Below are 72,089 nucleotides of genomic sequence, written 5' to 3'. Positions count from 1 at the left end.
AGGGGTAAAGAGGCATTCCTGTGGTTTGCTTAGGTCGGGGGCCAGGACAAGGACAATTATGGGGTACATTTTCAAAACCTTATGCGTGTAAATCCCAGGGATTTATGCGCGTGGCCGGGCTTATGCGCACCGGGCCAATTTTCAAAGGCCTGGCCATGCGGGTAAATCCCCGGGACGTGTGTAAATCCCGGGGCCTCAGGAAAGGGGCATGGAGGGGTGGGGCGGGGAGGTCCAGGGAAAGGGTGGGGCGTGGCTAGAGGCGCCCGGCACAGCGGCCTTTGCCACTGTGCTGGGGGATCACGTGTCGACAGGGTGCTGGCGCGCGCAACTTGCTCCTGTCCTGAGACAGGAGCAAATGTTAAGACAAGGATTTGGGGGGGGGGGGGCTTAGGATAGGGCTAGGGGGTGAGAAGGTTAGGGGAAGGGGTAAGAAGGTTAGTATAGGGGGTAGGGAACTGCGGAAGGCCACGGGCGTCAGCGTGCGCAGGTTGCACAAATGTGCATCCCCTTGCACGCGCCGACCCCCGATTTTATGAAATGCACGCATCGGTGCGTGCATATTATAAAATTGCATGTCCATGTCTGCGCGCCAGGTAGTGAGCATGCAAGTTTTTAAAAGCTACCCCTATGTGCGTACCTTTCATCTTTAAAGGAGCACAGGTCACTTTCCAACCACCACCACAACAGGGGCTACCGGTGCCATTGGTCGGCCCCTGTCACATGGTAGGAGCACAAGATAGAACCGGCCGTCCATTGCTCCTACCATGTGACAGGGGCCGACCAATGGCACCGGTAGCCCCTGTGACATAGTAAGGTCAAAGGCTATTGGCGCCATTTTGAATACCGTCAGCCGGCGCGCGTGCAGGAGATTGATCCTGGACCCCTTATGGACCACCAGGGACTTTAGGCAAGTCTTTGGGGGGTTCAGGAGGGTGGGAGGTTTATTCATTCAGGATTCATTGCATTCGTGGGGGTTCGCCATATATTTTGCGAACCCACAAATGCAACAAATAGGGACCTATACGTTGTGGATTGTGCATTCGTTCACAACAAATGCACATCCCTAACAGAAATAGCATGGGCAGTTTTGCTTTGAATACTTGCTTAAAGTGTGTGGGTTGAAAGTGTCCACAGGGAACCCAGCTTTTAAACCTATCTGCAGTACAGCATTTGCACGAGTAAGTGACTACGCAGAGATTCATGCTAGTGTTTTATAAACTTTGCGGCACAAGCTGCACAGTTTATAAAATGTCACATATCTCTGCTGTGAAAGTATGCATGCACAGAGTAATTTTCAAAGGCACGTGTAAATGAAAAATACTAAAATAACTATTTTCAAAAGCCCATTTACCTGTGTTAAGTGCACTAAACATGGGTAAAATCTATTGACATTTCAATAGCATATATTGTAGCGATGTCCCAAGGCTTTAGCAAATAATACCAACATTTTATACTTATCCACCCTCCTCACTATACTGCTCATACAGGGCCTGTTCTTTTAAAGCATTTGCACGCTTAAAACTGGATTTTAAATGTGTACATGTAAGGTACCCACGTTAACTGGCTTTTTAAAATTGCTACAGTGCATGCCAGTGCTTACTTACGCCCTTCACCATTTTTGCTCTGAATTTAGAGAAACAAGGCTCGAGTAGATGAAATTGGCTCCACTAGTAGACCATGTGCAATTTAAAAAAAAAAGAGCTTCTTGTCATGCATGGGCTTTTTTCTTTTCCCACGTTTTCTATGCAACCCACATTTTTTATGAATATTTTTGTGGCATCAGTTCATCCATTCAGGGACCAAAGAGAAGCTGTGGTGAACAACTACTTGAAAAACTCAGGCAACAGTTAAAAAAAATGTCAGTTATTATTTTTCTTAGAAACAGAATACATTCCAATGTGACCATTGTTAACATTTAGCCTGTAGGGATAACGAGTTAGTTATTAGGGGCTGGAAATGCAATGTGCTAGGATTCTGCATTGATTTGGATTTATTTTGCTTTTCCTGACTCAGCTCCTAATTCCATTGTTAGATCTCCCTTCGCTTTGTTTTGTGCTCATATGAAACTATGTTTTAGACTTATTTTTCACAAAGAAGCAATATTTTGCCTGTCTCTTCATTTTTTTCCATGTATCTATTTTTTATTGAAGTATATGCACATATCTTCTCACAAAATAGTAACTTGTGCATGTACTTGTTAACTTCTCCCTGGAACACACCTAGACTTCCCCTTTATTTCCCCGTTAAAGTATACATATGATACTTCAAATATATGTGCCCTCGCAAGGCCTACAAATTACTTACACACGTATTATCTATTTTTATGTGCACAACCGCCGTGTAAGTCTTTGAAAATTCACTTGACAGAGTTCTTCTGTTGAACAGTGCTGTGTATATTGAGTAGTACTACAGAAGTGATAAGTGGTAGTATTAGAACTCAGACCCCTAGAGAAAATGTCAGAGAAATCACAATGAGCATGGCACAGACTGTGATGCCAGCATAAAGACAAGAAATCTAAAATACTTACCAATACTCTTAGATCACAAGTGTCTTTTCTGATGTTATTGAAGTGACCTGTTATTATTATTATTACTATGCTGTACTGGGTCTGGGTGTTGGAGAGGGTCAGCCCACTTCCTGTTTATCAGAAAGCTGAACTGGAGAAAGCAATTGTGCCTCAGTGCTGGATAGAGGTCCATCAGGATTATGAGGGCCTGGAAGACTAGCTGTGGCAGGTGGACGAGATCCACTTCATGAATATTCCCCTATAACAATAGCATATATGTGTGTAAGTAATTTGTAGGCTTGTTACTATGGCCACATGGGGCCTGGTTTATATGTCCTTCATGTGATATCCATCAAGCTCAGGTATACTGTGCTTTCCGATGTTCTTTGTATACATCATTTGGCCCAACCTTTTCACAGCACATGCTCCCTCCTCCTCTCCGTTTCTGGTGCTGTGGCACTTTCCTTTGGTGCTCTGTACATAGTCATCGGTTGCAAGCAATGGAAAGGCACATATGTTTTTATTCCTCCTGGGAAGTGTCTGTCGAGTTGCTAATCATTGTCTTTCTTGGTTACGTTGCTTGTCTCCTCTCTCTTTTGTTTGCACTTACTTATAAATTTGGCTGTTATCCATTTTATATTCTATTTTCTTTCCGTGTCTTTCCCTTTTACCTTCTTGTAATCGTTTTACTGCCAGTGGATGAATGTGTATTCAATCTATTGAGTTTTTCCATGGAAGAGGAGAGAGGCCCCCGATTAATGGTGAAGTTGTATGCGTTTCATTCTTTCCAGTTTTGTTGTTTTCTATGTTGTATATGCAGACTGTTGATTGAAAGTAGTTTATTTTCTCTTCTAGCATATCCATGACAGGCTGATGCCCTGCTTCAGGGAGGAAGGAAGAAAGAATCTCCCTGGAGGTGAGAGCAGGACCCTCAACCCTACACTCCTCCCTATGAGGCACTGGAACCCTGCAACCATCCTCCCTTTACATATATACAAATACATAATCTATAGGTTTACGTGGTGTGTGCATGAATAAATGAGTCTAAAGGCAAGAATGTAGTGCATATGACCAGTATAGGTCCTGGTAGTATATGCTTGAGAGAATGATTGCGAGCATAGATCTTGAATAGGTGAGAAGGGACTATGTGTGGTCCTATGAGGACTCAGGATGTTTGACCTATAGGTGGTGATCATAGAAACCACTTTTTATACAGATGAGAGCTGCTCTGTACAGGACAGATGACAATGCTGTCTCTTCTAAAAGCAGTGAGAAAAGATTTGAAAACAGAACTGTTAAAACCTCTTTTTTTTGACACTTCTTTCATATTGTATTCCAAATGTGCATGACAGATAAAAGAAAACATAGTATCATGGCCTGGCTCCCCTGATTTCCCATGGGTGGTATACCAAATAAAAATGACTTCTTTCTGTCTATAGGTAATGGATGCTACACAGGAAAAAGAGAGGCTCAAGAAATTAGCCCTGCCCTGAGCAGCAGTAGATACATTTGGGATGGAGGCCTCTGGGGGATGATTAAATGCTAGGGATACAGATGAGTGGATAAACCCTGGTGGATCTGCTTATGGGCAGAGTGGAGGGCATCAGTGCATCACCCGTGGGCGTTCCACCCACTAAGAGGTCCCAGTTGCTGTTTGCTGCCGGTGCCGAATACAATTCAGTCAGCTCCAAGCCCTAAATTTCTCACAAAATGAACGCCTTTATGATTCTTGAAAACTCAAGAAAACCTAAATAGATGCTGCCGTTTGCCACGTCAAGGCCCAAACCCCTCCAGCAGCGAATCAGCCCAAGTAATGGTGCAATGTCCTATTTCTGCCTCTCTCTTTCTTGTACTCAACCAGAACTGATCCAGTGAGAAACTGGCTGCAATCCCAACAGTAAAGAAGAGAGAAGGGATTTTAAAGCACTGGACTTCATTATAGTTTAGTTGCTTTCTTTTATTTCTTTTTACAGCTGAAAGGATTTTGAAAAAAGCAAATGGAAGGTAGCTGGCTAGCATGTGAGTGATGGCACATTTGTAGTTTCTAGAATGGTTATACACCAATGTTCTCTCATCTCAACTAATCTGCAAAATGTTGAGACCTCAAAGCAAATCATTTGACTGCGCAAAGTGGTAGCTTAACTTTCACTTTGAAACAGCTTTGACTACATATAACAAGACCACGTCTTCTTTCTTCCTTCCCTTTTTTTTTTTTTTTTTCACAGATGCCATTTCTTTCAAACAAAGTTAAGTGCTAAGTATTAGGGATAGGGATGCACCTACAGCAATTTAAAAATAACCTTAAAGCATTTGCTTTCCTCTGCTGACATTTTTCTACAAAGTAATCAAACTTGCTGGATGACCCATTTCGTGTGCGTTCCGCACAATAAGGATGCATTTTACGTTTGAGCAGCCTGTTATTTTGTAATGGGGTCTCGGGATATTGCTTTCAGTGATGAACACTTATAGATCTCTTCGTGCATAAGTACAAATCAGTGCTGGAGAAGGACATTTCATTGCCAGCTATTTTCCAGTCTGCAGTTGTTTGGCAGATACTCACTGCCTATGCATGCACTGTTAAAAAGAAAAAATAAATGTATATAGAATAGGGTGGACAGGAACAGAGCCTTGGTGGAAACAAACTCCTCTCTGAATTTAAAGTTTTATTTATTTAGATTTTTATATTCCTCTTTTCGGCACTTCATAGTGGATTACATTCAGGTGCTATAGGTATTTCCCTATCCCCATAGGGCTTACATTCTAATTTTGTACCTGAGGTAACGGAGGGTAAAGTGACTTGCTGGTTTCCCTGGGTTGCAGCCCACTGCTCTAACCACTAGGCTGCTCCTCCACTCTAGAAATGTTTGCTAGAACATTTGTTGAAGGCCTTCTGGCCCTTTAAGCAGGTCTCAGGTCTCCTTAACTAAGGTATAAAAGAGTGTATGTTAGACCCTCCTTAGAAGCCCAGGACCAGGCATTTAGCTTGGTTCACCTTAAGCCACAGACTACAAGGGAATCCTGGTTGCAGGGTGTTTCCCCTAGGAAGAGGGATAAGAAGGCAGGCCCCAGGGAGGATAGCAGACCCCCAGATGACAGGAGAAGAAAGCAAGAGCTAGGGTAAAACTACTTACCAGAAAACTGCTGCATTTCTCTTTCCAGCACTGCTGAGGTAAGCAGGCTTTTGTTTGTTCATTTGCTTGTAAATAATAAAACTCCGTAGAAGACAGCCAAAGTCCAGGCTGCAGCAGTTTTTATCCTTTACATCTGGGAATTAAGAAGTAAATAATAACAGTAAACTTTTTGGTAGAGCACCAGAGCTTTGATGTTCCTGAAGTCTTCCTGTTCAGTGGTCAGAAACTTTGGAGTCAAGTTGATTTACTTCTCTGGAACAGCCTTTATTTACCCTACTTCGAGTTCAGGAAGCAGTGATACAAAAATAGAGGGAACCTGTAATCTTGCCAGCCAGGTTGAGAAGCCAGTTAGATATAGAAATGTTGAAAAAGACCATTCAGTCTGCCCACTTACGCCAATACCTAATCTCTTATGTCACACTTGTGGAAGCAGACACACTTTCTATATCCTCCTCTCTCAAACTGTGAGAAACATCTCACAGCCTCTTAATTAAAGATCCCATGCACCTGAACAGAGATGCCAAGGAGTTATGGATATATCAGCTTCCCTGAACTCCTTTCCATAGGGAACCACTAGAGTCAATTTTCAAAGGAGCGACAAGCATAAAAGTAGCACTATCGTAAAAATTTAAAAAAACCCAAACATTTATGCCCACACAGGTGAATTTTCAAAGGAGTTATGCATGTAAATGTAAAATGCAATTGTAGAAATTTTCAAAAGCCATTTACCTGCATTAAGCGCATTTAACACAGGCAAAACCTATTGAAAATTCAATGACATATATTATAGCAATTTCCAAAAGCTCACTTATTGCAGGGGTAAAGTGTATTTTCACATGTAAAATCCACTTCTAAGCATGTGAATGCTTGTGAAAATCAGGTCCTCAAAGTCCATTTATATAGGTAGCACCTTTTTGAAAATTCAGTGAAATTTCAAAGGAGTTATGTGCATAAAAGTGGTAATGTACAGAAGTCCATTCACGCACGCAAAACCCAGCTTTAGACGTGTAAATCCTTTTGAATGGTTCCTCCGTTGAGTCTAAATAGTTGACCTCTAATCCAGAAACGTATGAAAGAGTGGTATGAATGAATGCGCATAAGGCTGCAGCAGTAGATCTTTCAGCGGTTTAATCCCTTTGGACTGCATGGAGGCCGTGTACAGTGCTCCTCTTGCCAGTGCTGGAGCTGAATTGCCCTTCACTATTCTGGAGCAGACATCTAAACCTGCAAAAGTATTTGCAGCCTATCGGTAAGAAAATGATGCACAGCCTAATTATGTTTAAAAAGAGCTGGGTCTGATGGCATTGCTACAAATAGCTCCAACACTGCCTTAACTCCGCTGGTTGGCAGGGCCGGTGCATTGGGTTCTAGGTGTCCTAGGTGTGTTGTGCCAAGGGAGAGCGATCGGAAGATATATGGATGTTTGTGCGGGAACAGTCCCACGTTAAGTGGAACACTGCCTCCAAGAGAAGCACGAGAGATTATTTTGCCTGAACAAGCAATAACATCCTAAAAGAAAGTGTCTGTGAGGAAATGCTATATAGCTTGATAGCTAAAAGTGAGAGACGTTTTAACTAGAGTACAAGAATAGTTTTTCCTAAGCTGCATAAGTAGCTGTTTCACTTAAGTGGCTCTGAAGAAAACATTATTGTTTAAGGATATGAAACTGCCTTGCCTGTAGAGACAGTGATGTGAATAATGTTTTATGACTCAGGCACGGTACCTTCTTGATGGGGTGGGGGATGGGAGGGGTATTTGAATTCTAAGGACAAAGAAACGTGATCCACACGTCTGTAGTGAAGGACTGCTTGAACAAAGAAATCCTTACTGCGTTTGCCTGGGTTCTGCACACTATAAAGCCTTGTTCCCAACCCCAAATTCCTCGGTACAGAGGGAAGCAAATGCTCAACAGCCTATCTGACGCTGACATCAAGCTCCCAAAAAGGAACAATTTGACTGCCATTGCTGGATACCCAGGGAGCATATTTAGGGATAGGATGCAAATGTGGAATTGAACAATAAACATCCCGCTGAATATACTTGCTTTAAAGTTATCCAGCTGCACATAGTCAGATAACTTTAAGCCTAACCGGCCATTGGTTGAATATAACTTTAGGTCTAACAAGCTATCTGGCCTTGATAATGCACTACTTACTCGGATATCTTCAGAGATATCCGAGTAAGTAGTGCACCCTCAAAAAAACAAACAAACAAACAAACACAATTCACCCACCTCGTGGGCCAATGCCTGCCCCCCACCACCATTTCTCTACCCCTCCATCCTCTGATAAAAAGGTGGGCAACCCCCCCCCCAAAAAAAAAAAAACAACAACACATTTTAAACTCCCACGACACTCATCGCGTTCCTGCTTGTTTCTGATCCAATATCTGCTCTTGCCTTGCTTTAGTTCTTTCGCCCTGCTCTTTGGACTGACTTTGGCCACCGACCCGAGCCTCCCCCCACCCTCCCCGCCATTGGTCGGCCCCTGTCACATGGTAGGAGCAATGGATGGCTGGCGCTATCTTGTGTTCCTACCATGTGACAGGGGCCAACCAATGGTACCGGTAGCCCCTGTGACATAGTAAGGGCAAAGGCTATCGGTGCCATTTTGAATACCAGCCGCTGACGGCGTGAGTGCAGTAGATGACTCCCGGCCCCCTCCCCTGGATGACACCCCAGCATGTAACCAAAACTGGAAGTGGCCAGGATCACTGAGCACAGAGATACCGGCAGGAAACTGGGGGTCCTGTTTAATGGATGGGTGGGTGGGTAGGTGCAGGAGGAAGCCGAGGAGACAAATTGTAACATTTTTAGCAAGGGAGGGTGGGGGAAGTCTTGGGTCGGTGGTGATCGGTGTCGCGGGAGTTAAATTGTTTTTTTGTATTGCCCACCTTTTTATCAGAGAGTGGAGGAAGGAGGGATAGACATAGTGGTGATGGAGTACAGGAATCGGGCCGTTGAGTTGTGTCTGTTTTTGTTTTAATTTTTTTAAGTTGTGCTACTTACCCAGATATCTCTGAAGATATCTGGATATTTGTTGAATTATCCGGCCTCACGAGGCCGGATAACTTTAGGCCTGTTTTGAAGCAGGCCTAAAGTTTCCCAATATTTGGCTAGGTTAGCCGGATATCTCAGACCCTCCCCGGAAAGCCCTCAAATGCCCCTTTTTAGCAGGCTAAATTCTAACCGAGTAACTAACTACCTGACTAGAATTTAGCCGGATAAGGGATCACTCCTACCCTCCCACCCATCCATTAAACAGTTTAGATGGATTTCTGTTAGATTTTGAATATGGATCTTTTGTCTATGCACCCTGTGGTTAGTAGCAATACATTCTGATTTACCTTTAATATGATCTTCTCTCTCTCTCTCTGCTGTTCTGTGCATAAGTGTAGTGCTAGCAATAGTTGTATTTCTTTATTATTTTCTTACACGGACAGATGCTACAATCTCTGAGATATTGCCTTTGTCACTTATTATATTTTTACCAGAACCCTTTTGTATTACACTACTGTTTTATAAACTAAACTTTTCTACTGATCTCCTGTGTCCATGTTATCTCCTTCCCCACATGACTGAACCCACCCTTAACTCTATGTGAACTATCAGTTTGGGCCCACCCATTAACTTTTAGGCCCACAGATCATCCTCTTCCATCCCTTCCCCCAAAGTGTTATGATTTCAGGCCGAGGAGGCCTTAGGCCAAGACCTCCTACCTTCCAACGCCAGGCCCCAAGCTCGGTCCCTCCTGCTCTCGCAGCGGTGGGCAGCCCTCTTTGAGGCCATGCCACTGCCTCACATCCTGGTTCTTTGGCGCAGGAAGGGATTCCTCTCTGCCGGGCTGCATTTCCTCTCCTCCACCAGTAGCTACTGCCACACGGCCCACACCATCTCCGCTACCTTCCTTGGTGTCCTGCTCCTAGGCGTGCGCACGCACCTCATGCCAAGATTTAAAGGGGCCATGGTGGGAAAAGCTCCTGCGGCCCCTACTGATGATGTCAGGGTATTTAAGGCAAGCTCTAAAAGTCAGAGCTTGCCTTGGCAACAGGTCACCTCACTTGTCCTTAGCATTGTTCCTGAGGTGCCGCGTTCCTGCTTGTTTCTGATCCTGAGTTCCAGTATCTGCTCCTGCCTTGCTTTAGTTATTTTGCCCTGCTCTTTGGACTGACTTTGACTTTGAACCCTGGACTGGATCCGAATAAGAGTTTACCGCCTGCCTCTGACCCTTGGACCGGACCTGACTTCTCTTGGTGCCTGCTGTCGTCCTTGGGCTAGATCCCCACTGTTCCTTGTCATACTCCACGCTTGGCCATCTTCAGGATCATCTACGCAGAGGCCCACCTAAGACCAGCTGGCCCCGGTACCCAAGGGCTCAACCTGCAAGGAATGAAAGCTGGTATTGGTGAAGATCCTGTTTGCCCCTGCTTCCTGTCCGGCCTTGCATTTTGGTGGTGGGGACCTGTGGGGGTCCTCCATAAAGGGTAGCGCTAACCCCATCTCAGGCCAAGAGTCCACCTCCACAATAGATTGCCAAGACCATAGACTGGCAGAGGCCTCTGCCCTGCAGGCCAACCTACGCCTGGCCTTTTTAGATCCAGCAACAGCAACAATACCTCAAGGCACTGGTGATCCTGGCTTGAGAGGGCACAGCATCTGTTTACCATCTTCACCGACCATAAGAATCTGGAGAGCCTCAAGCAAACCAGGCTGAATACCAGACAAGCTCGCTGGTCGCTGTTTTTCTCACGGTTTGACTTTGACTTCAGGTACCGCCCAGGGGAGCAGAATACACGAGTGGATGCACTCTCCCACTCCTTCAAACCCGAAGATGTTCCCGAAGAGTCGCAACATATCATCGACCCAGCTCGTATCCTGCTATCAGCATCCACGACCAGGCCCACTGGGAAAACTGTGGTTCCTCGTAGCCTCCGCGAGAAGGTGCTCAAATGGGCCCATGACGCCAAGATGGCCAGGCACCTCGGCCATTCTAGGTCCCTGAGTCTCCTCCAGCAGTATTATTGGTGGCCCAACATCTCCCAGGAAGTCTGAACCTACGGAGATTCATGCCCCATTTGCACTCAACAGAAGATACCAGTAGGCCGCCCCTGGGGACTTCTGCAGCCTCTACCGGTACCTCAAGAACCCATTTATCCCACTTAACCCATTTATCCCATGTATCCACGGACTTCGTGGATCTTCCTTGCTCTGATGGAAACACCATGATCTAGATGGTCATAGATTGGCTTTCCAAAATGGCTCATTTTGTTACTCCCCCCAAGTTGCCTTCTGCACCTGAGCTTCCTCCATGTCTTGTGAATACATGAACTAACCAAAGTTATCACATCTGATCGGGGACCTCAGTTTGTGGTCAGATCCTGGCAGGTGCTCTGCCGTAAGTTTGGTGTGACACTTTAACCATGGCATACCATCTTCAGGCCAATTGCCAAGTGGAACACACAAATCGTTCTCTCAAAACCTTCCTGCGAGCCTATTACAATGCCCAACATGATAACTGGTCCCAACTCCTACTATGGGTGGAATTTTCTCACAATTTCCACATCTGCGAGTCCACGGGGGTCTCCCTCTCCGTCATCTACGGTAGACAACCGCAGCCACATCTGCCAATGGCATTCTCGATCCCCTTACCCGCAGCTCAGGCCACCACAGAAGCCATTCATGCAGTTTGGTCCCACACCTCCAAAATGATCCAAGAAGCGGCTGCCCATTCCAAGAGAACCTCTGACACCCAGCGGAGACCCGTTCCAAAGTACCAACCTGATGACAAGGTGTGGCTCAGTATGCGAAACATCCGCTTAAGGCTCCCATCACAATGCCTGGATCCTAAGTTCATCGGTCCATTTCTAATAATCAGGTGCATTGGACCAGTGACCTATCAACTCCGCCTTCCTCCATCATTGGGCATACACAGTACTTTTCACTTCTCCCTCCTGAAACCTCTAATCCTCTCATGGCCATGACACCACCTACCAGGTGCGAGAAGTCCCTGATGTCCATAGGAGAAGCCATAGATTGGCAAAGACTTGCCAAAACTCCCTGGTGGTCCAGCGGGGGTCCGGGAGCCATCTACTGCACTTACGCCATTGGCTGCCGGTATTCAAAATGGCGCTGATAGCCTTTGCCCTTACTATGTCACAGGGGCTACCGGTGCCATTGGTCGGCCCTTGTCACATGGTAGGAGCAATGGATGGCAGGCGCTGGACCATCAGCGAGTTTTGGCAAGTCTTGGGGGGTCAGGAGGGTGGGGGGTTGTAGTTAATTACATTTTAGCCAGGAAACGAATAAGAATGGAACACATTTATTTATTTATTTATTTATTTATAGATTTTTCTATACCGGGGTACGTAAATAACATCACCTCGGTTTACATTCAAACAGTAATTCAGCATTGCGCTTTACAATATAACAAGGTAACTAAACAAAAAACAATACAGTATATAACTTTATATTAATAGAATATCAGCAATATATGAGAGATTGTGGCAGTTAGGAAGAGTAGTTGAGGATTCAGATCATTGATAGTAGGCTTTTTTAAATAGCCAGGTTTTAAGGTTTTGTTTAAATTTTTTGTGACAGAGTTCCTGGCGTAATTCAGAGGGCATGGTGTTCCATATTGTTGATCCAGCAATGATGAAAGATCGATCTTTTGTACTAGAGAGTTTAGTCAGATTGGGTGCTGGGATATTTAGTTTGGCTAAATTCTGGAATCTCGTTGGGCGGGAAGACGTTTTGAATTGTAGTTCATCTGTAAACCAGAGCATTTCTCTGTTTTGAATGGCTTTGTGTATCAGCGACATAGATTTATAAATTATCCTGTAAGCCACAGGTAGCCAGTGCAAAGACTGAAGAGCTGGAGTGATGTGATCATGGCGGCTTGTGTCAGTGATAATGCGGGCAGCTGCATTTTGCAGCATTTGCAAAGGTTGAATGGTGGCTTTGGGTAGACCCAGTAACAGAGCATTGCAGTAATCAATCTTTGATAAAATAGTTGCTTGTAAAACTGTGCGGAAATCATATTGGTATAATAGAGATTTAATCCGTTTAAGCGTAAATAGCTTAAAGAAACCATTTTTTACCGTATCCGCGATGAATTTTTTAAATGAGAGATTGCTGTCAATGATGATACCAAGGCTGCGTACTTGTTGTGAAATAGTGGAGTTGTTTTGAGCAATATCAGAGTTGATCAGTATTGTATTTTTTGGAGGTGAAATTATGATAAGTTCAGTTTTATTGGTATTTATAGCCAATTGGTTGTCTGTGAGGATTGTTTTAATTTCTAATAAAGCTACCTTCCAGGTATTCAGTGCATTTGTGATTGTGCTGGTTATAGGTATGAGTATTTGAACATCATCGCGTAGATGAAGTGTTGAAGACCCAATTTAGAGAGTAGCCGGCATAGCGGTGTAAGGTAAACATTGAACAATGTGGAGGAGAGAGAAGATCCTTGGGGGACTCCTTGAGAGAGATTTCTTGGCTTGGATTCACTTCGTCCACATCTAACGCTGTATGTTCTATTGCTCAGGAATGACTGAAACCATAGTAAAGCCGATCCCGAGATACCTATTTCAGAAAGACGGGTAATAAGAGTGTTGTGGTTTACCGTGTTGAAAGCAGCTGATATATCAAGAAGGGCGATGAGGTATGATTTGCCAGCATCTAAAGCTTTTAGTAGCACCTCAGAAAGTGATATCAAAAGTGTTTCCGTGCTGTGGTACTTTCTGAACCCATATTGAGATGGAAAGAGTATTTGATGATCATCTAAATAATCAGTTAGTTGTTTGTTGATGACTCTTTCCATAATCTTTGAGAGGAAGGGAAGGTTTGATACTGGACGAAAGTTTGCTGGATCAGATGAATCTAGGTTAGATTTTTTTATCATTGGAGTAATGATAGCATGTTTAAGTATAGAAGGAACTATGCCTGTGGTGATGGATTTGTTAAGAATCTTTGCAATAGGTTTTGCTATTGTAGAACGTATTGTAAGAAGAGTCTTAGTAGGTAATATGTCGGTGGGGTGGAAAGCTGGTTTCATTTTCTTTAGAATTGACTCAACTTCAATACCAGTAGTAATCTCAAGATTAGATAGCTTTGTTTCAAATTTATCTTGAGTGGCTGATGTAGCTTGGTTGGTGTGTAAAGGAGCAGGAAATGAATTAAATCGCGTTAAAATAGAATGTATTTTGTTATAAAAGAATGTAGCTAGTTCCTCACATTTTGAATCATCATTGTTGTTTAGATTGTTGTGAGTTGGAGCAGTAATAAGGCTTTTGACATATTAGAAAAGTGCTTGAGGGTTGAATTGATATTGATGAATTCTGGAAGCATAAAAATCACATGAGGGCCCCCTTGCCGAATGCAACGTATTTGCCCCCCGACGAATACGAATACAACATATGCAGTCCCTCTGCACATCCCTAGTAAAATCCCATAAGTAGGCATGTGGAGCACAATTTTCAAAAGCCATTCATATAAGTAAATACAGATTTACCTGGGTAAAATGGCTATTTGAACATTGACAGCTCTCCAAAAGTGCCTGAAACTATGCATGGCTCAAAGGGGATGTATACTTATGCTTTACTTTTGAGAATTTTTGAACAGTTTGAAGCAAAAAGTACCTGCAAACTTTGCATCATCATATATAGTTTTGAAAATTATCCCATACTTTCACACACTAAAAGGTGAATTTGAAAAACCCAGCATGCGCATCAATTAGGCGTTGTGCAAATATATTTGGCTTGCATGCCAGCAGATTTTAAAAGCCCTTGCAAGTATCTTCCAAGTGTGCACATCTCGGAAGTTTTGAATAAAGGGGCATGGCATGGGCGTGGTGTGGGTGGGGCATGGACATTTTGGGGTGTGTACCAGAGATGTGCATGTAAATACTCAGACGCTCCGGTGTGCCCCGAAGGTTCCCTGCCCCATAACATTACTTCTGCTATGGTTGATGTGTAAATGATAACGTAAAGAAAAATAGTCAGGTCAGCAGGGATGTAAGGGCTGGGACTATCCGGGGAGAAGGAAGGGTATTAAACGAGTGGGGTTGGAAGACCAATTTCTTAACTGGGTGAACTGGGAATGAACTGGTTTTAGTGGCAATGGCGACGGCATATGCCCCTCTTAAAATTCCCCCACTTATGAGGTAGAAGTGGCCTTTGCATGCATGGACGGGTGCCCACTTAAAATCAGATGGACATTGCCCGCAGCCAGCCTATTTTATAACATGCGTACACATGTGTGCATATGTTATAAAATGGCCAATTCTCTGGGCGTGGGCCTGCACATGTGTTCACATGTGTGCCCGCGCACCGGTTTTAAATTTCACCTTATACAGTGCATAATACAAATGTTTCAGATATCAAGTCTGATAAATGGTGTGGCATTTGTGATTTTTGGGGGTATACTGCAAAAGACTAATTAAATCTCTAAATTAAAAGAAATCCATACCGCGTTGACTGAAAGTGGTCTCTGAAATGATTGACTGGCCTGAATGAACTTATTGCCTTATTAGCCAATAGAGAAGAGAATGGCAAAAAAAAGTGCTGTGCATTAATATCACCAAAACTTTCGCTTCACCATTTTGTTTTGAATTTTAAATAACTCTACTTTTTATTTTAAAATACTCTTTTACAAGTAATGTTTCCATTGTATTCATAAAATCCTGGAGAAAGTCTCACAATTCTTACAAATAGTGCTATTTAAATGTAAATAGCTAGGGAGGATGTAATAATCACTCACTCATATAGATTTTACTCTTTTTGTATTTTTTTCTTCTATGTGATTTTAACCCCATGTCTTAAAATCAATGTCCAAATTCTCCTTTAAAGATCCCCTGTGGATTAGCAAATATGTCTCTTATTGAATTATATGCGCACCTCAAAGTGGCTTTTCAAAGCAGGTATATTTCAACTGCTCAGTTTTGATGTAGATTGTCTTTTGCCTTTTGGCAGCTTTAGGGAAAATCTTGCTTGATTTGCATGGGGTCCTCCATAAACACGACCATTGCAATGAATAATACACAAAAATGAATAATCTGTAAAGCCTCCTATCAATATAATATTTTATAATGTTCTTTTTTAGTAGACAGTGGATAATGCATTCCTCTTACAGTAATTCTTATATTAGTTTTACACTTTACCTCCTATTCTACTAGCACCACTCTTAATCATTTAGTTATGTATTGTGCATTAATTGCCCAACAATTCCGAGAAGTATCACAGTGGGTCACAATAAAACCTCTAAAATGCAATCATATTAGCAATTTAAAGCCACTAGTCTCTCCCCACTACAACCCACAGACTAAAAATAATCCAAAAAAACAAATTAATCTCAGAATACTCATAGCACAGTCATCGATTCTCAGAGTCATATCATCTCACTTAAATGTCAAGACAAATAACCAAGCTGAATTTCAGATAATTGTTTTTGTCACTAATCTCCCAAGGGAACTCCATTCCAGATATTTGAGACAGCACAGCTGAAAGTTGTTTTATGAGTCATTGTCTACCAGGGGACCTCCACCAAGGGGATGACTAAAAGCAGCTGGAAAGCAGACCTCAAAACACAGGTGGGTGGGTGGGTGCCAAGCTGAGGCCTCCACTTAATATTGAGACCCTACCTACTCCATGCAGACACTTACAGACCAACACCAAAATTTAAAGTTTCAATCTAAACTGAACTGGCAAACAATGCAATTCTGTAAGAACAAGACTAATAGGGTCCCATCTCTTCCCCCCATAAACTGCTCCATAGTATGTGTGCTAGTTGCAGTCATTTCAGATTGGCTACTGAAAAATAAACATAAAGGGACCAAGGTTGCTGATCCACGAATGGTAATAGTTGGCATATAGTCCTCAGATGACAGAAGAAAGACCTAACTAGTACTGCAGAGATCTGATCCTGAACTGATAGTTTATCATCCAAAGATTGTACGCTTCTCTTTGGACTTATTTGGATGCTTTCTAATTTGTGGTAACACACTGCACAATCGTTCTCCTCTTGAGATCCCAATCCTCCATGAGAGCTGGATTCATTTTAAGTGTGGAAAAAGATGTCAGTCAGTTACAGAATCTAAACAGGAATTCAGTCCTGTCATAGCCGAAGCTTTTGATCAGTGATTCCAAAGTAGCCATCCACATGCTAGAGAGCAAAAATATAATGCTGATGCTTGGGGAACTCTTCATGACAATGAGGGTGATGCCAAGCACGCTGAACCCCAAAAGACTTTATATGGGGCTGATGTAATGAAATCCATGCTAAATTAAGAGTTCAGTTTTAGGGCGACTTTTACTTAACACATATTAAAAACAGCAGAAATTTAATGGTATGCAAACCCAACAGAAGTAAAAAAAATAAATTGTGTGCTAAATGAAAGAATGCCCTAAAATGTGTGTTAACCTGAAAAATCTGCATTAATGCATAAAAAGTTCTTTAAAACAGCGATAAAAAGGTGTGTGCTCGAAGTTGGAGAGAATATGATCAAAATGAACTTGCATGCATTCCAACTTGGGCACAGTTTCACATGCAAGACCATTTGGGCAATGAATGCCAAATGAAATCTAAGGATAAGCTCTCTAGGGAGGTCACCTACAGACAAACAGTACAACCTATGGTGCTTTGCATCCCTAATGGTTGTGGGTACTTGCTATGTTTTGTTAACTCCTTGGCTTGAGGTGGAGTTAATGTTATCTCACTTTTCTGGTGGCTATAATATTCTATTGATGTTCCCATATGTTAGTGTCTAGCTGCTTCTACCACATTGGCACAGCAACAGAATGAGTTTGGTCATCAGAAATGTGAGTTTACTCCACTTCAGACGAAATAAAGAGTTACATTTTCAGTCTATGTTGCGCGTCCCAGCCGCGCTGGTGCCACGGCCGGCCCCGCTCACCTCGGGCTTTCCTCCGCAAAGCCTGGCCTGTTCTCCCTTGCAGCCGCCGCCAGTTCCCGGCATCCACGGCATCCAATGGCCACCTCTGGGCCTTCTACGCCCTCGACCTCTCACAGCTCCTCACGCCAGGGTTTGGCGTCCTCGCTGGCGCTGGATCCGCCCCTAAGCGTGCGTGTGCGGAACTCCCAGCCATTTAAAGTACCAAGTGCGGGAAGCTCCTCCATGGCACACAACAATGATGTCACCTGAGCCCTGTATAAAAGGCAGGCCTCAGGCTCCAGTTCCTTGCCTTGGCCCTTTGGGCTTTGCATTAGAACTAATATCTTTTACTTAATTCTACATCTTATAGGAAGCCAGTGAAGTACAGCAAGGACAAGGATGATATGGTCATACTTTTTTTTTTTTTACCAGAAAGTAGCCTGGCCGCAGAGTTTTGTAGCAACTGAAGGGAATATAAAGTAGATGTAGGAACACAAAGCAATAGAGAGTTACAGCAAAAATCAAATACTGTCCTGAAGTCTTCGGTACACAACAGAGGTTTCAGGTGTCTTAACATTCAGAGCTTCATGTATCCTGTTGAGTATCTGAAATAGTGCTTGTCATCAGGATCAGCGCCCTCCTGGTGCTGTACATTTGGAGCACACCTCCCTGCCACTTGACATCTGGAGCAGCATCTCTCTTCTGGTGCTTGGCACCTAAAAGAGTGCCTTCCTATGGGCACTGAGTGCCTGGAACTGTTTCCTTCATGGCACAGCGCTACCTTGAAGCTGGGTGGTGAAAACCATCACCCTCTGGCTCTGGCTGGCTGAAATAGGCTGCACCTTCTGGAGTGGAACAGCAGGAATGGAGTCCTCAGAGACTGAGGCAAGACTGGACTGCTGGGTAAAGCTCTTACTGAAGCAAAGGCATTACTAGTGTTTTCTCATGGCTTGATGTTTGAAGTGAAGCACATTTCCCAGGTGACTGGGCTGTCACTGTGGTGGAGACAGAAAGCAGGGACAGATTCTGCGCAGCAGGAGTGGATTTAATTACTGGGATATGTATACTAAGGATGCTGCTCTTCAGTGAGCTAGGCAGGTCTCATTAGCAGCTACTTAGAGGCATCTGGTGATTGTTGGGTTCTGGTTGAGTCATTCAGTTCTCTCTGTTTCTGAGAATCTGTCACCTGAAAGTGGAGCACGGGAACTGCCGAAGAACTGCAATCAGAGACTGGTCAGTATTTTAAATTCACCTGGCAGATAATGCTTGAATTCCCTGGATTTCTCAGAGGAGCCATGCAGGATGTTAAAACAGAAGTGATTTATACAAGTGCAGGTGTTAAGTTATTGATACTTGGGCTTACTTGAATCTGGGAGGTCTGTGGCCTTATTGGTGTTAATTGTCCCTTCCAGGGAGACCATGCTGTGAACAGAATTTAGAATTTGCATGACAGGTACTGAGTTACCTCGTGGGTTTTAGAAAATCCAGGCTGGATGTGGGAGCTGGCTTTGCCTCTCCAGAGGGACATTATGGGGTCGATTTTATTTATTTATTTATTTAGATTTTTTATATACCGGCATTCGAGACAGCAGTCACATCATGCTGGTTCACATAAAACAGGGGTGCAAAGTAAACATAACAATAACAATGGTGCTGAAAAGGCAGTTACATATAACAAGGTGATAAGAACTTGGCTTAGAGGAAGAGAAAGGACAGGTTATTAATTTACACAAGTAAACGATAGGAGATAAGGTCGACCATAGTGTAATGGAGATTAGGGGTGGCTTGGAAGTATTAGATCAATTGACGTCTGGGAAGGCTTGTATGAATATCCAGGTCTTTAGTCTTTTTTTGAAGGTTGAGATGCATGGTTCTATTCTGAGATTTGTGGGTATGGAGTTCCATAACGGTGGGATGGCTGTAGAGAAAGCTCGGTCTCTTAGTGTGCTGTGTCTGGTAGATTTGGGCGGTGGTACCTGTAGCGAACCCTTGTATGCATCTCTTGTCGGTCTTGACGAATTGTGTAGTCGGAGAGGGATCTGTAGGTCAATGGGAGCCAGTTGGTGGATGTTTTTGTATGTGGTGAGAATGGCCTTGTATATTATTCTAAAGTGTATCGGTAGCCAATGGAGGTTCTTTAGAATAGGGGTTATGTGATCCCTTCTCCTGGTATTTGTCAGAATTCGTGCAGCTGCATTTTGCACCATCTGAAGCGGTTTGGTGTATGAAGCGGGAAGGCCAAGTAGGATGGTGTTACAATAGTCTAATTTTGAAAAAATGATTGCTTGCAGAATGGTTCTGAAATCTTGAAATTTTAAATTTTAAAACCCATGCACGGTTCCCGGCGTGCGCACATGGATGCGCCAATTTTATAACATGCACGCATCGCTGCATATGCGGGCAGTTTCACACTCGCACACGCAATGGGGGGGGGGTTTGTAAACCAACGTGTGGAGATGCGAGTAGATCTTCCCCAGTTCCCTCCAAGTCTGCTCAAATTAAGTACCTAATGATCACTATCCCAGTCGGTCCCCACCCAAACCATGCCCCTCCCCTGCCCTGCCCCATTTTGCTGGCCCAGCGCTTCTGCATGTATTGGGGGTTACACGCGTGGCCAGGCCTTTTGTAAAATGCGCTCAGTGCACACATGACCCGGCCATGCGAAAACCCCCGGTTTTAACGTGTGCGGGCCATCGAAAATTTGGGTGTTAGGTTTTTGATGCCAGCATTTTTTTTGTGTCTTGAATCTCTAAGGTTTCTTTTAGGGAGCTAGTTTGGAGGCAGCACAAATTGGACAGGCTCTGTCTGGAGGCAGATACCTGGAGATATACTGACACTGTCTTCCACCAGGTTGGATTAACAGAGCTACATCCCAAACAGTTAGGAAATAGCAGAGCATTTTTTGCTATGCATTTTTTGCATTCCCAGTGTGCTAGGGTCCGAAGAGGTCATACAAGGGTATTTTCAGTTTCAGATCAGTTTGGACTGTAGCACAGCTGCTACAGACATTAGCAGAGCTCCATAGTTTAAAGTTGGGAAAGTGACATACAATGCATTCTAAATAGTGTGATGGTTTCAGGATCTTGCAAACAGTACAGACAAAGCATTGCGCAGGGTCAGGAGTGCCTTGTGATATTCTATGGACATTCACCACGGGGAATAATAATGAGACCCTGTACCTTATTCGGTGACTTGGTGAAAGAGCCTTGTCTCCACTCCTGTGGAGGTTGTTTGGCCTTGTGATTCTGTTATGGGGTGCCTGGCAGGAGTTAGGATACACCCCCATAGGTGTGGTACAGGATTGCAGGGCTGGACTAAGGCTGGTCTTCTGTTTAGCCAGTGTCCTCCCCCACAGGTTGAGCCATTGGGTTCTGAGGCTCAAGGCAAGATGAGGCCTAGAAAGGCTGCACAGAGGCCACAAGTCATGAAGCAAGGTATGAGCAGCCAGAACAGAGAGCCAAGGATGATATCCTGAAGAGGCTTCTAGGTTCTTGCAGGGCAGGGTTAAATGGAGCTGGAGCTTGGGGTGGTTTGAGCAGTGAGGAGGAGCTTGACAGGGCTAGAGGTGAAGCTCGCTGAGGGCACCTGGTGGAGAAGAGGCTGCACCACAGGCTGAATTAGGTGGCCAGTGAGGCGATGGCTCAGGTAGATTGGAACAGAGCTTACTGGAGGCCTCTGCTAATGGGGAGGTTTCATAGCAGACAGGATCAGGGTAAGGTGAGGCTGCATGGCAGGCTAAACCATGACAGTTGGGTGGGGAAATTTGATTTAGGGTTTTGTTATGAATGTAGGTGATTTTGTATTTTTATTATGATAATGTATGATTTTTGTATTTTATTAATTATATATTTTGATGATGTAATCCTCTTTGAAGAGGGTATTAGCCATTGTAAGGTAGAATATGCATGTGAATTAAATTAAATCATAAGACGCTGGATGCTCTGGTTATTATGTTAGATCTAACTGCTGCATTTGATTTAGTCAATTATGACACTTTGCTGAAGTTCCTAGAGATTATATAGACTGTTCTTGCTTGGTTCTCTTCTTTATTGAATGAGCTCATATAGGGCTGGATTTTCTAAGTTCACAGAACTTAGAAAATCTGGTGTTATCAGGGGGCAGGGGGGGGAGCAAAAAGGGGGTGGGAAGGTCCTGCGCTAGCCGGCAGTGATCGCATCGCCGAGTCGCGCCGGCGATGTGGCGTCGCTGCCGGTGTCGCGCATAAAAGGTGTAGTTATTGGGTGTGAAATAGGCAGCGAAAAGGCTCCTTACCTTTTTGCTGTCTGCTCCGTCCTCACAGGGTCGGCCCTGGTGACGCCACAAATCCTCCTCTTCCGGGGCCGACTCCGCCCCGATGTAGGTAGCGCAGGCATGCGCTACCTGCGATAGCTTTAGAAAATAACGCCCATAGAGATAGTGCAGGTTTTTGGCTCCCATTTTGCTACAGTTATTTAATGCTGATATTTAACAGGGGTTTTAATTCTTAAAGTATGATCCAGATAAATCAAAAGAACTATTCCCTAACAAACTAAATAGCTCCTCTTGTGATAACTGTGCTACTGCAGTTAACTATTGGATTAATGCCAATCTATAACTGATTGATATTTTAACACCCATGAAATCAATCAAGAATAAACCCTACAACTTAAACAAAAATACTCCCCATGGTACACCAAGGAAGTAAAATAATCTAAGCAGGAACTTAGAGCTAAAGAAAGGGCATGGAGAAAAGATTGATCTCAGACATCTCTAGAAAGAAATAGAATATTGATAACTAACCCCATCATTCATCAAAAAAAGTTAATGCATGTGTTACGAAAAAGGAGTGTGTTTATGGAAATTTGTAAGTTACTGCACCATGCAGTAACTTACCGCTTCACATAGGTATTATCTTAAGGCACGGTAAGTTTACCGCACCATGCAAGAATCCCTATTTTGAGAGAGAGCCTATCTCCAAGGCCCTCATAGTAGTTAAGTATTTATATTTCTAGAGGAGGGCCACCCGGCCACAAGGGTACCATCAACTAGGGAGAGAGAACATAGTACAAATTTTCATCTTTATGAGACTTTCCTCGCTCTAAATGACCTCAAATCTTCACCAGTGTGTATTGTGCTCTTCGCATGTCTCACTCTACATATGAAACAGGCCCCTAAACCACAACTAACACCTCACCTTGACCAATCAGATGGCCCTCCTATAGAAATATAAATAGCTGCACACAGTGAGGCCTGCCCCAGTGGTACCATCTCTCTCTCTCTCCCTCTCTCTCTCCCTCCATCCTCCACTCTACCCCCCCCCCCCCCACACACACACACAGCCCAGAAATGACCAAAATGCAATTCCAAAAATGTATCATGAATTTATCATGCAATATGGCCCCTAATATAACTGAAACCTGCCCAAATTCCTCCCCCAATCCCACTCCCGTCAAAAATTTGCATTCATGCCATGTGCTACTATACTTCTTGCACGTGTTAACACCATTACACATTTTGATAAACGACCCTATAAGTATAGAAGGCTAATTAATGAAGCCAAACAAAAGTTTTTTTTGCAGATAAGATTTAAGTCAAGGGTTTTAATAATAGACTTCTATTCTCCACAGTTAAATTATTGATTAGACATAAGACTGTACCCGAGAAATGTTCTAAAACCCCTTATCTTATTTGTAAGATCATGTTTCACTAATTATAGAATCTATAGTTGGAAATCACACATGTGAGTCATCATGAGAAAATATTTCTGGCATTTTGACCTGTGAAGTCCAGCAAGCCATCTCCAAACGTAATACTTCATATTGTAAATTAAATTCAATTTCAATTGGGGTGTTAAAATTGGTTAGATAAGTTGTTTCTCCATTCCTTTCTAATTTGGTGAACTTGTCACTATCAGAAGGTTTCCTTCCACGTGATATTAAGAAGGTGATTGTTAAACCAGTCTTAAAAAACCAAAATCTAGATCCAAACTTAATAAATAGCTATCATCCCATTTTTTATTTGTCTTTTTATACAAACTCATAGAGTCATTTGTTCTTGTTCAACTTGCTATCTAGAGAATTCCAACATTCTGTATCCAAATCAATATGGGGCGGATTTTAAAACCCCTGCGCATGTAAATCCTTCCGGATTTAAGCGCGCAGGGCCCTCGCGCGCTGGCGCGCCTATTTTGCATAGGCCGCTGGCGCGCGCAGAGCCCCAGGACGTGCGTAAGTCCCGGGGCTTCCTGTCGGAGGCGTGGCAGGATGACGCGGCGTTTAGGGGGCGGGGCGCGGCGTTTCAGGGCGGTGACGTGGGCGTGGTTTCGGCCCTGGGGCATTCCGGGGGCGTGGCCACGGCCTCCGGAACAGCCCCCGGGACCGGACCACGGAGCGGGGCAGCCGGCCGACGCGCTCAAAGTAACGCCTGGCAGGCATAACTTTGCCGACAAAGGTAAGGGGGGGTTAGATAGGGCCGGGGGGGTGGGTTAGGTAGGGGAAGGGAGGGGAAGGTGGGGGGAGGGCGAAGGAAAGTTCCCTCCAAGGCCGCTCCGAAATCGGAGCGTCCTCGGAGGGAACAGGCAGCGCGCGCTGGGCTCGGCGCGCGCAGGTTGCACAAATGTGCACCCCCTTGTGTGCGCCGACCCCGGATTTTATAAGATATGTGCGGCTACGCGCGTATCTTATAAAATCCAGCGTATTTTTGTTTGCGCACCAGGCGCGAACAAAAGTACGCGTTCGCGCAAGTATTTAAAATCTACCCCTATGGTTTTAGAAGAAATAGCAGTACAGAATAGAGATGTGAATCGTGTCCTTGATCGTCTTAACGATCGATTTCGGCTGGGAGGGGGAGGGAATCGTATTGTTGCCGTTTGGGTGTTTAAAGTATCGTGAAAATCGTGAAAATCGTGAGCCGGCATACTAAAACCCCCTAAAACCCACCCCCGACCCTTTAAATTAAATCCCCCACCCTCCCGAACCCCCCCAAATGCCTTAAATTACCTGGGGGTCCAGCGGGGGTCCGGAACGACCTCCTGCAGTCGAATCGTGTTGGTCTATGGCCGCCGCCATTTTTCGCCGCCATTTTTCAAAATGGCGCCGGCTGAAGACAACACGATTCGCGGCAGGAGGCCGTTCCGGACCACTGCCGTTCCGGACCGCCGCTGGACCCCCAGGTAATTTAAGGCATTTGGAGGGGGGGGTTCGGGAGGGTGGGGGATTTAATTTAAAGGGTCGGGGGTGGGTTTTAGGGGGTTTTAGTGTGCCGGTTTTCCTGCCCTCCCCCTTCCCCGGATTTACGATTTTTGGACGATAAATCGGGGGAATTGGTATTGTATCGTGGCCCTAACGATTTTTGACGATTTAAAATATATCGGACGATATTTTAAATCGTCAAAAAACGATTCACATCCCTAGTACAGAAAGTCTCTTGCTTTCCACTTTTGATACCATCTGAGGTTTCGACAGCAGCCAAGACTATCTTTTGATTTTACTTGTTATCTTTGCCGCCTTTGTCACCATAAATCATGAAATACTGAATGGCAGGGATGTGCAGAGCAAAATTTTATGTTCATATTTCTTATGTCCGAAAGGGGGTCCCACTTGCGGCCAATATGGACATAAAAAAAATCCAATGAGTTGGGTATTTGTACATATGTGCAAAAAAAAAAATTTAAACCCCCTCACCCTCCTTAATCCCCCCCCCCAGACTTACCACAACTCCCTGGTGATCGAGCGAGGAGTGAGGACGTCATTTCTGCAATCCTTGGCGAGAAGCATGTGACGTTGCGGCACGTCAAGTGACGCCGGCGTCACGTGATTCCCGGCGAGTTCGCGCCGGACGGCTCGTTCGGCCCAAAAAGAACTTTTGGCCAGCTTGGGGGGGCCTCCTGACCCCCCCAAGCTGGCCAAAAGTTCTTTTTGGGCCGAACTTTTGGCCAGCTTGGGGGGGTCAGGAGGCCCCCCCAAGCTGGCCAAAAGTTCTTTTTGGGCCGAACGAGCCATCCGGCGCGAACTCGCCGGGAATCACGTGGCGCCGACGTCACTCGACGTGCCGCCGACGTCACATGCTTCTCGCCAAGGATTGCAGAAATGGCGTCCTCACTCCTCGCTCCATCACCAGGGAGTTGTGGTAAGTCGGGGGGGGGGGATTAAGGAGGGTGAGGGGGTTTATATTTTTATTTTGGCTCAACAATCGCGATTTCCCACATATCCAACATATCTATGTTGGATATGTGGGAAATCCGATCGTTTATGTCGAATCAATTTTTTAAGTTAAAAAATAATATGAGTAGCGTTTTACTAATGCGGTCAATCCGAATGCACACCCCTACTGAATGGTTGATTGAAAGAGTTTGCTATCTCAGACACAGTCCTTAAATGGTTCATCTCTTTTTTGAGTGAGAGGTCATTTCAGGTCTGTGACAGAGAAAACTCTTCTACATGGAGAAATTTAAGATTGGTGTTCCACAGGGGTCAGCATTGTCTGCACAGTTCAATATTTATCTTATGTAAACTGCTCGCTGGTTTAGGTCTAAATTTTTTCATCTGTGCTGATGATATCCAGTTTTTTATTCCAAAAAAAAAGTTCAATAGCAGATTCATTAAACTATCTCGAAATCTACATAGCTGCGATTAATAAATGGATGCTTCATAATTGTTTATAATTAAACATCTCAAAGATAGAGATTATGATTTTATCCCGGACAAAAAATGTACCAGAGAACACAAAATTTGATTTTGATAAACATTGCATACCCGTAGTAAAAATAGACCGTGACCTTGGAGTCATGATAGAAACTAATCTTTCAATGAAGTCTCATATTAAACATATTACTCATACAGGATACATTGTGCCAGGGGCCCTGTTCCAGGAAGATGCCCTGCACCAGATGCTCAGTAGAAGTGAGGCACCCTGTGCCAGAAGCCCAGTTCCAGAGAGTCACCCTGTGCCACAGGCCAAATTCCAGTGAGTTAGCATGTACCAAAGGTCCAGTCCCAGCAAAATGCCCTGTACCCAAGGTTCAGTTACAGCAAAACACCCATTGCCAGAGATCCAGCTCCAGCAAGTCACCAAATCTACAAACCAGCCTCGGGGAGAAACCAAACCTTCAGTCCAGTCCAGGAGAGGCTTCAAACCTGCTATACAGCCTCAAAAGAATCTGGAACCCACTCTCTTCATGATACAACCAGAACTACTCAGCACCAAAAGAATTCTGTCCTAGTCTCTCAGCCATCCAGAAACTTGAACTTTCAGCACCAGTACCAGGGAGTTTTTCTGGACCCATGCTGCTAGACTCCCGAAACCTTGACTTAGCACTTCTGTGTTCCAAGAAACCTGACTCTGCACCACTAGGCCAACAAAATGCTGACCTAAGATCAGAACCCAAAATGTTTCTGAGCCCAGAGCACTGAGTGGAACTCCAGCACCGCACCCATGTGCTTAGCTCCTTCGCTCTTCAAGAAAATATGGACCCCTCTGACTACCATCCAAGGCAATCAAGAACCTGCTGGCAAGAACCCCAAGGGTAAATGGGACCCAGGAAGAGAAGATCTTGAATGAGGTGGTTCTGCCATGGTTTTGCATGCCATGCAGTTTCACCGTGTCCTGATCCTGTCCACTATGACACCTCCCCACCAGCAGAGGCCTCCAGTGAGCTCTGTTCCTAGCTACCTTAGCCATCTCCTCACTGGTTACCTGACTCAGTCTGTGGTGCAGCCTCCTCTTCACTAGAGGTCCTCAGTGAGCTGCCCATACCATGTCCACTCCCCACCCCTTTTTTAGATCTTTTCATTTGTGTGCACGCATATTCGAGCGGCTTTTAAAATCTATTCAGCATGCACCTGCCCAACATATTCACATATCTCACTATTTTGGCATGCATCAGGGTTTTAAAATTCACCTTTATGAGCACTGATTGACTTACTAACGCAGAAGACTGTAAACTGTTCACAGTCAATAAGAATAGAAAAGGAATGATTTCTGAGCTGCAAGAGATTAACTGTTCTGAAAAGTTTTTGGAGACGATTAAGAGAGGATTTTAAACTTGGTAAAATATGTTTTTTTACAAGTATAAAAAGCAGTTCTGTAGACAGTGATGGTAACTTTCAAACTTGCGTGGAGATACTCATGTTCCCACATGCATCGCCCTGGATCCAGGGACGCCGCTATTTTATAACTTGTACATGTATATGCAAGTATGTTATAAAAAAGCCTGGCTGCTCGTACATTGTACAAATTTTAAGAGGGCATGTGCATGGGTGGGCAAATTGGAAAATTTTAAAAGAGGTGCGCGAAGACGCCATTCCCAGTTTTCCCAGTTTATCCCCAGTTCGCCTATTTAAGAGAAAGGTCCTACCTCTGCTGGTTTGTTAGCCTTCATTCCCCCAGTTAGCCCAACCTTTAAAACCATGCAGATCTGCCTAGTTTTCTTTTATATTTTAACATTCATCATCCATAGCAAAAATAGATTCATGTGCAGGGGGGCCACAGCATGCACTGGATCACATCAGTATTAATGTGCGCTTCTCTGGTTCATATCCTGAAATGCCTATGCCCCCATCCCTTTTAGCTAACTTTCTAGATGTGCCCCCTGTGGGAGATTTGTGCGTATCTCACCAATGTTTAAAATCCACTTGCCAAGCAAGGGCCAAACCTATTCGCACATGACCTAATTAATGTGCACGCCGGGCTTCTAAAATTCACCTTTAAGCATGCAGTAAGAAAGGACCTCATTGAACTTTCAGTTTTATGCTTGCGCCAAGTGCGCTCAGCCTTAATTATTATTCTTTTGTTTTAAAACTAGCTGCTGAGAAAACCAGAGAACTCTATTATGTTGTTGATGATGTATTTTATGTTCCAAAGGAGGAACTCGTTCAATAGTGTTGTGAGCTCGGGCCTTTGGGTCCTGTTGTGGGACACGGAGGCGCAGTCAGTTCTCAAGGGGGATTGTGAGCCCTTGGGTCATGGTGCGGCTCAGAGAGGAGCGAGTACAAGCACGGGCGGAGCAGGAACGAGGCTGGACTGAAGACAAGGCAAGGAACAACTGGAACAGGAGCAAGGCAGGCTCAGCCCTCCATTGGACCTACACGCACCAATGAGACCCAGCAATGCAATGTTGGTCTTGAGAGTAGCCCTCCGGCCACTCGATAGCCCTTCCGGACCCACCGCTTGGGAATGACGAGTGTGTGAGGCCAGACGGAGGATGAGGGCAGGAACAAGAAGACTCAGACAAAGACTCAGGATATTCAGAAGACTCAGACGTAGACTCAGGTTACTTGGAGGATTCAGACGTAGACTAGGATACTCTGAGGACTCAGACAAGGATTCAGGTTGCTCAGAAGACTCAGACAAGGATTCAGGTTACTAGGAGGTCTCAGGCGAGGATTCAGGAGAAAGTACTGGGTGAGTGTTGAATTGCAGCATGCCCTACACAGCCACGGACCATGCCATGGACCACGCCAAAGGCGAAACAGATTCCAGACTAAGCAGTGGAACTTTGAAGCCAGGACATGACGAAGAATCAGGCGAGGCCTGAACCGCCTACACAGCCACCTGTGGCTGGTCGTGGACCACGCTGAAGCAGAACAGGTTCTGACAGAGACTTGGGCATGGGCGGAAGCAGGCTCAAGGAACTCCAAAGTCTGGGATAGGATTCAAGACTCAGGATTCAGGATTCAGAAGCTGGCATTAAAAACAGGAGTCTTCCGGAGGCTTGCGCTACAGATGAGAAGAAGGCCATGTACCACAAAGCGCCCTAAACAGCTCCCCATGGGCTGGTCACAGACCACGACAGTGGCACGCCAGGAAAGGTGAACAGACGAGGGACCTGGGAACTGGACGAAGAGCTGAAGATGAGACGGACGGAGTCAGTAGAGGAATATCGGACATCAGGAATGTGGAACATGGTACCTCTAGACACGGAACATCTGGACATCAGGACATCGGGAGAACTGGACATCTGGAACATCAGGTACATAAAACAGGCAATGAGGGAGCATTGACAAGGGATGAGACCAGGAACATGAAGGAGAAGAAGATCAGGAACATGAAGACCTGGAATGAAGATCCATCAAGGGACAGGAAGACCACGGACGACCTCGATTGGAACAAAGACCACAGACCACTGTGCTGACCAGATCCAAAGGCCCTGAGGGAAAGAAGCAGAGCCCTTTTATAGGGCTAATCCAGGAACACAGAGATGATGTCATCCGTTGGGGCCGTGGGCTTTTCTCATCGCTGGCCCTTTAAGAGAGCAAGAGAGGCATGCGCCTGTGCCTATGGAATGTCTAGAGGGAAGGCTGCATCGGCGGCGTTCCTGCTGCATGGGAGGCCAGGTGGACAGCGGCTTCCCTGCCACTCAAGTTGAGGACCCTGGTGGCGGCTCAGGGCCGCAAAGGCAAGAGTGACTTCGGGACATAGCCGCAAAGAGGTGGAGTCCCAGCGGCGGCAGTATGCCGCAAAAGTAAAGGAATGTGGCAGCATGGTCCAGAGGCAGCCTAGGCCACAGGAAAGGATCCTACGGCGTCAGGCCGGCGTCTGCTGAGTGAGGAGCTGTCTGGGAGATGGGGTCCGCAGACAGGAGCATAACAAATAGTTATGGACAAGGTTTCAAATAAGAAGGCGGCTAAAACATCAGCATTATTAAAACTGAGGTCATCCCATGACAAAGCCTTATTGCAAATTGAATCTATTTAGGTCAATTGGACCTTGAAACATAGTATTTGGACATCTGAATAGTTATTCTGAGTGATCTGAAACATACCAAGAGAAACTAGTGTAAACATACCAAGGAACTAGTGTAAACTTATGTTCAGAGTTTCTATCAGAGACTACCCAGGAATCAGGAACCTGCAATAAATCAAGCATGTTACCAGTCCTATAGGTGGGAAATGTAACTGCTTGTTATAGATTAACATCATATAAGGTAGAAACTATTAGAGGCCAATGCAAAAACGTTGTGCTAAAAGTGGGCGCTGTGTGTTCAGCGCCGCCGCCCGCTTTCCTAACGTGCCCCAGGCACATCTCCTGGGGGTGCGATGCAATATTTAATTTAGGGCTCATGCTGTTGAGGAGGCAGAACCCCCCCCCCCCCCAAAATGTCTTAAATTACCTGGGGTCCAGTGGGGGGGTCCCGTTGTGATCTTCCACTCTCGGGCGTCGGGCGCGTTGCAAAGCAAAGCAAAGCAAAATGGCGCCGGCCATATGGTCATATTGCCATACAGCAAAATGGCGCCGGCCGTATGGCAACACGATTTGGGTGCAGGAGGTCGTTCCCGGACCCCCGCTGGACTTTTGGCAAGTTTTGTGGGGGTCAGGAGGCCCCCCCAAGCTGGCCAAAAGTCCTTGGGGGTCCAGCGGGGGTCCGGGAGCGATCTCCTACGCTCGTGACGTCGGGGAACAGGAACCAAAATGGCGCCAGCGCCATTTTCTATCAACGCGCCCGACGCCCGAGAGTGGAAGATCACAACGGGACCCCCCACTGGACCCCAGGTAATTTAAGACATTTTGGGGGGGTTCGGGAGACTGGGGGATTTATTTTAAAGGGTCAGGGTGGGTTTTAGGGATGTTTTAGTTTGCCGGTTTTCCCGCCCTCCCCCTTCCCATCCCCCTTCCCCCGATTTACGATTTTTGACGATAAATCGGGGGAATTCCTATTAAATATCGCCTCTAACGATTTTTGATGATTTAAAATATATCGGACGATATTTTAAATTGTCAAAAAACGATTCACATCCCTAGTACACATCAGTGAAGATTTGATATGATTTTGAGTGAGGAAAGGCATATAAAGGTGAGATTTCTACAATGTTCTCTCGTCCTAGTTTGATAGTACCCCAGTAGAGAGTGTATTTTGATGAATCTAGCCCTAAGTGTTATAAAGAATCTTTCGTCATTTATTCAACTATGAGTAAAGAAACTGGAAACCACATTGCAACTCAGGGTGATTTTTGTTAAAGACTGTGGAGATTATCAATAGAGATGTGAATCGTGTGCCAGATCGTCTTAACGATCCGATTCGGCTGGGGGAGGGGGGGAGGGGAAGAATCTGATCATTAAGATATGTGAATTGGAATCGTTTCCGATTCCAATTCACATCGCTAATTTTTTTTTGTGAGGCCCGCGCCGCTAAAAAAAAAACCCCACCCGACCCTTTAAATCAACCCCCCCGACCCCCCCAAAACCTTTTAAAATTACCTGGTGGTCCAGGGGGTCCTTGGGGGGCCTCGGGGAGAGATCCAGGGGGGCCTCGGGGAGAGGAGAGATCCAGGGGGGCCTCGGGAAGAGATTTCCCGTTCCCAGGCATCAGCTGTTCTAAAAATAAAATGGCGCCGATGCACCTTTGCCCTTACCATGTGTCAGGGTATCTGTGCCATTGGCCAGCCCCTGTCACATGGTAGGATCACTGGCTGGCCGGTGCCATCTTTAAAGATGGCGCCGGCCACCTTTACTCATCAGCCCCTACCGGCCACCTCATCAGCACCTACCAACCACCTTTACTCATCAGCCCCTACTAGGGGCTGATGAGTAAAGGTGGCCGGCGCCATCTTTAAAGATGGCGCCGGCCAGCCAGTGCTCCTACCATGTGACAGGGGCCGGCCAATGGCTCGGATACCCTGTCACATGGTAAGGGCAAAGGTGCATCGGCGCCATTTTATTTTTAGAACAGCTGATGCCTGGGAACGGGAAATCTCTTCCCGAGGCCCCCCTGGATCTCTCCTCTCCCCGAGGCCCCCCTGGATCTCTCCCCGAGGCCCCCCGAGGCCCCCCTGGACCACCAGGTAATTTTAAAAGGTTTTGTGGGGGTCGGGAGGGGGGGGGGGTCGATTTAAAGGGTGTTTTTTGTTTTTTTTTAGCGGCGCGGGCCTCATTTAAAAATAAAAGGGTCGGGAGGGTGGGGGGTCGATTTAAAGGGTCAGGTAGGTTTTTTTTTTATCGGGCCATCGGCGCCATTTTAATTAGTGGCAGCCAAAATGGCGCCGATGGCCCGAGAGTGGGAGATCGCGCCGGGACCCCCCCCCCCCCCCCCACTGGACCACCAGGTAACTTAACATTTTGGGGGGGTTCGGGAGGGTGGGGGAGGGTAAGGAATTGGTTTTAAAGGGTCGGGTGGGTTTAGTGGTTTTGGTGTGCCGGTTTTCCCGCCCTCCCCCAAATAATTCCTGTGCCCTATTTAACGATACAATACAAATGCCCCTGATGATAAATCGGGGGCATTTGTATTGTATCGTGCACTCTAACAATTTTGGACGATTTTAAAATTATCTGACGATAATTTTAATCGTTCAAAAACGATTCACATCCCTAATTATCAATGCTGTTTACAGAGACTAGGAAAAGGGCTGTGTACTTTGGAGAATGCAAAAGGGCCTTGAAGCTACAATTCCCTCCCACAGGAAGCCCTGAACCTTAGAAGCAGAAGCTATCCATGGAGAACTGGCTGCAGATAGGGACCATCTCGATTTCTTGGTACCCTGGTTCCAGTCTAAAGGTTCTGCCCCACCCAGAAGTTACACATATGTTTAAAATAGGTGGGTAAAATACATGCGTTCAATGCATTGTAATATATGGTTTCACATTTGCAAATTGGCCAATAATATGTGCATATGTGATACTTGCATGTTATAAAATACTATGGTGAAACTATGTTGCAGCATACAGTTGTTTGAAAGTTATCCTCAATATGTTATGTACACACATTTACACCTGCTATTGAGAAGGTGTAAATTCACCCTAGCTGCGCTCCCCAGAACAACTCTATTTTGTGTGCAAAAACAATGTGCTCATTATTGATATACATGCATGATTTCAAGTGCACAAATCCCCTGGGTAATTTTTAAAAGCCCATTTATGTGCTTGGGGTGAATTTTCAAAGCGCTTATGTGTATAAAATTAGCATATATGTGCGTAAGTAGCCTGTACTCGTATATTCACTATTTTATAAATATAAAAAGTATGCACGTACTTTTATGTTTTGTGTGCTCATATAGGTGTAAAAAGAAGGGACTGTCTAAAGGTGTGGTCAGCAGTTGCACGCATAGGGCCGGATTTTAAAAGGGTTACGTTCATAATGTACGCACGTAACCCTTCTAAAACGGCCCTGCGCGTGCTGAGCCTATTTTGCATAGGCTCGGCGGAGCGCGCAAACCCTGGGATGCGCATAAGTCCCGGGGCTTGCAAAAAGGGGTGGTCGGGAGCATGGCCAGGGGGCGTGGTGTCGGCTCGGGGGCGTGTTCGGGGGCGTGTGTTCGGTCCAGGGACGTGGCCGAGTGCCCCAACACAGCGGCCTGTGTTGGGGCCTGCCGCGCCAGTGCGCGTAAGTTACTACTGCCCGGAGGCAGCAGTAACTTTTCGAATAAAGGTAGGTGGGGGTCTAGATAGGGCCAGGGGGGTGGGTTAGCTAGGGGAAGGGAGTGGAAGGTGCGGGGGGGGTGGAAGGAAAGTTCTCTCCGAGGCCGCTCAGATTTCGGAGCGACCTCGGAGGGAATGGGCAGCGCGCACAGGGCTCGGCGGGCGCAAGTTGCACAAATGTGCACCCCCTTGCGCGCGCCGACCCCGGATTTTATAAGATACATGCGCGGCTACGCGTGTATCTTATAAAATCCGGCATACTTTTGTCCGCGCCTGGTGCGCGAACAAAAGTACGTGTGCGCGCTCTTTTTAAAAATGTTCCAAACTAGTTGCTATTTTATGATACACATGTACTGCTAATTATCTTGCGTAATTGATATCAAACTTGTTTATTGTATACTTTTGGCTTGGTCAGAAGTCTGGGTGAACTGGCAGGAGTTGAGGCTGAAGAACCAGGAGGGTCTCAATGATCTGGCAAAGGACTGGTAGAGGAATCAGAAAACTGGTAATTTCATTTATGCATATGTTTTGAAATATATCAATTTCCGTGTGTAAATTGGGTTTTGCGTGAGCAAGCCCTGCTTTATTTTTGTGCATTAAATAAGAACATATATTGTAAATTGAAACTGACAGGAAAAATACTCACTTTCAATGCATTGCCTGTTTTTGTCTGTCAGCATGTTGTGAGGTAGATATACCTGTATTTTATAATTCACACATATTTGATATGCTCAGCTTATAAATAAAATAATATTGTAGATTTCCACGTGGCCATGTACATGTGTATATGTGACTGCACAGTCGTTTGAAACTTACCCCATAAAGCCTAGTTTTACATGTATAAATCCTTTAGAAATTTCAGCCTATTGCGATCAATTTGAAAAAGGTAAAGTACAGGTCAACCAATCTAATTTCTACTTTAGTTTGGGGTGCAACAATACATCTTGAATATTAAATAAAGGACATTTTTAAGACGTGTTTAATTACCTGCACTGGATATCCTTTTTTAATAAATTTGAATCCCTTTTCATAAATTCAAGGATTGATACAATCATCTAAGCCTACAAAATTGAAGCAAAGGAATATTATCCCTCAATGATCAAGAGTGATGATTGTCATAATATAAAAGAATATTTCTATCTGTATTTTTCTTAGAAATCAAAGTAGAATTCTCTTTTACTGATTTGAATCGTATGTCCAAAAAACAAAAAAAAAGGAGTGTGTGGTCCCTAGATGATGCACAAATTTTAAGATTCATTTCTTTAGAATTTTGCTAATAAAAAAATGACACTCCATCTCTTTGTTATCCCAAATTATACCATTGTCATAAATGTATCTATAATACTAACAGAATCACATAGGAAAGAAACTGTATTCTATAGCCCAAGAAAATATCTTCCTTGTAACAGATATTCACTCAAAGGTAACTAATATATATAACAAATATATATAATATTTAAACAATAAATAGACCATCATCTCCACATTAGCCATAATTACTAAAGGATGTCCCACACAATGTACACCCGTCTACTGAATATCTGTTTTGTAATTTTTTATTTTTTGTATTTTTATCACTGACTAAAATTCATTCTTTTATATGAATTATTTACCTTTTCTCAGATGATAAAAGCCCATTGAGAACAAGTCCAATGATGAAAGAAATACGAGTGAGATAATCAAATTTGCAGATGACACAAAATTGTTCAGAGTAATTAAATCACAAGCAGATTGTGATAAATTGCAGGAAGACCTTGTGAAACTAGAAAATTGGGCATCCAAATGGCAGATGAAATTTAATGTGGATAAGTGCAAGGTGATGCATATAGGGAAAAATAACTCATGCTATAATTACACAATGTTGGGTTCCATATTAGGTGCTACAACCCAAGAAAGAGATCTAGGCGTCATAGTGGATAACACATTGAAATCGTCAGTTCAGTGTGCTGCGGCAGTCAAAAAAGAAAACAGAATGTTGGGAATTATTAGTAAGGGAATGGTGAATAAAACGGAAAATGTCATAATGGGTACTTGCCAGGTTCTTATGGCCTGGATTGGCCACTGTTGGAAACAGGATGCTGGGCTTGATGGACCCTTGGTCTGATCCAGTATGGCATTTTCTTATGTTCTTATGTTCTTACCCCAAACCAATTAAGCCTGAAACTTCAGTTAGAATGCATATCCAGCGCATTTCACTGTTTCAATGGCAGAGGGGAATGAAGAAAAGAGGATTTATATTCAGACAACAACCATCAAGGACTGAATTGCACAGTCTGGGTAAACAAATAAGCGTGGGAATAGCATATGTCACATAGTGAGGGCAAAGGTAGCGCCGGCGCCATTTTGAATACTGGCAATACGGCCCGAGTGCAGGAGGTCGCTCCTGGACCCCCGCTGGACTTTTGGCAAGTCTTGTGGGGGTCAGGAGGCCCCCCCAAGCTGGCCAAAAGTCCCTGGGGGTCCGGGAGCAATCTCCTGCACTCGTGCCGTTGGGTGCCAGGAACCAAAATGGCGCTGATAGCCTTGCCCTTACTATGTCACAGCTGTTCCATTCCCCGTATTATTTTGGTAGCCCTTCTCTGTATCTTCTCCATCGCAATTATATCTTTTTTGAGATGCGACGACCAGAATTGTACACAGTATTCAAGGTGCGGTCTCACCATGGAGCGATAGAGGCATTATGATATTTTCTGTTTTATTCACCATTTCCTTTCTAATAATTCCCAACATTCTGTTTGCTTTTTTGACTGCCGCAGCACACTGAACCGGCGGTGGCGCGAACAAAAGTACACACGCGCGTATGTTTTGAAGATCTACCTCAGCGAGTAATTATAGCATGGGTTATTTTTCCCTTTATGCATCACCTTGCACTTATCCACATTAAATTTCATCTGCCATTTGGATGCCCAATTTTCCAGTCTCACACGGTCTTCCTGCAATTTATCACAATCTGCTTGTGATTTAACTTCTCTGAACAATTTTGTGTCATCTGCAAATTTGATTATCTCATTCATGGTATTTCTTTCCAGATCATTTATAAATATATTGAAAAGTAAGGGTCCCAATACAGATCCCTGAGGCACTCCACTGTCCACTCCCTTCCACTGAGAAAATTGTCCATTTATTCCTAATCTCTGTTTCCTGTCTTTTAGCCAGTTTGCAATCCACGAAAGGACATCACCATCTATCCCATGACTTTTTACTTTTCCTAGAAGCCTCTCATGAGGAACTTTGTCAAATGCCTTCTGAAAATCCAAGTAAACTACATCTACCGGTTCACCTTTATCCACATGTTTATTAACTCCTTCAAAAAAGTGAAGCAGATTTTTGAGGCAAGACGTGCCTTGGGTAAAGCCATGCTGATTTTCTTCCATTAAACCATGTCTTTCTATATGTTCTGTGATTTTGATGTTTAGAACACTTTCCACTATTTTCCCTGGCACTGAAGTCAGGCTAACCGGTCTTTAGTTTCCCAGATCACCCCGGAGCCCTTTTTAAATATTGGGGTTACATTTGCTATCCTCCAGTCTTCAGGTACAATGGATGATTTTAATGATAGGTTACAAATTTTTACTAATAGGTCTGAAATTTCATTTTTTAATTCCTTCAGAACTCTGGGATGTATACCATCCGGTCTAGGCGATTTACTACTCTTCAGTTTGTCAATCAGGCCTACCACATCTTCTAGGTTCACCGTGATTTGATTCAGTCCATCTGAATCATTATCCATGAAAACATTCTCCATTATGGGTACCTCCCCAACATCATCTTCAGTAAACACCGAAGCAAAGAAATCATTTAATCTTTCTGCAATTGCCTTATCTTCTCTAAGTGCCCCTTTAACCCCTCGATCATCTAACGGTCCAACTGACTCCCTCGCAGGCTTTCTGCTTCGGATATATTTTAAAAAGTTTTTACTGTGAGTTTTTGCCTCTACAGCCAACTTCTTTTCAAATTCTCTCTTAGCCTGTCTTATCAATGTCTTACATTTAACTTGCCAACGTTTATGCTTTATCCTATTTTCTTCTGTTGGTTCCTTCTTCCAATTTTTGAATGAAGATCTTTTGGCTAAAATAGCTTCTTTCACCTCCCCTTTTAACCATGCTGGTAATCGTTTTGCCTTCTTTCCACCTTTCTTAATGTGTGAAATACATCTAGACTGTGCTTCTAGAATGGTATTTTTTAACAATGACCACGCCTCTTGGACATTTTTTACTTTTGTAGCTGCTCCTTTCAGTTTTTTTCTAACAATTTTTCTCATTTTATCAAAGTTTCCCTTTTGAAAGTTTAGCACGAGAGCCTTGGATTTGCACACTGTTCCTCTTCCTGTTATTAAATCAAATTTGATCATATTATGATCACTATTGCCAAGCGGCCCCACCACCATTACCTCTCTCACCAAGTCCTGTGCTCCAGTGAGAATTAGATCTAAAATTGCTCCCTCTCTCGTCGGTTCCTGAACCAATTGCTCCATAAAGCTATCATTTATTCCATCCAGGAATGTTATCTCTCTAGCGTGTCCCGATGATACATTTACCCAGTCAATATTGGGGTAATTGAAGTCTAAATGAAGAAGGAGCGAACCCTTGCACATAAGCAAGTATCACGCAACAACACTGGTGCAAGATCAAAATTTAATCACCACAATTTCTATGGTGGTTATTAGCAATTCCAATAATGGGAAGACTCAATTTTTATAGTGGCAACTCCATGCGTTCAACAAAACAGAATTCGAACAGGTCCCCCGACACGGTCCCGTGTTTCGCTGGGCTGCTTCGGGAGGGACCAGGGGTATATTTTAATCTAAGACATAAAACAAATATCAATGAGTATAAACAATGGTGAAGAAAGGCTACACAGTACCGACCTTTACAAATGTACATACCTTTATGAAAATACCCGGAGCGCGCAAGCTCACACAGGTGTAGGGCATTTAAACACAGAAAAGGCGCGAACGTGACAGCTCTCGCGAGAGCTGTCAACTTACAGCTGGTCTCGGCGGATCCGCACAGTGAACACCCATCTAATAAAACAGGTTCCACTCAATTTCTTTATTGAGGCCAGAGGGGGCTACCGTGTCTAGAATAAAAATCCATCTCTGCTCCCTCCTGCCTAGGATCTCGGGGTAGTTGCCTCCCCGGGGAGGGCGGCGCACAACCTCGATCACCAGGAAGGAGAGATCAGAGATGGTATGTTCGCATAAGTTGACAGCTCTCGCGAGAGCTGTCACGTTCGCGCCTTTTCTGTGTTTAAATGCCCTACACCTGTGTGAGCTTGCGCGCTCCGGGTATTTTCATAAAGGTATGTACATTTGTAAAGGTCGGTACTGTGTAGCCTTTCTTCACCATTGTTTATACTCATTGATATTTGTTTTATGTCTTAGATTAAAATATACCCCTGGTCCCTCCCGAAGCAGCCCAGCGAAACACGGGACCGTGTCGGGGGACCTGTTCGAATTCTGTTTTGTTGAACGCATGGAGTTGCCACTATAAAAATTGAGTCTTCCCATTATTGGAATTGCTAATAACCACCATAGAAATTGTGGTGATTAAATTTTGATCTTGCACCAGTGTTGTTGCGTGGTAATTGAAGTCTCCCATTATTACTGCACTACCAATTTGGTTTGCTTCCCTAATTTCTCTTACCATTTCACTGTCCGTCTCACCATCTTGACCAGGTGGACGGTAGTATACCCCTATCACTATAGTCTTCCCCGACACACAAGGGATTTCTACCCATAAAGATTCAATTTTGTATTTAGTCTCATGCAGGATGTTTATCCTGTTGGACTCTATGCCATCCCAGTTATAAAGCGCCACACCTCCTCCCGGGTGCTCCTCTCTGTCATTGCGATATAATTTGTACCCCGGTATTGCACTGTCCCATTGGTTATCCTCTTTCCACCATGTCTCTGAGATGCCAATTAAGTCTATGTCATCATTCACTGCTATACATTCTAATTCTCCCATCTTACTTCTTAGACTTCTGGCATTAGCATACAGACATTTCAAAGTTTGTTTTTTGTTTGTATTTTCATTCTGCTTTTTAATTGATAGGGATAAGTTAGAATTTTTTTAGCTCAGGTGAGTTTTTAGTTACAGGCACTTTGACTTAATTGTTTTGGGGTAGTAACCACCACAACAAGCAAGCTACTCCCATGCTTATTTGTTTACCCAGACTGTGCAGCCTTGTTGGTTGTTGCCTGAATGGAAGTCCTCTTTTCCACATTTCCTCTTGCCATTGAAGCATCGACCACTGTTGGATTCGCATTAACCAGGTGAATGTTTATTGAATAAGGGTATTAATCACCATGTTGTAGCTGTCATTCCCGTAAGCCACACCATGCCTCTTCTCTTCATTCTCATCCTCTAGGCTTTATGATCCTCTAGGCTTTAAGGATCCACAGTGTTTATCCCATGCCTCTTTGAAATCCTTCACAATTTTGGTCTTCACCACTTCCTCCAGAAGGGCGTTCCAGGCATCCACCACCCTCTCCGTGAAGAAATACTTCCTGACATTGGTTCTGAGTCTTCCTCCATGGAGTTTTAAATTGTGACCCCTGGTTCTGCTGATTTTTTTCCAACGGAAAAGGTTTGTCGTTGCCTTTGGATCATTAAAACCTTTCAAGTATCTGAAGGTCTATCATATTCCAAAGCATCAAAAGAAAAAAATCCTAACACATTACATCAGATTCTTTTGTGCTTTATACAAGACACAATATGGGTAGGGATTAGATCTTCACTCCCCCACCCTCCTCCCATCTTATAACCCCTTCTTTTCCCATCTTTGCGTTGTCTGCGCCGACACCATGTCTTGAAATAAATCACTGCCACGCCGTTCAGAACTGAACAATGTTTTATTATCAGACAGATTTGGTTACAGCCCTCAAAGCAATCCAGTAAATATACAAACAATAATGATATACACATTATACATATGACCTAACTATAGCATATCCCCTAGTGACCAGTGCCCAAAACAAATAAATCCAAGAAGCTGTTGGTAACCAAGATAAATCCGGTCTTAGAAGCCAAAGTGTTGCCGGGGTCACTGGTCGACCAAGGTCCCGACCATAGAAGTCACTTGACCTTGGTTGAGTGCTGCTCATGCCATGCCCCTGGCTGCCGTCAAAGCACCTGGGGTCCAGATCTCGATCCAACGGGCCACTGGCCCTGTGAAGTCCCTGCTCCCCCCTCCACCTTTCTCTCTACTGCAGGCAGCTGTCCTCTACTCAGATATTGTGAATGTGAGGTTAAAATGTTAGAAAGGGAGGGGGCCCTCTTAAGTCGCTGGTCACCACGCCACAAAGCCATAGGATGCAACAGTTCCCTATTTGAAACCTATCTGATCTTTGAGCTGAGAGGGAGGGTAGGGCGAGTTGCTAGCAAGGCAGAGAGCCGAGGCAAACGGGATGCCCTGGCAGAGGGCCACTCTTTTGAATTATTTGCCTCAGCCAACCATGGGCTGCCCAACCACCCTCTCTCTTCTCTCCCTCCCAAAACCCCTGTCTCCCTATCCAGAAACTTAACCCCTTCCTCCCTTCTTCTCAAATGGTCTGTCCTCTCACTCTCTCCGGCCTCTCCACCCCTGTTGTGCCCTGTATCCTCAAGTCTCGTCCCAGGGTCTCAATACAGGTAGGGGTTAGGCCTTCATTCCCCCCCCCCCCCCCCCCCCCCCCCCCACCATCTTATAACCACCACCCACTTTCTCATCTTCCCATTGTCTGGTTCGACACCACGCCTTGAAATAGATTACTACCATGCTGCTCAGAACTGAACAATGTTTTATTATTGAACAGATTTGGCTACAGCCCTCAAAGCAATCCAGTAAACATTCAAGCAATAACATGATACATACGGTACATATAACTAACTGTAGCATATCCCCGGTGAACAGCACCCAAAACAAATAAATCCAACAAGCCATTGGTAACCAAGATAAACCCGGCCATAGAAGCCAAAATCTTTCCGGGGTCACTGGCCTACCAAGGTCCCGACCATAGAAGTCACTTGACCTCACTTGAGTGCTGATCATGTTGGGCCCCTTTCCTCTCCCTTGACTGCCATCAAAGAGCCAGGGGTCCAGATCTCAATCTAATAGACTGCTGCCCTGTGATGTCCCTGTTCCATCTTGCTCTCCACTGAGGGCAGCTGCCCTCTACTCAGATAGCATGAATGGGAGGTTAAAACATTAGAAAAGGGGGGCCCTGTTAATTCACTGATCACCACGCCACTGTACCCTGGTAACGGATTCCATTTTCCAGGGAACCCCACTTTTCTCGCTGCAGCTAATCTGTCAAGCAGTGTCTCCAACACATCCTGCAAGTCACCATTAAATATATCCCAGCCTATGTCAGACAAATGCTCCCCATCTGGCCAAAACAAACCTGGGCTCTCATCCACCAATTCAGGTCAGGTGTAGAGCCCCTGAACAGTGGGCATAAATCTACACATCCACTTGTTAATATTTCTTCTAGATCTATCCACCACCTGATGCTACCGCTCCCCCCTCCAAAAACATCTGGGGGTGATAAAGGACCAAATGACTGATTGTGGGAAATTTCGTGAAATAGTAATGAAATAGTTTGTATTTTTTTGTGTCAGCTCCATGCTTCATGTAGCTGTCAAGTCATTGCCCCCCAGATGGATAATCATCATGAAGTGGGGGCGAATAAACTTTCACCATGTGCAGAATGGTCAGCATTAGCTGGCCCCACCTCATCCCCAGTATCCCTTTCCAGATCAGCATCAGGCAATGTGGGGCCATGCCCAGGTGCTCATCCAAAGGTCGATCAATGGCTCTCCTAAGCGCCTATTGCACATAAGAGTTCTCTAGGAACCAGACAAAGCATATTTGTGAAATTGCACCTGGAACAAATAACATAGGTTAAATGACTACCGCAAAAAATATTCTTCCGTCCTAACATATAAACTGAACCTCCTTGAGTGCCATCTACCTATGGACATTATCTCATTAGGATGCAAACCCAGCTCGTCAGCCATGGTAGCCGCTCCTATACTGAAGGAATGAGTATCATAACCGTCCACGGATAAGCCATTAGCCTGCAGGGCTAAGAGGAACACCTTCCGGAATTGGTATCAGGTAAGCGGGCTACCATCGGCATGTATAAGTAGCTGCCCACCTAAGGGAGGGTGCTCCCTAGGTAGAGCTTAGTGCAACAGATCGGGCAGGAGCCCTCACCGACCCATTCCTGCAAGACTATCCTGGTTCCTTTTGCGCTGTGGTCCATTTTAGACCTTCGAATGCACAGCACTAGTTTTTTTGCTACCTAATGTTACATCTTCCAGCTGCAAGCTAGCTACACCTGACTTTACAACAGACTGAGCTGCTAATTCACTTAGTAGTGCCACATAAAATGCTATAGAGAAGGCACAGCAAAAAAAGCAGGCCTCGAAACTATCAAAACATATAGCTTCCAGAGCCACCAGGAGGCAAATCAACAAGTTATACGTGATGGGTAGCCTCGAGTCCCAGGGTCTGCCCTTCTCCTTTGTCTAGCCTATCATGAGACTTTTGACTGGAAATAACTCAGAGCAGCTGGGGAATCCCAAAACTCTGGAAAAGAACGATAGGCCTGATAAATGGGTGGCTACCGAAGATCTGGCTATGCCCTGATCCTTACCATGCAGAACATATCTAACCAACGTGAGAGGTGGTATGGGCCATATCCCTGACCCAACATCATCTGTGAGGAAGGTCTGGAAGTCAAACAATGCTTGGTAGGGATGTGCATCGTTTTTTTGATGGAAGAAAGGGCTCACAGAAAAAAAAACCCAAACCCACCCGACCCTGTAGATCTAACTATTTACAATCTCCCACCCTCCCGACCCACCCAAAAGTTTCCTAAAGTACCTGGTGGTCCAGCAGGGGTCCCGGGAGCGATCTCCTGCTCTCAGGCCGTCGACTGCCACTAATCAAAATGGCGCGGATGGCCCTTTGCCCTTACCATGTGACAGGGCTATCGATGCGTTTGGCCGGCCCCTGTCACATGGTAGGAGCAATGGATGGCCTGTGCCATTTTTTTAAGATGCTCTTCCTTGTGTTCTTTGCCAGGGAACCTAAGATCAACTCCCAAAAATCGGGGGGTCAAGTTGCCTTATCTCCTTGGGTAGAGGGATTGGGAAATGATCTTCCTCTTCTACATAGCAACTTGAAGATGCCCACTGAAAGTGGGAAAGAGAATCGGCAATATTATTCTCAATGCCAGGGATGTGCGCGGTGTGACATATAATATTATAATGCAAGCACATAAGCACTAGTGTCTGAGTGCATTTGTTTCTAAAGACCTTGCGGACAGCCCATTAATTACTTGTACTACAGACAAGTTATCAGTTCTAAAAATGATGCATGACCTGTAAAAGAGACCCCTCACAGCTTAAGGGCCATAATGATAGGAAACAGCTCAAAAAATGTCAGTTTTTTTTGTAATCCTACATTCGTGAATGAATCTGTTTATGCCATCATAATAGACACTATTTATTTATTTATTTATTTATTTATAACTTTTATATACCGGCATTCGTAAAAAAAACATCATGTCGGTTTACAGACAACTGAGTACCGGTGCTTTCACCTTCATTGTCTTATAAATAATCATCTCGCATATTGTAATTTTTGTACATTTTTTTAGGTGTATTTGAACATCTTTTTGTAGGGAATTCATCCCGTCCCAACACATCAATTTATTTTACTGGTAAAAGAAATTGGCGCCATTTTGAGCTAATGCTGCCAGTCGATCATTAAAAGATGTGATGTTAGCCCCTAATGCAGAAACAATAGTTTCGAAATGCGGACCATGTCAGGACAGGATAAATTCACTACAATAAGATAAGTTCAAATGCTCCACAGCCTTACTCTGTAGGGGATAGCACAAGAGCCAGGGCATCATGTCGTCAATGCTGATAAGTGATGGCACTAATACTTTCAGCACTGTGAGCAGGGGCAGGGGGCTGCCGTCTATGGTCCCTTGTGACCTGGCATTGGTTTGCCAAGACCGCAAGAAGAGCAAATGTACTTGAAGTTGCAGTAGCTCCACGTGAAATGACCAGCATTGAATTGCCTGCAAGTGTCCTGCCTCCCTCCAGAGGGCAGCAGTATTCAATCCCTTGAGGTACCTGTATTGAAAACTGGCCTCTCAGACATTGATGACCTGTGTATCATCATCTCGTCTAGCCATATGTCCAGCACCCTGTGCCTCCAAGAGATGGAGCTGTCTTGTGCCATACTCCTTTGAAACTTGATGTCATAGATCAACCAAGTCCAACCTCCCCATTAGTGTGCCTTCATGATTGTGTCTAAATATCTGATTAAGTAAGGAACTTGTTCTGGCTTACGCTCCACTATAGCGCTCATGAATATTTGAAATGCAGCTACCCAATTGTGCATATTTTTTTTAAATTTTGGGTCTATTCTCCTTTACCTCTCTCACCACTTCTTTTTCCTTTGCTTCACTCTCATCACTGTTGTGGTCCCTTATCAACAGGGAGAATATGTCAATACACTTCCATTTACACATTTTTTTCTTAGTTTTCTTGGGAACCAAGAAGCAAGCAAGTGAGTTAACCCCACATAAAACTTCCTCCTTGCATGCCAGCGTCACGGCCAATCACTCAAGGGAAGCCTCCGTTGAGGAAGTAGAACCTTGCATCTGTACCCCATACTCTTGCGGCTGAACCAGGACACCCACTTTTTCTTAAATGATGTTAGTGCATTCTGCATGACAGTAGCTATAGCTAGCTCTTCATCACTACTGTCTGGGGATGAGTCAGTGTCGTTCCGTGCTACTAAAGTCTTATCTTGGTCCACCACTCAAGGACCAGCATGGCCTTTTGGAGAGGGAGGAATATCACAGTCTTGTGGTACAACCCCCATCCTTCCCATCTGTCGACTGCCATCAGGGACTGCCAGACTTGGTCTGCATTACTACAGTCAGTCTGCATCATGCGTCTCTGCCTACTGACGGAGCTCCAACATAAATGCTAAAGGATGTCCCACTTAATGTTCATCTGTCTACTGAATATCTGTTTTGTTTTGTGGGGTGGTTTTTTGTATTTTTATCTTTGCACTAAAATTTGCTCTTTTAGATGAATTATTTACCTTTTCCTGAATGATAAAAGCCCATTGAGAACAAGTCCAAGTGATGAACTTGACACAGGTACCATGTTTCAATTGTGTTCTTTACTACAGGGTTAGTCAAACACTGCTTACTTCGGTGTTATCTACACAAGAAACAAGAGCCACCCTTTTATAAATTCTGCATCTGACCCAAATGGGCCAATCATAATGCATTCTTAAATAATGATGTCATTGGTAGAAAATATGAGCTTTGAAATAAATGCATACTTTTTAAAAAAAGATTACAATTTCCATTCAGACCTTTTATATATAGTTCATTCATTGCTGTGCTGCTAAAAATGAACTTTACATGTACTTTTCAATTCCAAAGCATCAAAAGAAAAAAATCCTAATGCATTACATCAAACCCTTTTGTGCTTTATACAAAGACATTATCAGCCCTGAACTACAACAAAGGAAAATTTAGAGCATTAGAATTAACATATTTGAAACTGAGATATACCATTAAATATGCTCAGTGAATCGATACAACAATGTGCTCCCAACATGTATCTTTATCTCCTCTAGTGAAATAATACGGCTCACAGGTCATTTGTCTTGCGCCTCGGCAAGGAGGAGGATATGTCATTGTATGAACAATATGCTCAGGTCCTACAAAATAATCTAAAATCATACAGGCAAATTTTCAAAGGAGTTATGAATGTAAATGTAACAATATCGTAGCAAATTTTCAAAAACTATTTATTCACTGCAACTGCACTTAATGGGGGTAAAGCCTATTGACAATTCAATGGCATATATTGTGATAATTTTCCAAAGCCCACTTACATGGGTAATGTGCATTTACTCATGTAAAATCCAGTTTTAAGCTTGTAAATGATTTTAAGAACCTGTTGCGGTTCTGGCCACGAGCACCGCGGCCAGGCCCTTACCTCCCGCTCCCAGAGGCCTGGTTTGCGGCATGTTTGGCGGCGTCCCCGCTGGGGCTGCACCGCTGTGAGGTCTCCCATGGACGCCTGGCTCCTAGGCGCGCACGCGCCACTTGGGCGCTTTTCTAGGCTGTTTCCCGCCAATGGTGACTCCGCCCAACTCCTGACATCAGACGCCACGGCCTTGATATGCCAGTCGCGGTCATCCAGTCTTTGCCTTGCAATGGGTTAGCCTCCCGGTTTCCTGTTGCGCTGTGCCCCGGAGTGACTCACCTTGCTTCGTCGCTCCGTTCTTGCTACAGTACCTGCTTGGTTTCTGCCTGCCTGCTACAGTTTTTGCCTGGTTCCAGTACCCGAATCCTGCTACAGTTCCTGCCTGGTTCCAGTACCCGAGTCTTGCTACAATTCCTGTCTGGTTCCAGAACCCGAGCCCACTTACAGTATTGCTACTGTCCTAGTCTGGTTCCAGTTACCTGTCCTGATCCACAACTGCCTAAGTCCCAGCGGCCAGGCCCCTACGGGCTCCTCCCGGGGGGGGGGCTTCGGCTTCCAAGGGTGAAGCCATTTAAGTCCCAGCAGTTGGGCTCCTACGGGCTCCTCCCAGGGGAGTACCAGCTTCCAGGGTGAAGAGCATCTACATCCTGCCTGAACATCTGCCTCCCGGCCTGCTATTCATTAGAGACATTGACCTCTCCAGCAGGATGGCCCAAGGGTCCACTAAACAGAGACTCCCATAACAGAACATGGTTGATTGGTTCGGAGTTGATGTTAAACAAATTAAGAAATCTAAATTTCAGAGAAAGCAACACAGCTATGTGAGTGCTTAAGTGTATCAATAAAAAGCCTTCTGTGCTGGGGAGGGGATCTGGCTTATGTTAGGAGAACCCATTCAGTGCCAGACCTGGCAAGGTGATTGATAAAGGTCGAGGAGGAACTGGTAGCTGACAATGCTCGTAGACCGACCGCTTTCCCATGCTGCATCCCCGGTGCCCCTCTGCCTCTGGCCCTCCCTTTCCTGCACCATAGCCACTAGGGATGTGAATCGTTTATCTGACGATTGAAAATATCGTCCGATATTTTCAATATCGTCAGATATCGGGGGGTCCCCGATAGCAATAGGAAACCCCACGATGAATTTAGTGGGTTTTCTTATCGTTATGGGCGGGAAGAAAGGACACAACCTAAAAACACAACCTGACCCTTTAAAATGAGTTTGCTAGTATCCCCCCACCCTCCGGACCCCCTCCCCCCAAATTTTTAAATACCTGGTGGTCCAGCGGGGGTCCCGGGAACATTCTCCCGCGCTTGGACTGTTGGCTGCCACTAATCAAAATGGCGCCCATGGCCCTTTGCTCTTACCATGTGACAGGGGCTATTGGTGCCATTGGTCGGCCCCTGTCACATGGTAGGTGCACTGGATGGCCCGCGCCATTTTTAAAGATGGCGCCGGCCGTCCATTGCTCCTACCATGTGACAGGGACCAGCCAATGGCACGGATACCCTGTCACATGCTAAGGGCAAAGGGCCATTGGCACCATTTTGTTTACTGGCAGCCGACAGCCCGAGTGCGGGAGAATGCTCCCGGGAACCCCGCTGGACCACCAGGTATTTAAAAATTTGGGGTGGTCTACAATCATCTATCTGGGTTTCCAGAGACAAATCATGAATGACTGTCTGCTGCTCCATTAGCCTCTGCAACATCTGATAGGTTGCATGCTGCCAGGTGCCTGAATCCTGAATAAGCTAGCACAGGGGTGCCACCACTGTGTTCTGCTTTTCACGGAGATGCTGCCCGCCCTTCATGCTCTGGTGAAAATGCCTTGCTATTTCCTTGCACTTCTCTACCAATGCCTTCAGGATGATGCTGACATATTTCTTTGTTCCCAGCACCAGGTGCAGCAAGTGTGCAAAACAATGTATCCCCTCTCTCCTCTTCTCTCCTGTTCTCTAACTGTTATGAATGCCGGCCGTGGCAAGCCGCGAACGGAACTTACCACCATCCCCAGGGGCTGGTCGGACCGTCGGCACTAGGCGGTTCTCCTGGGCTCCTCAGCGGCAGCTATCGCTGCAGTTTCAAGATGGCCACGGTGTTTCTCCCCGCGCGACTTAGACCCGCCCCCTGACTTCTGCTAGGGCCGCGCGGGCGGCTCTGGCCCTAAAATTAAAGGAACACTCACAGGATGTGGTTCCTTCCTGTGGTTCCCTATTGGCTGGGGACTATTTAAGCAAGGTCTGGACCTCCAGACCTTGCCTTGACTTCTTGGCTCCTGCGTTTGTTCTGTTCCTGGTTCCTGATTGTCTTCCTGTGTTGATTCCTGGTCCAGTTGACGTTCCCTCTGGTTCCTTGATCCCTGGCTTGGCGACGTTCCATCTCTGGCTCTCGACCCCTGAACTGGCTGCGGACTTCTCTGGCTCTCGACCCCTGGACTGGCTGCGGACTTCTCTGGTTCTCAACCCTTGGACTGGCTGCGGATTTCTCTGGCTCTCGACCCCTGGACTGGCTGCGGATCTCTCTGGCTCATGACTACTGGATTGGACTTCTTTAAGAGATCCGCGGGGTTTGTTCCTCGACCCGCTGAAGGCGTCAGCTATTGTTGTCACGACCAGCTGGAGGCGCCAGCATCTGGATTACACGACCTGCAGGAGGCACCTGCGTCCAGATCTTCTTCATTCCTACCTGCAACCCCGAGGATCGGCCTCGCCTACCGACGGTGGCCTAATCGGTCATCATCGAACCAAGGGTCCACTCCTCTGACCATAACAGTAAGTCAAGGCCATGGACCCGGCGGAGGCCTCTGCTCTGCGAGCCATTCCCGGTCTGGCTCAGAAAATCATGGAGCAACAGAGTATGCTCGAAGCCATGGCCGCCTCCATGGAGCGGCTCAACGCTCGACTAGATGCGGTGGTAGCCAGCCAGCCAAGTATATCAACCACAGCTCCACCGGTCGCACCTGCTCCACTTCCAACGTCAAGCAGCCTCCGTCCAGTTCTTCCACTTCCAGCACCACCACGATACGCCGGAGATCCCCGTCTCTGCCTGGGATTTTCGGATCAATGTACAATGCATTTCCGATTACAATCGCCCTTCTTTCCAGATGACATCACTAAAACCACATACATTCTGTCCCTGTTGGAAGGCAAAGCCCTCACGTGGGCCTCTCCTTTATGGCAACGTTTAGACCTCGGTGTTGCAGAACTACTCTCAATTTATTGAACTGTTCCGCACTACTTTCGAAGAACCCGGAAAACAAGCAGCTGCCGCCACTGATTTACTGCATCTCCGTCAAGGAGGACGTTCCCTCACGGATTACAACATTGATTTCCGCACTCTAGCCAACGAACTCCATTGGGAAGAGAGTGTTCTTCGGACCATATATCTTGAAGGACTTACTGCCAAAATCAAAGACGAGCTGGCTGCCCGACAACTTCCGTCTTCCTTAAATGGCACCATCGAATTGGCCACCAGGATCGACCGTAGATTACAAGAAAGAGCACGAGAGGGTGGCAACTGGGGGAGACGGTCTACTTTTTCCCAGATCCCTCCACCCGCCACTACTACGCCTCAAGGAACCCCTCCCAGTGAGGGTCCCAGGGACGAACCCATGCAGCTCGGAAGAGGCCCGTTGACTACGGAGGAACGCTTGAGACGGCGCAGATCGGGGCTTTGCTTGTACTGTGGAGGTTCCAGACATCGTTTAGCTAACTGCCCTATTCGTCCGGGAAACTTCAAAGCCTAGGGACTTTGGGGGGCGTTTCCCTGGGCGTGTCTTCTCCACAACCCCCACTCACTCTACCAGTTACTCTCCATATGAACGGACGTGAATTCACCACCTTGGCGCTAGTGGATTCAGGAGCCGGAGGAGATTTCATCTTGCAAGCACTGGTGGATAAGCTCCACATCCCAGTTCGACTTTGTCAGCAACTTCTAATCATTTCTTCCATCCACGGGGAACCTTTACCCGGCAGAATCACGCATCAGACGGAACCCCTGAATTGTTTTATTGCACCGGACCATTCTGAACAAATTACTTTCTATGTCCTCGACAAAGCCATTCATCCTGTGGTATTGGGCATACCTTGATTGCAACGCCATAACCCCCAATTTGATTGGACTTCCTTACAGCTGTTACAGTGGGGGCCCGAATGTTCTGGGACCTGTTTGAAGGACTCCGGTTCCGCTTCCAATTATATCTGCGCTTCGCTTTTGGGGGAATTACCCCCTTCATATAAACAATTTGCAGATGTATTCTCTAAGAAAGCAGCTGATGCCTTGCCGCCTCATCGGGCGTTCGACTGTGCTATCAAGTTGATTCCTGGTTCCACACCCCCGCGTGGGCGAGTCTACCCCTTGTCTGCTGCCGAAACTCGAGCTATGACCGAATATATTCGGGACAATCTGCAAAAAGGATTTATCCGGCGATCTACTTCGCCCGCGGGGGCTGGATTTTTTTGTGGAAAAAAAAGACGGGACCTTACGCCCTTGCATCGACTACAGAGGACTCAATGCTATTACTATCAAGGATCGGTATCCCTTGCCTCTTATTGCGGAATTATTTGATCGTCTGCAAGGAGCTCAAATTTTTTCTAAGCTGGATCTACGTGGTGCATACAATTTGGTACGAATTCAAGAAGGGGATGAGTGGAAGACTGCGTTCAACACCAGAGACGGACATTATGAGTACTTGGTAATGCCGTTTGGTTTAACTAATGCACCTGCAGTTTTTCAGAATTTTATTAATGAAATCTTTAGGGATCTGTTATATACTTGCGTTGTGGTTTATCTTGATGATATTTTGATTTTTTCTAAGGACTTACTTACTCATCGTCAACACGTGCTACAAGTACTACAAAGACTCCGGGACCATCAGTTGTATGCTAAACTGGAAAAATGTATTTTTGAAACAGAGTCTTTGCCGTTCCTGGGATACATTATTTCTAAACAAGGTTTTCAAATGGACCCCACTAAACTAAAAAGTATACAAGAATGGACTCAACCGAAGGGGCTAAAGGCCTTGCAGAGATTCCTTGGTTTTGCAAATTACTACTGACATTTCATTAAGGACTTTTCCAAATTATCTGCACCCCTCACCGCACTCACACGTAAAGGAGCTAATATCGCTACTTGGCCCACTGCCGCCGAAGAAGCATTTCAGGCCCTTAAAGACTCCTTTTTACGACAGCCCTGTCTTCGCCATCCGGACCCAAGTCGCTCATTTACAGTTGAAGTTGATGCATCCACCGAAGGTGTAGGAGCAGTGTTAAGCCAGACCGATGTCAAGGGTACGTCTCATCCCTGTTCTTATTTTTCTAGGAAGTTCTCTTCCGCTGAACGCAACTATGCCATTGGCGACAAAGAATTATTAGCCATTAAACTAGCATTGGAAGAATGGTGACAGTGGCTGGAGGGGGCTCAGCACAAAATCACTATCTTCACTGATCATAAGAATCTGATTTACCTACAACAAGCCCAACGACTTAACCCACGGCAAGCCCGCTGGGCATTATTTTTTTCCCGTTTTGATTTTGAGCTCCGGTATCGACCTGCCAGTAAGAATATCAAAGCAGATGCACTATCCCGGTCCTTTGTCTGCGAGGATGGAGAAGAGGTGTTGCAGACTATCATTGATCCAGCCCGTATCATTCTGGCAGCTACTGTTCCTGTTCCGATGGGGAAGACGGTGGTTCCCAGCAGACTCCGCAACAGGGTATTGAAATGGGGACATGATTCCCAATTCGCTGGACATCCTGGACGCAAGAGGACACAGGACCTCCTTCAGCGATTCTATTGGTGGCCGGGGATGTACAAAGACATTCGGGCATACGTGGACTCTTGTCCCGTTTGTGCTCAACATAAGACTCCAGTGGGAAGGCTGTGGGGACGATTACAACCATTGCCGGCACCGACCAAACCTTGGACGCATATCTCCACCGACTTTGTGGTTGATTTACCTGCCTCTGAAGGACACACACAGGTCTATCCTGTAAAGTGCGTCCTCGGTTTCCCCGTCCCTAACCGGCTCTCTACTCACTTTCCGGCCGCGTTATCCCTTCCTGCGATCCCGAATCCCCTTTAACCTACTCCTACCGCGTCCTAAAATCCCCGGCCAACCCCTTCCGCACGCGGCATGCATATTGCATGCAAACGAGCGAATTAGCTATTCCCTAGCATCCCGTAACCCGCGCCCCGACTATCGCTACCTTTCCCTGCCATTTTGTCGTGCGTTTAACCTGCTAACTTACCGCCTACCCTGACCCCTGCGGTAGAGGCAGGGGTAAGGGTAGGTGGCAAGCTTTCCCCCAGCCCGGACCCGACCCGACTTACTTTTGCAGCCGTCCGGCCAAGAAGGTATCGTGGCTCCCCTTTTTTTTTTTTTTGCTTCGCCGCTGTCAGTCTGTTCTCCCTCCTCCCGGAGCAAGGCTGCTTTTCGCGCCCTGCTCCGGGAGGAGGGGAGAAGAGATTACAGCGGCGAAGCAAAAAAAAAAGGGGAGGAAGTGACGTCACCCGAGGCGCATGGACGGGTAGTCGTCTCGCTCTGTGTAGCTGAGGGAAATTTATGCGGTAAATATTAGCGAAACGGCCCGCAAACCAGCCCCGAAGCGTAGGCGAGCAGAATGACCACGCGCTGCAAGACGGTCGACCTCTCGGAATTTTCCTATGGTGGCACTGCCGCGAAACCACCTGGGCCACTGATGGAGGAGGAAAGTAATATGGCGGACGGCACGGCGCGCAACCCGGGGCAAAGCGTGGAAGTCAGCGGCGGTAATAGCGCTGAAGGGAACGATATTAAAATATGGCTCCAGGAGGCGAAGAGGGAAATTATACAGACCCTAAAAGCCGAAATTAAAGAGAGCATCGGGGCGCTGCGGACGGAGGTTGAAGATCTGGGAGAGAGACTCCACGTGGTGGAGCAGGGCGCTGACGAACAGGCCACAGCCATTTTACAGCACTCTAAGGAACTTCAGCTCCTCCAGCAATCAAGAGACGAATTGCTAACTAAAATGGAGGACCTAGAAAATAGGCAGCGGCGCTGCAACATACGGATACGAGGGATCCCGGAACAAGAAGGGACTATGGATTATGCTGCACTGGTGCAAGATATATGCAAGGCAGTGCTCAGTATGGAGGCCCAGGAACCTTATGACCGGCCTATAGCTATTGACCGAGCGCACCGAACTCTAGGTAAGCCTGTCGCTAATAAACCTAGAGATATCATCGCCTGTCTGCATAATTTTGCAGTGAAGGAGCTAATAATGGCTAAGGCACGCACGCTTCGCCAAATAAAATGGCGGGGGGAGATGATTCAGATATTTCATGACCTCTCGTCCGTAACCCTGCAGAAGCGCAGAGAGATGAAAAGTGTTACAGACACCCTGCGGGCTGAAAATGTGCGCTATAGATGGCTGTATCCGTTTGGAATACTATTCACAATCAGTGGGGACACGTGTGTGGCTAGAAGGCCAGGGGAGGCAGAAAAGTTCCTGCGTCAGCGTGGAATAGAGATCACCGGATCGGAAACTGGGATACAAGCAGGCAGGGCTGGGATGGGCCCCCGATGGCAACGAGCGGGGAAAGGAGGAAAACGCCTACGCAGACAGGAAGGCACTAAAGAGGGGCATGGGATCCCCGCAGACTGATTGCGCCAGCGGATTGGAGATGCAAGGTCTCGGGCAGGAGTGTGTTAAATGATGGGGAACTCCTGCTGCGGATGTCCTAAGGGGCACTGAGAGGGCATAGCTACTGCCCAGATATCCATCCCGCAGCATTGGGGGAGAAAAGGATAAAATGAGGAGTATGTCAGACATGTTGGGGTAGGGTGGAGGGGAGGGGGAAGGGAAGTTTCTAAACCAGCGGTTGTGCTTAATGTTGTTATTCAGTTGTTTGGTATAAGCTACACGGGATGATGTTCTTCCTCTTTTATGTTGTGGGTGAGGATGAATACCTCACTACGAATGGCTAGGGTTGGGGGGAGGGGGGTGGGGAGGGAGGGATACTGGGGGGGCTCTGAGATACGATTTTACAAAAAGCTACAGAGGATAGCCTGGGGTGTGGCTGACACAGCGGGGGGCATGATCACTTGCAGCCTGTTCTTATTCTTTCCTGATTATGGCTGAACTACGTTTGGTATCCCTAAATGTTAAGGGCCTGAATCACCCGAGGAAACGACAGTTGTTGTTTAAAGATGCAAAGGCGCAGAAAGCCTCCATTTACTTTGTTCAAGAAACACACTTGCTGAGAAAGGATGAGAAATTACTCCGGGATAAGGAGTTCCCCACTATATTATTGGCATCAAACGGGGAAGGGAAAAAGACGGGAGGGGTGGGTATCTTGTTTGCTAAACACCTTAAGGTAGAAATCCTTGATAGCAAAAAAGACCGGCAAGGTAGATATATTGCTGTGGTGGCTAAACTTGATAATATCCTGGTTACTTTGATTAATATATATGCCCCCAACCAAAATCAAGGGGCTTTCTTCACTCAGATAGAACAGGCCCTTGGGGGGTTCATTCAAGGATCCTTGTTGATGGGGGGTGATTTTAATACTATTCTGAATACCCACTTAGATCATAGCCAGTGGCCCGGGGGAGGGAGTAAAGAGCATAGGGAGCGGCTCAAACTGGTGATGGACCACTGGGGACTCGTAGACATATGGCGACAACAGCATCCACGGGAAAGGGACTACACCTTCTATTCCAGAGCGCACGGGACATACTCGCGTATTGACATGTGGCTGGGGAGCAAACTTTGGACCACGGGCTGTAGTGAGGTTAAGATTGGACATATTATATGGTCCGACCATGCAAACCTACAGGGTACCTTTCGCTTGGTGTCGGAGGAAATTGGGTCTCAATTTTGGAGACTGAATAATGGTCTATTAGCGGACCCACACTTTTGTGAATCCTTATCCCAAGACATCCAGGAGTATTTCGACTTAAATAACAATGGTGAGGTTCCTTTGGGGACGGTCTGGGATTGTTTTAAGGCTGTCATTCGTGGGAAGCTTATAGCCCGAGCAGCAGCTAAACAGAAAGAGCATAAAAAGGCGAGGGAGGAGCTACTCTCAGTTATTGGGACACTGGAAAGGAAACATAAACAATTTGGAGGGGGGCGTACATTAAGGGAGTTAGATAAAAAGAGAAATGAACTACGTATTTTACTGGACCGTGAAATATTGGATAAGTTGGACAAAAATAGGGGGTTTCACTTTCTAGAAGGGAATAAGCCGGGAAGATGGTTGGCGCGGCAGTTGAAACAACAGATTGCCCAGAGCACGATCTTTAAAATTAAAGACCCCCAGGGCAATTACATACTGGATAACAAGGGCATTCGGAATAGGTTTGCCCAATTCTATACTGAGTTATATTCGCCAGGGCCGCACTCCCCTCCTGAGCGCATTGAGGCCTACTTGCAGGAGACCCGGATGCCAACTTTAACGGCTGACCAATCCCGAATTTTAGATATGCATATTACTAAGGGGGAGATTTCTGATGCCATAGTAAGCCTTAAACCCTTTAAAGTGCCAGGCTTAGATGGATTTACAGGACTGTTTTATAAGAAATTTAAGGATCTTTTAGTCCCCCGATTGCAGGCGGTCTATAATGATCTGCTCACTACCCATAACTTGCCTACTACTATGGAGCTCGCGGGTATAACGGTGATCCCTAAGCCGGGGAAGGATAAGTCTGTGTGTGGCTCTTATAGACCCATATCGCTCCTGAATGTGGACTTGAAGATATTGGCCAAGATTTTAGCCCATAGGTTGAATATGGTGATGCACAGGCTGATACACCCGGACCAAGCAGGATTCATTCCGGGTAGACAGGCCGGGGACAATATTAGAAAAGTGGTTAACTTAATATGGTCCGCGCGACGGCACAATATTCCATCAGTGATAATCGGAGTGGATGCCGAAAAGGCATTTGACCGGGTGGACTGGGATTTCCTGTTTGGCGTGTTACGAAAGGTGGGATTGGGGGACAATTTTCGGGCCTGGATTGCAGCAATGTACTTGTCACCCAAGGCCTGCATAAAAATAAATGGCTCTTATTCTCCCAGCTTTGCTTTGGGACGTGGTACTCGACAGGGGTGTCCCCTCTCCCCGCTGCTATTCGCGCTGTTCATGGAACCCTTCGCGACCAAGGTGCGACAAAACCAAGATATTAGAGATATAGCATGTGGAGACGCCCAGTACAAGATCTCGTTATTTGCAGACGACATCTTGTTCTCTATTGCGAATCCTCAGCTGACTTTGCCCATTTTGATACAGGAAATGGAGAGCTTTAGTGCCATATCGGGCTTTAAGGTTAATATGACCAAAACGGAAAATCTGAACCTTACGCTTACAGAGGCTCAGAGACTCAGCATTCAAGATCATTTTCCATTTAAATGGGCTACAAAGGGCCTAAATTATCTCGGTATCAGGCTTACTGCGGATTTGCAACAGCTGTTTTCCTTAAACTATGTACCTCTGATGTCCAAAACCGCAAGGGATCTGGAGATATGGGGCCCATATAGGCTCTCCTGGTTGGGGAGGGTGGCCACAATTAAAATGACTGTGTTGCCACGCTGGCTTTATTACTTTCAGACACTGCCTATAGAGGTCCCCACTGCCTTCCTGAAAAGGCTGCATACTAGGATATTTCACTTTATTTGGCGGAGGAGGCCACCCCGCATTGCTAGACAAGTTCTCCATAAAACTCGGGAGGCCGGGGGATTGGCGGTGCCGGATTTTGGCAGGTATTATATCGCAGCCCAGTTGAGAGTCATTCCGGAATGGGTAGGGGGAAAGGATCTGAAACAATGGGCTCAGATTGAACAAGATGCTGGAGGTGGGGTATCTCTATCGCACCAAGTGTGGGGGATGCCTAGGAAACCCAGAACTCGGGAGGTGGTTAATCCATTTACGCAGGTCACCCTGCGGTTATGGCAGAAATATAGATTGCGTTTAACTGGATCATGTCTGGTCTCACCCTTGTTACCAATTGGTTTATATAAGACTAATCAATGGGTCTCTGGTGGGGGGGGATTGCCGGATCGATGGGGGAGGTGGGGACTATGGCACTTTGGCCACTTGATAAAGGATAAGCAAATACTGTCCTTTCGGGATTTACAAAGCCAATATGGTCTCCCGGACACAGAGTATTATTATTATTTACAATTGCGGCATTGCCTGTTGGACTTACCTCGCATGGACGAAGTGTTTCGGACAAAAACGAACTTTGAGGACATGTGCTGTACCCAGGAGGGATCAAAGGGGACTATCTCCAATCTTTACATTTGGCTGGCGACCTCAGAGGGCTTGGAGGCTCGTTATCAGCGGGACTGGGCAAGAGAGTTGCAAATACACTGGACTGCGGGGCAATGGAAGCAATGTTTTAACTTTATGCTTCGACACTCCATATCGGCGAATATATTGGAAACTAACTATAAAATATTGTCCAGATGGTATCTAACACCTGCTAAATTACACAAAATATACGCCGCACAAGGGGCGAACTGCTGGAGGAACTGTGGACAGGAGGGCACTTTCCTCCATGTGTGGTGGAGCTGCCCCAAGCTCGTACCGTTTTGGCGACAGGTACAAACTATGATTCATCAAATGCTGAATATCTCTATGACTTTGCAGCCAGAAGTATACCTGCTTTCAGCATACCCGAACTCATGGACTGCATTGAAACGGACTTTAATTCATCATGTACTCTGTGCGGCACGCCAGGAGGTGGCAGCATGCTGGAGATCGGCCTGGGTACCGACAAAGTTTACCATCTCCCATAGACTTTGGCAGTTTCATTTCTGGCATTATCTTCGGGCCCAACAACTCGACAAGATAGAGAAACATGTCTTGATCTGGGAACCTTATCTCCGATGGTATAAGGACTTGTGAGATAAACGTGTTATTGACCAGGGGGTGATGTCCCTTAAAGAATGTGTATGGATACCTCAGTTAGGGAAGGGCTAAGGGTAGTTTCGAGTAGACCTAAGTGGAATATGTTATGGAAGACAGGCTGAGTGGCGTAGGGGGAATGGTAGTGTTGACCTACACTGTAACTCTAGAGTTATTCTGCAACAGGGGAGGGGGGGGGAGGGAATAGTAGGGGAATGGGAAGGGGGGGGGAAAGTGGGGGGTGGGGGAAAATTTAAAAAATGAGGTACTTCGGTATTATGTTTCAAGTTTCTTGTAATGTGCTTTACAGTTATCACACTGATTATTGTCATTGAATTGTTTTTACAGACAGTGCCAATAAAACATATTTAAAAAAAAAAAAAAAAAAAGGGAGCAATTTTGTTTTTTTTTCAAAATTTTGGTTTTTTTCCAAAAGCGACAATTTTGGGTTTTTTCCAAAAGCGACTTACTTTTGGGATCTGTCAAGATCCCAAAAGTAAGTCGCTTTTGGACGCCTGCACAACTTACTTTTTTTTGCAGCCATCAGCAGGAACACATGGCGATCGTGGCTCCCGTAGCTCCTCCCCACGAAGATGGCCGCCTGCACGGGGGAAAGCGTGCAATTGGCCGCTGAAGACGTGACATCACGACGTTTGGCGTCACGGGATGTGACGCCACGTCTTGAGCGGCCAATTGCACGTTTTCCCCCGTGCAGGCGGCCATCTTCGTCGGGAGGAGCTACGGGAGCCACGATCGCCATGTGTTCCTGCTGATGGCTGCAAAAAAAAGTAAGTTGTGCAGGCGTCCAAAAGTAAGTCGCTTTTGGTAAAAAACCAAAATTTTGAAAAAAAACCAAAATTGCTTTGGTTTTTTTCGCTTCACCGCTGTCAGTGTCTATTATCCCCTCCTCCCGGAGCAAGGCTGCTTTTCGCGCCCTGCTCCGGGAGGAGGGGAGAAGAGACATTGACAGCAGCGAAGCAACTTACTTTTAGTTTTTCGTTTTTTCGCTTTTTTTTTTTTGCTTCGCCGCTTCGTACTGCCAGTCCCTTCTCCCCTCCTCCCGGAGCAAGGCTGCTTTTCGCGCCCTGCTTCGGGAGGAGGGGAGGGGGGACTGGCAGTCCCGACTTCCTGGTATCTGTCATTTCAAATGACATTTGAAATGACAGATACCAGCGTGGCGTGAAGGGTTAGGCCCGCGCACCCAGGATACTGTATAGGCGCTCTATCCAGTAAAATGGGTTGCGCGGGCCTAAGGCTTCACGAACGCGGTTTACATTTACATAAAATTAATGTTCAGGATCGAGCGGTAGGTGTGCTGCACTGTGCGTGCGGCAACCGCGGGTGCCGCAGGCACTAACGCAGCTCTTTCTACCGCTCGGTACAGGATAGACCCGACAGTTATTTGGGTGGTGATTGATCGCTTCTCTAAAATGGCTCATTTTACACCCCTGCCCGCCCTTCCCTCTGCTCCTCGTTTGGCTCAACTTTTTATGTCACATATATTCCGACTTCATGGACTGCCTTCACACATTTCCTCCGATCGAGGTTCCCAGTTCACTGCCCGATACTGGCGGAATCTCTGTGCCAAATTTCAAATTTCGTTAGATTTCACGACCGCCTTTCATCCGCAAGCCAATGGTCAAGTAGAACGGACTAATCGTACTCTGAAGCAGTTTCTGCGTTCGTATGTTAATACTAGACAGGATGACTGGGCGGCATTGTTGCCCTGGGCGAAGTTTTCCCATAACTACCACAAGTGTACCTCAACTGGATCCTCCCCGTTTCAAGTTGTGTTTGGCTACCAACCTACACCACCGGTGCCCCTACCTCTGGCGGTGCCCTCTCCGGCGGCTCAACTTACTGCCACTCAGTTCCAGCAGTTATGGGTGCACACTCGACGCATGCTCCGTAAAGCGGCCCTTATGGCTAAGAAGTTCGCTGATAGACATCGGAGACCTGCACCTCAATTTCATCCAGGTGATAAGGTGTGGCTGAGCACCAGAAACATTCGTTTGAGGGTCCCTTCGATGAGATTGGCTCCCCGGTATATCGGTCCTTTTCCAGTGACTAAGCAGATCGGTCCTGTAACTTATCAACTACGCCCACCCACCTCCCTTCGCATTCACAAAGTTTTTCATGTCTCTTTGTTGAAACCACTGCTCCTCAAATGGCCATCTCGGAAGGCTCCTGTATCATCACACATTCAGCTGGAGGAAGACCCGACATATCAAGTCCGAGAGGTTCTCGATGTTCGGAGACAAGGCCGTAGATGGGAATATCTCTTGGCGTGGGAAGGTTTTGGGCCTGAGGAGAACTCCTGGGAGCCCGCTACTAATATTCTGGACAAGGATCTTCTCAAGACTTTTCACACCAACCATCCGGAAAAACCCAAGCCTTCTAGAGGGAGGCCTAAAGGAGGGGGTACTGTTATGAATGCCGGCCGTGGCAAGCCGCAAACGGAACTTACCACCATCCCCAGGGGCCGGTCGGACCGCCGGCACTAGGCGGTTCTCCTGGGCTCCTCAGCGGCAGCTATCGCTGCAGTTTCAAGATGGCCGCGGCGTTTCTCCCCGCGCGGCTTAGCCCCGCCCCCTGACCTGCTAGGGCCGCGCGGGCGGCTCTGGCCCTAAAATTAAAGGAACACTCACAGGATGTGGTTCCTTCCTGTGGTTCCCTATTGGCTGGGGACTATTTAAGCAAGGTCTGGACCTCCAGACCTTGCCTTGACTTCTTGGCTCCTGCGTTTGTTCTGTTCCTGGTTCCTGATTGTCTTCCTGTGTTGATTCCTGGTCCGGCTGACGTTCCCTCTGGTTCCTTGTTCCCTGGCTTGGCGACGTTCCATCTCTGGCTCTCGACCCCTGGACTGGCTGCGGACTTCTCTGGCTCTCGATCCCTGGACTGGCTGCGGACTTCTCTGGCTCTCGACGGACTGGCTGCGGATTTCTCTGGCTCTCGACCCCTGGACTGGCTGTGGATCTCTCTGGCTCACGACTACTGGATTGGACTTCTTTAAGAGATCCACGGGGTTTGTTCCTCGACCCGCTGAAGGCGTCAGCTATTGTTGTCACGACCAGCTGGAGGCGCCAGCATCTGGATTACATGACCAGCAGGAGGCGCCTGCGTCCAGATCTTCTTCATTCCTACCTGCAACCCTGAGGATCGGCCTCGTCTACCGACGGTGGCCTAATCGGTCATCATCGAACCAAGGGTCCACTCCTCTGACCATAACACTAACTTCCCTAATCCCTTCTGCCCTGTTCTCTAACTTCCCTAATCCCCCCTCCCCTGCAACATTCTTAACTCTCTCATCATTAGTCCTATCCCTTTCTGCAACATACGCCCCTACATCCGTGCTCTGCAAGATCTATCTCTGTTCTTAATTATAGCTTGCACCATTGTATCAGGCACAGACATCAGGCTCAGTGGTTTATAGTTACCTGAGTCATCCCTCAAGCTCGTTTTGAAAATTGACTAAGCAGAGTTGCTTACCTGTAACAGGTGTTCTCACAGGACAGCAGGCTGTTAGTCCTCACATATGGGTGACATCATCAGGATGGAGCCCAATCACGGAACACTTTTGTCAAAGTTTCTAGAACTTTGACTGGAACCTACTGGGCATGCCCAGGAATGCACTGACCCTGCATCCAGCAGGGGTCCCCCTTCAGTCTCTTTTTTTCCATGCAGCAGTAGCCACGTGGGTTAAGGAGCTCTCTTGAGATTCCTGACAGGAATTTTCCTCACGGAACTTATTTAAAAATTTTCAAAAAATTCTATCCTATAGTCCTATCTAAACCCCCCTTACCTTTGTTTGAAGAGTTACACCTGCCCAAGGCAGGCGTAACGCACGCGCACCAGCTGCACGATTACCCAGCCTGGGAGCTGTTTCGGAGGCCTCGACCATGCCCCCGAAATGCCCCGGGTCAGAACCACGCCTGTGGCCCCACCCCTAGATGACGCGCCGCCGCAACACGCCCCTGACACGCTCCCAGGAAAGCCCTGGGACCTGCGCGAGCCACTGAGCCTATTCAACATAGGCTCAGGGAGCTCAGGGGGAACTTGAGGCAGGTTTTCGGAAGGTACACACGAATCCCTTTGAAAATCTGCCCCTTGGATAAGAACCACCGCTTCCATGTGGCTGCCTCTTCTGGAGGACCTCTCTGAATTGTTGCCTTCCCGAGGTCTCCATTTATGGTCTAGTTCACTCACTCTGCATCAGCCGCGCACCCTACCGTGGTGGGCACACCTCTCCAATACCTCTCCGGGAGGCCACCAGAGGCCCACTTAAGTCCTGGTGGTCCGGGTACCCAAGGGCTCAACCTGCGGAAACAGTGGACTGTCATTGGTGAAGCTCCAGCTAGCTTCTTGTTTGCTCTGCCTCCTGGTGGCAGGTGATCTTTGAGTCCGACCAGAGGGCCGTACCAATCCTGCACCAGGACAAGGGTCCTCCTTCAGTGCAACAGTTTAGACACATTCAGGGTGGTTTGGCGATAGGAAAATAGTGATAAAGTCAATTTATTCTTGAAATTAGTACTTGCTATCATTTTTTTTTTAATATATATATTCCATTCCATTATCAATGCACATAGCCTTCCATAGAGATTGAGATGGACAATGAAAAGGTTTGTAAGTATAACTTCAGAAGTTATCTGGATAAATTTAAGTGATTCTCTCTAAATTTGTCTGCATACAATTGTAAGGTGCACAAATTTAGCCAGTTACAAAAGGGATAGTTCTGGAAGCATTCCTGGATCTGGTTTCTATTTTAGCAGGTAAATGCTGAATTTAGCCACTCAACTCTGGTTGCACGAATAACTATCCCAAATCTTGTCCAGTTAGATCTAGGTGAATGTTCAGCTGTCAAACTATCTGTTTAGGTTTGGCTGAAAATTTGGCTAAAGGTAAACAGGTAAAATTATCTGTTTTGAATTACCCAATCAACAGTTTTTGAAAATGGACCTTATTGTGTTTGTAAAATATATATTAGAATGCTGCAAGAAGGTAATGGAGAGCTATATGTGATAGAAAAAAGCCATGATGATGTAATAATGGAGTGATTGCCTATACCAACAACATTCTCAATATATTAGGAATTATAATACCTTATTTTTCAAAGGAATTGGGTATTGCTGTTATTCATCAAAAACAATGTCTGGATTAGATTAGGATCTAGGTGGTGGCTTCATACATAGGTAACTGCTATGTAAGGTCTCTGCATGAAGAAGCAGTTTTGAAAATCTGACTAACTTGGGGTTAACACAGTTTTCGAAAGGAACATGTGACCTCTAATCCTTGTTTTTTAAAACATAATGGGGTAAATTTTCAAAGGTTCGCACAGACGTGCATGTGCGCGCGCTACCCGGCATGCCCACATGGACGTCCAATTTTATAACAAGCATACCCTGCCCCCGGACTGTCCCTTTTTTGAAGACCCAGGACTTAGATGCGTTCCGGGGCTTTGCGCATGTCGCCGGGCCTTTATAAAATAGGCCGATTTACGCGCGTAGAGCTTTCAAAATCCGGCCCAATGTGTTTAATTTTCCAACTGCTCACATGAGAAAGCTGTCAAAATGTGTAAATTACATCAATTTTCAAAGTCCACATGACTTACGTGCATATGTTTACATGCATATCAGGTGGGCAATTTTGTAAAAGTCCATTTCTGCAGGTAAAACATTATTTTACTCACAAAAGTCCATTTGAAAATTACCCTTCCTATGTAAAACTATTTTTATCTTCCAAACTCACTGGATATCTTTGGGAGATGCATTTTTCAAAGTCCCTAATCTGGGTGAAATGAGTCCCAATGCCAGGATAATTTCCTGGAGTGTATCTCTTCATATATCTTTGAAGAAGTCTAAAGACATTAAGAATTAACATCCAAGGGGAAAATATTAGGTTGAACAACTCTCATGGGCCTTGCGCCTAAGAGGCTGAATCCTATCCTTCTCCCTGCCAGAAAGAACTGTGGAGTGAGAGATGTGAGAAAAAGAGAAAGAGAAGGGAGTTTGAGGCTCTGGACAACTGTCTGCCCCTGTATTCAGGACACCCACTGAAAAGGGGTTAATATGTATATTGAAATTTTTATTGTAAACTGCTTTGGGTTTAATTCAGGGCATTCAATGCCGGGAAAAATAGTGGAAACTATTCTCAAGATCAAAATCGTAGAGCATAGAGAAATACATGGTTTAATGAAACACAGTCAACATGGATTTACACAAGGGAAGTCTTGCTCTACAAATCTGCTTCATTTTTTTGAAGGGGTTAATAAACATGTGGATAAAGGTGAACCAGTAGATGTAGAGTATTTGGATTTTCAGAAGGCGTTTGACAAAGTCCCTCATGAGAGGCTTCTAGGAAAACTAAAAAGTCATGGGATAGGAGGTGATGTCCTTTCATGGATTACAAACTGGTTAAAAGACAGGAAACAGAGAGTAGGATTAAATGGTCAATTTTCTCAGTGGAAAAGGGTTAACAGTGGAGTGCCTAACGGATCTGTACTTGGACTGGTGCTTTTCAATATATATATAAATGATCTGGAAAGGGATACGATGAGTGAGGATATCAAATTTGCGGATGATACAAAATTATTCAGAGTAGTTAAATCACAAGTGGATTGTGATACATTACAGGAAGACATTGGAAGACTGGAGGATTGGAGGAGGACTAGCCTAGTGGTTAGAGCAGTGGACTATGAACCAGGAGACCAGGGTTTGAGTCCTGCTGTCACTCCTTGTGACCTTGGGCAAGTCACTTTACCCTCCATTGCCTCAAGTACAAAAACTTAAATTCAATTGTAAGCCCTCTGGGGATAGAGAAATACCTACAGTACCTGAATGTAAACTGGTGTGATATCTCAGTTGAGATTGAATGTCAGTATATAAAAGTAATAAGATTGGGCATCCAAATGGCAGATGAAATTTAATGTGGACAAGTGCAAGGTGTTACATATAGGGAAAAATAACCCTTGCTGTAGTTACACGATGTTAGGTTCCGTATTAGGAGCTACCACCCAGGAAAGCAATCTAGGCATCATAGTGGATAATACTTTAAAATCATCGGCTCAGTGTGCTGCAGCAGTCAAAAAAGCAAACAGAATGTTAGGAATTATTAGGAAGGGAATGTTTAATAAAACGGAAAATGTCATAATGCCTCTATATTGCTCCATGGTGAGACCACATCTTGAATACTGTGTACAATTCTGGTCACCTCATCTAAAAAAAGATTTAGTTGTGATTGACAAAATGACAAAGGGGATGGAACAGCTCCCCTATGAGGAAAGGCTGAAGAGGTAAGAGCTGTTCAGCTTGGAGAAGAGACGGCTGAGGGGGGATATGATAGAGGTCTTTAAGATCATGAGAGGTCTTGAACGAGTAGATGTGACTCAGTTAATTACACTTTCGAATAATAGAAGGACTAGGGGGCATTCCATGAAATTAGCAAGTAGCACATTTAAGACTAATCGGAGAAAATTATTTTTCACTCAACACACAATAAAGCTCTGGAATTTGTTGCCAGAGGATGTGGTTAGTGCAGTTAGTGTAGCTGGGTTCAAAAAAGGTTTGGATAAGTTCTTGGAGGAGAAGTCCATTAATGGCTATTAATCAACTTTACTTAAGGAATAGCCACTGCTATTAATTGTATCAGTAGCATGGGTTCTTCTTAGTGTTTGGGTAATTGCCAAGTTCTTGTGGCCTGGTTTTGGTCTCTGTTGGAAACAGGATGCTGGGCTTGATGGACCCTTGGTCTGACCCAGCATGGCAATTTCTTATGTTCTTATGTTCTTATAGCTGTGGGTTTATGTCACCTATACTTATGTTACTTGAAAATTAGAGCATTTGGGTTGTACACAGACAGAATTCATAGAAACTTGATACTCCATGCACAGTTTTTTTCTGTATATTTTAAAATCTCTCTGATTGGCAGGATTATTGTATGACTCTTTGGATTACAGAGTTTGCCAGCTGTGAGCTGTGCTCAAAGTCCTGGAATACTAAGCCATGTCAGCAGAGCCTGAGAGATTTTCAGATTTTCAAGTCACTTAAAAGAGGCTTCTCCTCAGAACCCAACCTTACTGGGGCTCAGCTGCATTTTACAAGACTTTTATGTCACAAAGAGCAGAAAAAAGACGATGTTGCTGATTAACCATGAGAGCTGACAGAACAAAACAACTGTTTTGTTTAAAACTAAGCAACAGAATACTTTTGGCATTACCTTTTATTTCCCTCTTTCAGCTTTCCTGAAGGTTAAATTTGCATAACAGTTCAGACTGCCTTTCTATCCAGTAAGGGCAAATTTCAAATTGTGATGTGCCTAATGTATACTTACAAAGGAAACCCCAGCAGATCCTGCAAAAAAATATTAGCCAGTAAGATTTATAACCTCACTGGAAAGTTGCACTGATATTTATTACTCTCTGTAATGACTGAATGATATGGTTGATTGTTTCTGGGGCTTAATGCAATCTGAATACTTTAGTTGCCACTTTATTTTGGCCATAAAGAACAAAAGCAAATGATATAAAACAGATTGAAATGGTGCAACATGTATTTCCTACATCTCCTAAATTAGTTCTTGGGAAGTAAGCGAATTAAAGAAACACAGGCAGCTCAACCTTGCAGAACTGCCAAGGTCAAAAACATCTAGTTAGTCATATTGACTGAGCAGATATCAAAGGAAGATGATGTTTTGTTTTACAATGTTTCTGCTTATGAATAAGTGACTTTGCACACACACACACACACACACACACACATCTTAGCCCTTATCCTTTTCAATAGCTCTGAGCATATGTCTTAGTTCAGCCCTTTCGGTGCATGCAAAAATTAATTGATTCATTTGTCATTTTAATTATATAAAATTGTTGAACGTATAGTCAGGAAAATCTGGCTCTTAATGCTGGCAAATACAGCATTCATGTTGATGGGGGCTCACAGTATGGCAGCAGAATTTTCCAATTTAAGATGATAACTAAATTAAAAAAAAAAAAAAATCAACATATTGTTTTGTCTGGAGGAGGGGAAAAATATTTGCCCTTAAGAAACGGAGCTAGATTTTTAGTTTTCTGTTAGCTCTTTCAACCTTCCAAGTGATGCGGGATAAACTCAGAAGGTTTCTGGCAGCTCAAAGCGCAAACAAAACTACAGACAGATTTGTCATACCGTGAAACTATAGAGGGATTTAAAAACCCTGCTTGCTTTAGCATTCAAAAATAAGAATCGATACAATGAGGGATGAATCACCTCGGCTCTTAGGGACCCTTCCCCAAAATGGATCCTGCTCCCAGAAACATTTTGGGTTTCATTTGCCAGTGTTTATTTTGATGACCAGAGGCCGCGGTGTCTCTGAGAATCATTGATGAGGGTAAAAAGTAAATTAGGTTTGGAGGAGGAGGAACAATCAAACCAACATTTCCACCCCAGTGCTATGGTCCCTTGCCTTTGCTGCATACAGCAATGGGGTGCACTTTTCTGCACCATTGCCCTGCATGTTAAGCCAGGGTCTTAGCAAGAGTTAAAGGGCCTGATTTACTAAGGCATTTCTCCCATTCTATGGAAAAATGCCTTGGTGAACAGACCCAAAGTGAGTAGAGAGAAAGGTGGGGGACTGATGCTGCTGGGGAATACTGGGCATAAGATGGGGAGAGGGGTGAGTGAGTTGACTGCAGAGCAGTGAGAAGGAGATCTTGTAGGACAGAGTTAGCAAGTAGCACATTTAAAACAAATAAGAGAAAATTATTTTGTACTCAATGTTACGCACGCCGGCCGCGACAGAGCCGCAGCACGGCTCCCTCACCTCTTTCAAAGTAATCCAGCATTTGGTCCCTCATCTCTGGCGGCTGTGGGCCACCAGCTCCGACCTTGGGCTGCCCCTGGTGCCTCCGGCTCTGCTGCAGTTCCTGATGCTCCGCGTCAGGCCTCTCCGCGTGGCCCGCAGAGAGATGCCATTCCGACCAGCGTCGCGCCCCTCCCTAGGCGCAAGCGAGTGCACAGCTAGTTTTTAAATAGGGCCCACGGCGGGAACCTGGCCACGGCCCCAGATGTTGACATCAGCGGAGCCCGGGCTCCGCTCTCTCAAATTGCCTTTGCAACAGGTCCCTTCGCTAGTCGAGTACTCGTTGCCTCTTCAGTTCCTGGTTCCCGATCCTGATTGTCTTCATTCCTGTTTCCTTGTTCCTGTTCCTTCGTCTCTCCTTCGGATTGCTGACCTGGTTTGACCTCTGTATTGCCTGACTATTCCGTTGCCTCTCTCTAAGCTCGGACCTCTGCACTGCTTGACTATTCTGTTGCTTCTCTCCAGCCCCGGACCTCTGTATGCTTGACTATGCCATTGCTTCTCTCCAACCCTGGTCTTCTGCTTCGTCTATCCATCTTTTTGACTCTCTCCTCATCTAGTCCTCAGCCTTGCTTGCCACTGCTTCCAGATTGCCGCCAGCCCTGATCCCAGATTGCTTAAAGATGCCTCTTCAGCCTTTGTCCTGGACGTGCTTCAATCAGGCTTCGGCTTGCTCTTGCTCGGGCGCCCTCTGTCAAGACTGTGTTCCTATTGGCGCCCAGGTCTCCAGGACTCCGCCTCGTCCAGTACAGATTGATACCTGCAATAGTTGCTGCCTCTGGGCTGACCTCGATCCACCCATCGATGACAACTAATGGAGGCCACCTAAGTCCAGCCGGCCCCGGCACCCATAGGCTCAACCCACAGGGAATGAGGGCTGGTATTGGTGAAGCGCCAGCCGGCCTCCATCCATCAGCCCTCTCTGCCTGCCGACGGTGGGGACCCGTAGGATCCCTCCTACGGGTAGCGTCAACCCCACCTCGGCCCAAGGGTCCACTTCCGGCGCAACATTCAACGCACAATTAAGCTCTAGAATTAATTGCCAGAGGATGTGGGTTACAGCAATTAGTGTAGCTGAGTTTAAAAAAGGTTTGCACAAGTTAGGAGAAGTGCATAAAATGCTATTAGTCAAATTGACTTAGGGAATAATTACTGCTTATTACTGGCATTAGTAGCTTGGGATGTATTTACTGTTTGGGTATTTGCCAGGTACTTCTATCCTGGATTCGCCACTGTTGGAAACAGGAAACTGGGCTTGATGGATCCTCGGTCTGACCCAGTATTGCAACTTCTTATGAGGCTAGGGACAAGAAAGAGGCAGAAGTTGAAGAACAGGGGGTGGAAGGAAGACATAGAGGGGGAGATGTGGCATAGGACAGGATGAGTGAAGAGAGAGGTATGGATGTTGCAGGAGAAGAGGATTAGGGAAGAGAGAGGGGCAAATACTGCAGGTCAAGGCAGAGGGAGTAGGGGAAAGAACGGGGATATTTCAGTGAAGGATAGGGGTGTGAGGAGAGAGAGGGACATGTTGAGATGTAGGGCAGGGCTGGCGCCCTGCCCTACATCTCAACATGTCCCTCTCAACATGTCCCTCTCAACATGTTCCTCCCCCCAATCTTATTTCCCCCACCAGATCAACATGTCCCTCTCAACATGTCCCTCTCTCTCCTCACACCCCTATCCTTCACTGAAATATCCCCGTTCTTTCCCCTACTCCCTCTGCCTTGACCTGCAGTATTTGCCCCTCTCTCTACCCTAATCCTCTTCTCCTGCAACATCCATACCTCTCTCTTCACTCATCCTGTCCTATGCCACATCTCCCCCTCTATGTCTTCCTTCCACCCCCTGTTCTTCAACTTCTGCCTCTTTCTTGTCCCTAGCCTCATAAGAAGTTGCAATACTGGGTCAGACCGAGGATCCATCAAGCCCAGTTTCCTGTTTCCAACAGTGGCGAATCCAGGATAGAAGTACCTGGCAAATACCCAAACAGTAAATACATCCCAAGCTACTAATGCCAGTAATAAGCAGTAATTATTCCCTAAGTCAATTTGACTAATAGCATTTTATGCACTTCTCCTAACTTGTGCAAACCTTTTTTAAACTCAGCTACACTAATTGCTGTAACCACATCCTCTGGCAATTAATTCTAGAGCTTAATTGTGCGTTGAATGTTGCGCCGGAAGTGGACCCTTGGGCCGAGGTGGGGTTGACGCTACCCGTAGGAGGGATCCTACGGGTCCCCACCGTCGGCAGGCAGAGAGGGCTGATGGATGGAGGCCGGCTGGCGCTTCACCAATACCAGCCCTCATTCCCTGTGGGTTGAGCCTATGGGTGCCGGGGCCGGCTGGACTTAGGTGGCCTCCATTAGTTGTCATCGATGGGTGGATCGAGGTCAGCCCAGAGGCAGCAACTATTGCAGGTATCAATCTGTACTGGACGAGGCGGAGTCCTGGAGACCTGGGCGCCAATAGGAACACAGTCTTGACAGAGGGCGCCCGAGCAAGAGCAAGCCGAAGCCTGATTGAAGCACGTCCAGGACAAAGGCTGAAGAGGCATCTTTAAGCAATCTGGGATCAGGGCTGGCGGCAATCTGGTGGGGGAAATAAGATTGGGGGGAGGAAGATGGAGAGATGGGCATGGAGTTAAAGGGGGAAGAGAGAGGGGGAGATGTTGCAGGGAAGATGGTGTGGGAAAAAGACCAATAGGGAAATGTTACAGGGTAGGGGCTGGGGGAAGAGAGAGAGAGAGAGAGAGGAAATGGAGGGAGAAAGAAAGATCACTGTGTGGTACCCCCACCTGCCAATCCAAACTCCATATCCCCTGCTCTCCCAAATTAAACACTCAAATTGTGTCTATGCAAGCAGGGATGTGAATTAAGATTATTGGCTAAGATGTCGCTTAGGTTCTTAAGCTTATTTCCTACTATAGCAGTTTTTAGCTGGTTAGATGCTGGCCTGCTATTTGTGCTGCCAGTGTTGCTAGCAAAAACTTAGTAGGCTAGTGAAGATCTCCCAATTTTTGAATCAGCAAAATTTTAAGGGTGTGCATGGACAAATATGTAAACAATAAGTTTTCAGTTTATTTGATGTTTATTTTGTTTTGTTTATTAGAAATGAAATAAACACCATCACAAAAAGAAAGAAAAGAAAAACAAAAAAGAAAAAGAAAAGAAAAAGAAATGAAGGTCCCTCCCCCATTGAAATAATCCCAGTGCTGACATTTAAAAATTAAAATCTTCCCCCTTGGGGAAGATTTTAAGTATATGGATAAGTAGCATCCTCTCGGGATGCTACTTATCCATCCATGAGATTCCATTAGTTGAAATTAGGGATGAGCAATGACTCAGAATACATGTGTAATCTGAACAGAAAAATCTTTTTTTAGTTTGTTTCATTCCAAATGAAGTGAATAAACAGGGGCACCACATTTAACAAAAATGTTTGTTTTTGTTCATTTTCAGATGCAGTAAAGCCTATGGGAGAAGCAAAACTTCAGCTTTTCTT

The sequence above is a fragment of the Rhinatrema bivittatum genome, chromosome 2 (genome assembly GCF_901001135.1).
Source record: "Rhinatrema bivittatum chromosome 2, aRhiBiv1.1, whole genome shotgun sequence".
Classification (NCBI taxonomy): domain Eukaryota; kingdom Metazoa; phylum Chordata; class Amphibia; order Gymnophiona; family Rhinatrematidae; genus Rhinatrema; species Rhinatrema bivittatum.
Note: the sequence above shows the minus strand (reverse complement) of the source record.